Here is a 72,089-nt window from a genome sequence, read left to right as displayed (position 1 = left end):
TCTAAGTTGATGAAATTTTCAAGTTTAGGGTGAGAGCAGGAAGCAGTCATCAATGCACTGGAAAAAGAGGTGAGGGAGGGGACCTGAGTAGGACTGGAACAAAGAATGTTCCATGTATGCCTCAAATAGGTAAGTATAGCCAGGACCCATATGGGTTGCCATAGCAACACTGTTGATTTGGAGGAAGTGAGAGGAAGCAAAAGAGAAGTTTTTCAATATGGGAACAAGTTCAGCCAAGAAGAGGAGGATGGTGGAGGCGGGGTGGGGGCGGTTGGTTGGGCCTTTGTTCAAGGAAGGAGAGAACCTGCAGACCATCGTGGTGGAGGATGGATGTGCAGAGGGATTGGAAGTCCTTGGTGAAAAGGAGACGGTTAGAGCCAGGAAACTGGAAACTGTTAACGTGGCAGATCGCATTAAAAGAGTTGCGGATGCAGGTTAGAAGAGACTGGACAAGGGGGGAAATGGAGTAGAGAACGGAAGAAATAAGTTTCGTGGGGCAAGAACAGGTTCGATGGGCCATATGGCCTACTCCTGCTCCAATTTCTTATGCTCTTATGTTTTAACTCAGGATCGTGCTGGGCTCGAAATTCATTGAGGTGGAAGTGCAAGGGGATACAGCTGCGGCCTTTGTGGAGGAGTGACCGTTTGGGGTCAGAAAGGGGAAGGTCGGAGGGAATAGTTAAAAAAAAGTCAAAGGGTACATTGGAAGGAGGTATGGGGTCAGAGGGAAGTGAAGGGGAAGAAGGATCTGAAGGGGCATTGGTGTCCTTACAACTCCATGTTGGCTCTCCCTAATCAATTCAAATTTCTCTAAGTGTGCAGTCACGCTGTCTTTAATGATAGATTCCAAAATGTTCCCCATTATAGATGTTACACTAACAGGTCTTAAATGTCCTGTTTTTTCACACACACCGTTCTTAAAAATATGGAGTTACATTTGCATTTTTCCAACAAAAAGGGTCAATTCCTGAATCTAGGGAGCTTTGGGAGATTATGACTTAAGCAGCAGCGATTTCCTCACCTACTTCATTTAAAACCCTGCGGTGAAAACAATCAGGTCCTGGGGATTTGCCAGTCTTTAGTACCATTATTTTTTCTAATATTGTTTTCTTGTTTATGCTAATTTTGGGAAGTTCCAGTCCTTGATTCCTTATTAATGTCCCTGGAATGTCAAGTATGTTATCCACTTCCTCTACTGTGAAGACTGACATAAAGTAATTATTCAACAAGTCTGCCATTTCCTTATTTTTATTTCCAATATTACACCCATCTGTTTTTAAAGGGCCCACGTTATCCTTGAGTATATGATGGAATACAATACTGGAAAGTGTGAGGTTATGCACTTTGGCAGGAAAAATCATAGAGCAAGTTATTATCTTAATGGCAAGAAACTGGAAAGTACTGTAGTACAAAGGGATCTGGGGGTCCTGGTGCACGAAACTCAAAAAGTTAGCATGCAGGTGCAGCAAGTGATCAAGAAGGCCAATGGAATGTTGGCTTTTATTGCTAGGGGGATGGAATATAAAAACAGGGAGGTATTGCTTCAGTTGTGCAAGGTATTGGTGAGACCACACCTGGAATACTGCATACAGTTTTGGTGTCCATACTTAAGAAAAGACATACTTGTTCTCGAGTCAATACAAAGAAGGTTCACTCGGTTAATCCCGGGGATGAGGGGGTGGTCATATGAGGAGAGGTTGAGTAGATTGGGACTCTACTCATTGGAGTTCAGAAGAATGAGAGGCGATCTTATTGAAACATATAAGATTGTGAAGGGGCTTGATCGGGTGGACGCGGTGAGGATGTTCCCAATGATGGGTGAAACTAGAACTAGGGGGCATAATCTTAAAATAAGGGGCTGCTCTTTCAAAACTGAGATGAGGAGAAACTTCTTCACTCAGAGGGTGGTAGGTTTGTGGAATTTGCTGCCCCAGAAAGCTGTGGAAGCTACATCATTAAATAAATTTAAAACAGAAATAGGTAGTTTCCTAGAAGTAAAGGGAATTAAGGGTTATGGGGAGTGGGCAGGAAATTGGACATGAGTCTAGGTTCGGAATGGTCATGGCCCTGTGGGTAGTGGAGTGGGCCCAGGGGCCGTGTAGCCTTGTTCTGCTCCTACTGTGTTCTAATTCTGTGTTAGATTTCAGGAGATGGTTTTATTCCTGTTCCTGGCTGGGGTGGAGATCGCCTTTACAGAAGGTAAGTACTGTAGAAAATATAGGGACAGAGTGATCTCCTGGAAGAATTTCGATTGCCTAGATGGGTCGGAGAGGAATTTTCCAGATTTATTTCTCCCAAATTGGCCATTGGGTCTTTTATCTGGTTTTTCACCTCTCCCAGGAGATCACATGGGTTCGGGTGGATGGAGAGTGATAGAAGATTTGAGGTTAGGATCAGATCAGCCATGACCTTATTGAATGGTGGAGCAGGCTCGAGGGGCCGATTGGCCTACTCCTGCTCCTATTTCTTATGTTCTTATGTTCTATTCTTTTTCTTCTAATATATTTGTAAAATATTTTTGTGTTCGCCTTGATATCCGTCACAGGTTTCTTTTCGTTTTGCCCTTTTGCAAGCCTAAATGTCCTCCAGGACTTGTTCCCGCCAACATAAGGTCAGAAATGTGGATGTTCGCTGATGACTGCACAGTGTTCAGTGTCATTCACAACTTCTCAGATAATGAAGCAGTCCATGCCCGCATGCAACAAGACCTGGACGATGTTCAGGTTTGGGCTGATAAGTAGCAGGTAACATTCGTGCCACAGAAGTGCCAGGCAATGACTATCTCCAACAAGCGAGAGTCTAACCACCGTCCCTTGACATTCAATGGCATTACCATCGCCGAATGCCCCACCATCAACATCCTGGGGGTTACCATTGACCAGAAACTTAACTGAACCAGCCACATAAATAATGTGGCAACAAGAGCAGGTCAGAGGCTAGGTATTCTGCAGCGAGTGTCTCACCTCCTGACTACTGAAAGCCTTTCTACCATCTACAAGGCACAAGTAAGGAATACTCTCCACTTGCCTGGATGAGTGTAGCTCCAACAACACTCAAGAAGCTCAACACCATCCAGGAAAAAGCAGCCCGCTTGATTGGCACCTCATCTACCACCTTAAACATTCACTCCCTCCACCACTGGTGTACCGTGGCTGTACCATCTACAAGATGCACTGCAGCAACTCGCCAATACTTCTTCGGCAGCACTTCCCAAACCCACGACCTCTACCACCTAGAAGGACCAGGGCAGCAGGCGCATAGGAACACCACCATCTCCAAGTTCCCCTCCAAGTCACACACCATCCTGACTTAGAAGTATATCGCCAATCCTTCATCGTCACTGAGTCAAAATCCTGGAACTCCCTACCTAACAGCACTGTGGGACTACCTTCACCACAAGGACTGCAGTGGCTCAGAAGGCGGCTCACCACCACCTTCTCAGGGGCAATTAGGAATGTGCAATAAATACTGGCCTTGCCAGCGTCGCCCACAGCCCATAAACGAATTAAGAAAAAGAGCAGAGGGACCTGGAGGTGCATATTCACAAATCCTTGAAGGTGGGAGGGCACGTTGATAAGGTAGTCAAGAAAGCGTATGAGACACTTGGCTCTGCAAATAGAGGCATTGAATAAAAAACAAATATCAGATTCCATAGTAACTTTCAAAAGACAATTGGTCAGGTACTTGAAGAGGACTCATTTTCAGGGTTAGGGTGAAAAAGCTGGACTGTGGGATTAAATTGAACAGCTTTTCAAAGAGCCCGCCAGGCACGATGAGCCGAATGGTTCCTTCTATGCTGTAAGATTCTATGATTCTATGAATCTAAGGGAAATACAAGATAAGGGGTGAAGAAACACTGCACAACATCATCTGAAGCAATACCAGTCACCGTGGCCATGAAGTGCCCACTGCCCGTGATGTCCAGCATATTTTCCTCAAGTGGGGTATGGGTGTACCAGTGGGCTTGACCTCCTATGGTCGCCTCCTCCTGCCTCATATGGTGCACAACCTTCTCCTGCAAGAACGAAGGAAGTGTGTTAGCGACAGCCTTAGGAGCTGATTTGAGAATATGCCTGACATGGTTAATAACATGTGCTTCTACTTTCCGGAAAAGTCTGTTATGTGGTACTTTATCAAATGCCTTTTGAAAGTCTATGTATACAACGTCTATGACACTACCTTCATCTACCCTCTCTGTTACAACATCAAAGAACTCAATCATGTTAGTCAACACGATTTGCCTTTAAAAATCCGTGCTCCCTATCCCTTATTCTTCTCCAAGTGAGAATTAATGTTGTCCTTGATAATGGTCTCCAGTAATTTTCCCACCACTGCCATTAGACTGAGTGGCCCGTAGTTACCAGTTGTATCCCTCTTTTCTTTTTTGAACAAGGGTGTAACATTGCAATCTATCTTATCCTACACACTGCATGGCAAGCTGGAGTTGCTTTCACCAGCCATGCTTCTCTCTCTGATCTTCCTTCAAGTGAAAAGATAAACCCTGCCATTCTTTTTCTTTTCAGGTGCTGGACATGCCAAGCGCCTGTGCCACTTAAAGAAGAGGAGGCCAACGTTCTTGAAGATGCAGAGTTACTCAATCTGACCATAGCACTAATGAGCTCAAAGACTTGCATTATGCGCACGTTCGAGAATTGATTCAAGGAGTTGTCTTCACGTGCTGAATCACTAGGCACACAGAACAGGAGGACAGGATACAACAGGTGCCAACTCTATCAACATGACAGTGAGGCTCACCGTGATGGAGATTTTGCTGACAGCTCTGACGGCTTGCATGGCAGCTCAATGGTTGTCATTTTACCTCTTGGGCCTGGTGTTGACTGGGGTGTCCAGAATATCGTATCACTCCTCCACTCTGTTCTGGCACAGAGCCATAGGAGAGAGTCCCAGGAGATTAGCCTTAGCTCAATGAGAGCAGCACCTGCTCCCACGCCACCGACTCCTCCAGTGCTCTTGCTAGTGCCACTTATCCAGCTAGCCCAGACAGCCCTCACCCACGCCGAGGTGCTGTACTCTCGTCTGGGTCCTCAAGACTCAGAGCTGCTTGAGGGCACCCACCACAGCCATTTAAGTGTGCTCAATGGAAGCTCAGCAGCCTTCCACATGCGAAGCTGTAGCCATTGGCGGTACAATTCGTAGCAGCACTAGTATAGGGAAAAAGCACGGAATATGACTTAAGGGGTTGCACAATGGTGATTATTTTTATATTAACTATTATACACATTTGCAGTAGAATTGTTAAAGTTTTTTCTGGATTTGGTGTTGGTGTTAGTGAAGTGAGAGCAAATCCAATAAGTCTGGACTGTAGAAACGCAATCAGATTGTGGTAGTAATGATTGTGGTGATAAGGATTGAGGGGCGGTTATATATCGGGGCTGGGAGTGATGGATCAGCTAAAGCGCTTTTGGATGATTCAGCCTCTGAGAGTTCTGGCAGCTAGGTGCGCTAGTGGTCGATGCTGCTCCTGCCCTTCCTCCTCCTGCAGAACTTCTTCCTGCCCAACTGGTGGTAAGGGCTGGTCCCTCATTATTGCAAAGTTATGCAGGACACGACCACAAATCTGGAAACACAGTCAGGGCTGCAGATCGCCTCCCGAACGATCCAGGTAGCAGAAGCGATGCCTGAGCAATTATATTTCTGGTAGTGGCCTGGCTCCTGTTGTACGCCAGCTCTCTGTCTGTGCACAGGCTCTTAAAAGGAGTCATGAGCCAAGTCTGAAGGGGATAGGCCTTGTCGCCCAGGAGTCAGTGTGTGTCCAGACAGCCTGTTTGAATTAAAGGTATCAGAGAGGACTGGCTGCCAGAAAACTTGTCACGGATCTGCCTAGCGCGCTGCCTGTGGTCGAAAACAGCGATTTTACTCCTACTCCGCACAGGAAAAGCAACTACACAAATAACATGAAATCGAATACAGCGATTATGGGCTTATGTTTAGTTAGGAGGAACAAACTTTGTACAACCAGATATTGTCATGGAAACAAGACAGAATCATACAGCACAGAAGGAGGCTGTTCAGCCCATCGTACCTGTGCCGGGTCTTTGAAAGAGTTATCCAATTAATCTCACTTCCTCTCCACTGCACTTTCTCCATAGCCCTGCAAATTTAACTTTTTCAAGTATATATGCAATTCCCTGCTTCCACTACACTTTCAGGCAGTACATTTCAGATCCTAACAACGTGTTAAATAATTTTTCCGCATCTCCCCAATGGTTCTTTCGCCAATTATATTAAATCGGTGTCCATTGGTTTCCGACCCTCCTCTCAGAGAAAAGGCTTTCTTTTTATTTACCCCTCATAATTTTGAACACCGCTATTAAATCGACCTTTAACTTACTCTGATCTAAGGAGAACAAACCTACCTTCCCTAGTCTCGCCACATAATTGAAGTCCCTCATCCCTGGCAGTATTCTGGTAATCTCCTCTGCACCCTGTCCAAGGTCTCGACATCAACCCTAAACTGTGGTGCCTAGAATTGGGCACAAAACTCCAACTGAGGCTTAACCAGTGGTTTATAAAGATTTAGCATACCTTCCTTGCTTTTGTAATCTATGCAGCTATTTATAAAACCAAGTATCGCCTATACATTTTAACAGCCTTACCAACTTGTCCTGTATTAAATATTATCAAATATTCCTGTATGCGAAACCCCATGTATTTCTGTTCCTGCACCCCATTTAAAATTGTACCATCTCATTTAAATTGCTTCTCTTCATTCTTCCTTTTAAAATGCTATCAATTTCCATTTCTCTGCATTAAATTTAATCTGCACTGTGCCTTCACATTTCGCCCATCTGTCTATGCCCTCTTGCTGTCTGTGACTATCCTCCTCACTGTTTATTACATTTCCAATTATGTGTCATCTGCAAACTTTGAAAGTATGCCCCCTATGCTCAAGTCCAGGTCAATAATGTACTTCAAAAAGAGCATTGGTTCTAATACAGACCCCTGGTTGATGCCACTGTACATTTCCCTCCAATCTGAAAAACAACCGTTCACCACTACTCTCTGCTTTCTATTTCTTAGTCAATTTAGTATCCAGACTGCCACTACCCCATTAATCCCTTTGGGCTTCAATTTTGCAAACAAGTCTATTATGTGGCAGTTTAACAAACGCCTTTTCAAAGTCTATATACACATCATCAGCCGCACTACTCTCAGTCTGATCATTATTCATTATTAGCAATGAGAGTAACATATTATTATGATATCTATCTGATTTCTTACAGAGATCAGTCTGAACAAAGGGATACAGAGTTTGTGATTAGTGTAAACGTGAATTTTAAAACCACGATACTTTGCTGGACTGCTTTCAGTAAAAAATGCCAGTGGAAGTGTAATTACATAAGAACAAAACGTAAGAAAGAGGAGAAGGATTGGGCCATTTGGCCTTTGAGCCTGCTCTGCCATTCAATAAGATCATGGCTGATCTTCTACTTCATCACCACTTTCCTGCACTATCCCCATATCCCTTGATTTCCTTAATATTCAAGAATCTATCGATCTCACTCTTGAATATACTCAACGACTGAGCCTCCACAGCCATCTGGGGTAGAGAATTCCAAGGGTTCACCGCCATCTGAGTGAATAAATTTCTCCTCAGCTCAGTCCTAAATGGCTTATAACTTATTCTGAGACTGTGACCCCTGGTTCTAGACTCCCAAGCCAGGGGAAACATCCTCCCTGCATCTACCCTGTCAAGACCTGTAAGAAGTTATATGGTTCAATGAGATTACCTCTCATTCTTCTAAACTGTGTATGTAAAGTATGTAAAAAGAAAAAGATTAGTGAAGACAAATGTAGGTCCCTTACAGTCAGAAAGGGGAAATTCATAATGGGGAACAAGTAAATGGCAGAGCAAATAAACAAATACTTTGGTTCTGTCTTCACGGTAGAGGACACAAATAACTTCCCAGAAATGCTAGGGAACCAAGGGTCTACTGAGAATGAGGAATTAAAGGAAATTAGCATTAGTAAAAAATAGTGCTGGAGAAATTAATGGGACTGAAAGCCGATAAAGCCACAGGGCCTGATAGTCTGCATCCCAGAGTACTAAAAGAGGTAGCCATGGAAATATTGGATGCATTGATTGTCATCTTCCAAAATTCTATAGATTATGGATTTGAGAATATGCCTGACATGGTTAATACCATGTGCTTCTACTTTCCGGAAAAGTCTGTTATGTGGTACTTTATCAAATGCCTTTTGAAAGTCTATATATACAACTTCTATGACATTACCTTCATCTACCCGCTCTGTTACAACATCAAAGTATTCAATCATGTTAGTCAACACGATTTGCCTTTAAAAATCCGTGCTGCCTATCGCTTATAAACCCATTCTTCTCCAAGTGAGAATTAATGTTGTCCTTGATAATGATCTTTCATTCTGCCAGCACAATTTACGCTTCATCTAGAGCCATCCTTTGTTTCTTAACCTGTTCTATTACTATCTCCTTTTGCCTTGAATATCTCTTAATGTCTCTTAATCTCTTCCGCCTTCCATCCTATCACAGACCTTCCCTTTTGTTCTTTCGTCCCCTCCCCCCTTTCCCAGCCTCTTCACTTGCTTAAAAATCTGTTCCATTTCCTGCTTTTTTCCAGCTCTGATGAAAGGTCATCGAACTGAAATGTTAACTTTGTTTCTCTATTCACACCTGCTGAGTTTCTCCAGCATTTTCTGTTTTTATATCAGTAGTAGAGAAAATGCTAGAGTCTATTATACAGGATGTGATAACAGGACACTTAGAAAATATCAATGGGATTAGACAAAGGGAAATTTGTGTGGATTTGTGAAAGTGAAATCGTGTTTGACTAACCTACTGGAGTATTTTGAGGATATAACTGGTAGAATAGATAAGGGAAAACCAGTGGATGTGGTGCATTTGGATTTTCAGAAGGACTTTGATAAAGTCCCACATAAGAGGTTAGTGTGCAAAATTAAAGCACATGGGATTGGGGGCAATATGCTGGCATGGATTGAAAATTGGTTAACAAACTGGAAACAGAGAGTAGGAATAAATGGGTCTTTTACAGGGTGGCAGGTGGTGACTAGTGGGGCACCGCAGGGATCAGTGCTTGTGCCCCAGCTATTCACAATATATATCAATAATTTGGATGAGGGAACCAAATGTAATATTTCCAAGTTTGCTGACGACATGAAACTAGGTGGGATTGTGAGATGCAAAGAGGCTTCAAGGCGATTTAGACAAGTTGAGTGAGTGGGCAAATACATGGCAGGTGCAGTATAACCTGGATAAATGTGAAGTTATCCACTTCAGTAGGAAAAACAGAAAGGCAGAGTATTATTTAAATGGTGATCGATTGGGAAATGTTAATGTACAGAGGAACGTGGGTGTCCTTGTACACCAGTCACAGAAAGCAAACACGCAGGTGCAGCAGCAGTTAGGAAGGCAAATGGTATGTTGGCCTTCATTGTAAGAGGATTTGAGTACAGGAGAAAGGATGTCATATGACAGTTATACAGGGCCTTGTTGAGACCACACCTGGAGTACTGTGTGCAGCTTTGGTCTCCTTTACCTAATAAAGGATATACTTGCCATAGAGGGAGTACAGCGAAAGTTCACCAGACTGATTCCTGGGATGGCAGGACTGTCATATGAGGAGAGATTGGGTCGACTAGGCCTGTATTCACTAGAGTTTAGAAGAATGAGAGGGGATCTCATTGAAACATATAAAATTCTGACAGGGCTAAACAGACTGGAATGCTGGGAGGATGCCTCCCCTGGCTGGGGGTCTAGAACGAGGGGCCACAGTCCTAGGATACGGGGTAGGACATTTAGGACTGAGCTGAAGAGAAATTTCTTCACTCAGAGGGTGGTGAACCTTTGGAATTCTCTATCACAGAAGGCTGTGGAGGCCAAGTCACTGAATATATTTAAGAAGGAGATAGATAGATTTCTAGAAACAAAAGGCTTCAAGTGGTATGGGGAGAGAGTGGGAATATGGTATTATGATAGAGGATCAGCCATGATCATGTTGAATGGTGGAGCAGGCTCGAAGGGCCGAATGGCCTAATCCTGCTCCTATTTTTCTATGTTTCTATGTTCCTAGCTCTAGAGAATATCGGTCTAGTCTACTCAATCTCTCCTCATAGGACAATCCCCCGATCTCAGGAACCAGTCTGTTGAATCTTTGTTGCCCTCCCTCTATGGCAAGTATATATTTCGTTAGGTAAGGGGACCAAAACTGTACACAATACTCCAGGTGTGGTCTCACCAATGCCCTATATAACTGCAGTAAGATTTCTTTATGCTTATACTCAAATCCTCTTGTAATAAAGACCAACATCCCATTGGCTTTCCTAATTACTTGCTGTACCTGCATGTTAACTTTCATGTTTCCTGTACAAGGACACCCAGGTCCCACTAAACCCCAACATTTCCCAATCTATTACCATTTTTAAAATATTCTGTTTTTCTATTTTTCTACCAAAGTGGATAATTTCACATTTCTCCACCTTATATTCCATTTGCCATGTTCTTGCCCACTCACTTTCTATATCCCCTTGAAGCCCCTTTGCATCCTCCTCACAACTTACATTACCACCCAGCTTTGTATCATCAGCAAACTTGAATATATTACATTTGGTACCTTCATCCAAATCATTGATGTAGATTGTAAATAGTTGAGGCCCAATCCAAAAATGACCCATTTATTTCTACTCTCTGTTTTCTGTCAGTTAACCAATCCTCCATCCATGCTAGTATATTGCACCCAATCTCATGAGCCCTATTTTGTTTAATATCCCCTTGTGTGGCACCTTATCGAAGGCCATCTGAAAATCCAAATACACCACAACCACCGGTTCCCCTTATCTATTCCGTTAGTTACAATCTCAAAAAACTCTAACAGATTTGTCAAACACGATTTCCCTTTCATAAGTCCGTGTTGACTCTGCCCAATCCTATTATTATTTTCCAAGTGTCCTGTTGCCACGTCCTTAACAACAGATTCTAACATTTTCCCTACTACTGATGTCACGCTAACTAGTCTATAGTTCCCCGATTTCTCTCTCCCCCCTTTCTTAAATAGTGGGGTTACATTATGTTACCATCCAACCCGTGGGAACCATTCTAGATTCTATGGAATTTTGGAAAATGACAACCAATGCATCCACTATCTCGATAGCCATCTCATTCAAAACCCTAGGATATAAGCCATCAGGTCCAGGGGATATATCGGCTTTCAGTCCCATTAATTTCTCCAGCACTATTTTTTTACTAATGCTAATTTCTTTCAGTTCCTCAATCTCACTAGAGCCTTCGTTCGCCACTATTTCTGGGACCTTTACTACAAGGTTATTAATTAACCCTTTCTCGTTGCACAATACTACATCTAAAATGGCCTGTGCCCTAGTTGGTTCCTCAACATACTGATCTAGAAAGCTATCTTGCTTACATTCCATAAATTTGTCCTCCACACAATTACTGCAAATTTGGTTTGCCCCATCTATATGTAGATTAAAGTCCCCCATGATTACTGGATTACCCTTGCTGCATGCACCTCTAACTTCCTGATTCATACCCTGCCCTAGATTACAATTACTGTTTGGAGGCCTACAAACAACTCCCACCAAGTTTTTCTGCCTCTTGCTGTTTCTTAGCTCCACCGAAACTGATTCTACATCTTCATTTTCAGAGCTAACATCTTTTCTCTCTACTGTCTTTATCCCATCCTTTATTATTGGGGCTGCCCCTCCTCCTTTCCCATTTTCTTCTCAAAGTTAAGTATCCCTGACCATTTAGTTCCCAACCTTGGCCACTTTGCAACCATGTCTCCGTTATGGCTATTAGATCAAACCTGTTAATTTCTATCTGTGCTATTAATACATCTATTTTGTTGCGAATGCTTCGCGCATTCAGATAGTGCCTTTAGCTTTGACTTATTGCTATTTTTTCCTGCTGTCACCTTAGTCACAGATGCCTTCGTACCTTTGTTACTCTCTCTGTCCATTCCTGATCCACTCTGCTTATGTTTAGTGAAAACTCTACTGTACTCTAGAGCCGTGACATTTAGGGCTAGATTTTCAGTTGCTTGCGCCAGCAGTTAGCGCCTTAAGAGAAGTGATTTCCGGGCGCTATGCGTGTAGCGCCCGGGCGCAGCGCAGTTTGCGCCCCGCCCCAAATTAAGTTGCCCGTTAGCGCCGGCGCAAAGTTTAGCGCCCGCCCGGATGCGCGCGCAGAAAATGACGTCACATCCTCGTGCAACGCCCTTTGGCCGCCCCGATTGCAAACTTCAGTCGGACCGCCCCATTGTGCGGCGGGCGGCCGGAGCGTTTGGAAAAAGGAACGCAACACAACCAGCGCGGGCCCCGGGGGGCGCTAATTAAAGGGAACGTCCTCTCCAGTATAAAGGCCATCCTTTTTTCAGAAAACAGTCTTGTGCAACGCATTTCTGGAGACACAACAAGGAGGATAGCTAACTGGTTTCAAGCAGCAAGAGCCAGGTATTTTTGGACTCAGGCAACAGCGCTGCAAGTGGCCATTTGGAAATTAGAGTGTTTTCCAGGATTTGATGGGGGTTGCATGGGGTGCCAACGCGGAGCTGCAGCTCCATGTCCGTAGGGCTCGCAGACGCATTGTGAGAGGGGCAGCCCTGGCTAGAGGCAGAGGGGGCTACAGGCGTCGGCCACGTAGGCCTTACCCAGTCAGGCTATACCGCCAGCAGCGCTCCTACCTAAACATGAGTGCCGCGCGATGTGTTAAAAGGCTCCGATTCCGAAAGGGGGTGATTGCAGAGATCTGCCACCTGCTTCGCCGAGATCTGCGGCCAAAGCTCAGGTGCAGGACGTCTCTGTCGGTGGAAGTGAAGGTGACGGTGGCATTGAACTTCTATGCCACCGGCTCCTTCCAATACGCTGCTGGGGACATAGCAAACATCTCCCAGTACGGCGCGCATCGCTGCATCCGCCAGGTGACCGAAGCACTGTTCAGAAGGAGAAGCCAATTCATCTCCTTCCCCATGGCCCTGGAGAGCCAGCATCAGCGCGCATTGGGATTTTCCAGACTCGGGGAATTCCCCTTGGTGCAGGGCGCCATTGACTGTACGCATGTGGCTTTGCGGGCCCCTCTGGAGCATGGCGAGCAGTATCGCAACAGGAAGGGCTACCATTCTCTGAATGTGCAGCTGGTCTGTGACCACAAGCAGCGCATCATGGCAGTCAATGCCAGCTTCCCAGGCAGCAGCCACGATGCCTTTATCCTGCGGCAGAGTACTGTGCATGACATGTTCCAGGCACAGCCTCCCCCAAGAGGATGGCTACTCGGGGACAAAGGCTATCCTTTGTGCACCTGGCTCATGACCCCGCTCCGCGCGCCCAGGACCGCTGCTGAAGAGGCCTACAACGAGAGCCATCAAACCACCCGCAACATCATCGAGCTAACTATTGGGGTCCTCAAGCAGCGGTTCCGCTGCCTTGATCACTCCGGAGGAGCTCTCCAGTATTCGCCGGACCGGGTCTCCCAATTTGTGGTGGTTTGCTGCATGCTACACAACCTGGCTATCCGCAGGACTCAGGCACTGCCACCTGACGTTGGACCAGCACCTCAGGAGGAGGAGCAGGAGGAGCATGAGGAGGAGGAGGAGGAGGAGGAGGAGGAGCAGGAGTACGTTCCCAGGAGGGAGCGACCAGGGCCAAGGGCCGCACGACGCCACCTTATTACACGGTACTTCTAAGCCCCCTGTCAGGGAATGGCCAGGGGCCATGAGGGAAGATGAATGCAGCCGCTCCGCAAGCCCTCAGCCGGCGAAGCCAACAAACACTAAGAAGAACAACCATGGAGACTGCATGAATAAAGATAATTTTTTATTACACAAAAATGAAAAGCCCTTCCCACATGAATCCCCAAAAACAATAAACGGGCCCCACAAAAAGCCCAACAAACGACTCACTCCCACAAACTGGGGAGGAGCCACTCCACCTTTATTGAAACCGGGCCTCAACGTCGGCCTAACGCAAAAAAAAAGCCCTCCAAAAGCACAACCATGGGCAAAATAAAGATGGCCACCGCCATATTAAAGGAAAGCTGGCCACACCCTCTACTGAGTGGCCCGCGAGGGCGAGACCTTGGCCAGCATTTTGCCTCCCCTGCCCTGCCTGCTGCTCCTTCGCAAGCTCTGCCCAGTGGCTGCTGCGAGGCTGGGGGAAGGCGCCTGAGGCTCAGATGCCCTTCCGCCAGATGCCGCTGGGGGGCAGCCTACACGGCGTTTGGGCCTCGAGGGGCCGTCTCCTGAGTGGCGCACCTGAGCCTGGCCACCATCAGCTGCAGCCGCTTGCCCTTGACGCCCCAGAGGGGGAATGGCGGCGACGGATGGCGCAATGTGGGCCAGCTGGCGTCTGGGATGCGCTGGCTGGTGCTGTGGCGCGGTGGCACTCGGCCGGGCCCGCACTGCAGGATCCGCAGCAATCAGCCGACGGCCGGCTTGCTGGGATGGTCCAGCACGGCGCCTGCCCTGGCGATGCCTGCCTGAGACAGCGCGTGTGGCAGCAGTGAGTGGCCCTGTGGTCCTGGTGTGCGCGCGCATCACATCCGCCAGGGTCTTGACGGCATCAGTTAGCATGCGGCCAGTCGCGGCAGTTGCTGCCCCGAACTCGCGCACACTGGTCGCCAGCGACTCGATGGCCTCAGGCATGCGCCCCACCACGCTCATGAGCTCCGTGTGGCGCCGGTCCGAGTCGTCGGCCATCTGATCGAGCTTCCGCACCTCCTCCGAAGTGAAGGTGTCCGGACTGGAGTCGCGACTCTCCCGCTGGGGAGGAGGGGGCCGAACTAGGGGACCCTTGCCGCGTTGGTGACGGCGAGTGTGCCGAGCAGCAGCACTCCCCTCTGATCCTTCCCCCCTTTGGGGGGAAGGCCGCGGGCCACGCGCACGGCTGCTGGGTGGCTGGACGCCACTGGTCCCAGAAGCTGCATTGCCCTGCGACAGTTCCTCCAGGCACTCGTCCAGTGAGGAGGTGTCGAGCATTTCCTCCTCTCCTGCGGGACGTGACTGTTCCCCCGAAGGTCCGGCTTGCTCCTCCTCCTCCTCCTGGTTGGAGGTGCTGTCACTGGCAGCCTCAGGGTCCTGGTCGTCACCAGCTGAAAGCAGGAATGCACAAGAGTAGCTTCAGAGTGAGGAGACGGCGTCAGCGAGGGAGTTAGGACTGGTGGGATTCAGCGCATTGGTGGGACAGTGGCAAAGGAGGTAGCTCGGATGGGCCAGTGCGACGCGAGAGGGCCAAAAGGCGAGGTCCTTACCATTGCCGGGCAGTGGAGGGTCGGATACACCGCACGCTGTGGGGACAATCACACGGGCTCCCATGAGCACACACACGCGCTCCTCCAGCCGAGTGAGCTTCTGCAGCTTGGCGCGGCCACCCCTGGCACGGGCCTGGCGATTAAACGCTACTTTAGCCTGCAAGAGAAAGGACGGGCTGTAAGTGCGCAGTGAAGCCCTGATGTAGTGTGCACTGCCTCCCATGGTGGAATAGCTTGGACAGAGTGAAGCCCTGATGTAGTGTGCACTGCCTCCCATGGTGGAATAGCTTGGACAGAGTGAAGCCCTGATGTAGTGTGCACTGCCTCCCATGGTGGAATAGCTTGGACAGAGTGAAGCCCTGATGTAGTGTGCACTGCCTCCCATGGTGGAATAGCTTGGACAGAGTGAAGCCCTGATGTACTGTCCACTGCCTCCCATGGTGGAATAGCTTGGCCAAAGTGTAGAGTGCCGAATGGCCATTTGATGCTCATGACTGTCCCAATGCTGCTGGCTGAGGGCTGGCCAAAAGGACTTTCAGGTCCCTTTGCCCATCATGTCAGGTGTACATGCAAGAATGAGGAGGAGACTGGAAAGGCTACTCACCCTCACAATCCTGGTCAGATCGTTGTATTTCTTACGGCATTGTTTGTGGGTCCTGGGGGCCTCGCCGGTGAACGTCACCCTCTGGGCGATCTGCTTCCAGGCTTTGGTGTAGTCGTGGTGGGTTGGATTCCTCCCACTCTCTGGAAACAAGATCTTGCGCCTCACCTCCAGAGCTGTGACCATTATGTCCAGATCACCCTCTGAGAAGCGCAGGGCACGCTGACGGGCCTTCTCTGGCGTTGCCATGACTCCCTGGGGCTGAGCAGTAGTGTTGAGGCCTCTTTGCAAGGCTGCAGTGTGCAGGGCGTGGCAGCAGACCAATTCGTCCCTTCCCCCTTTAAGAGCTGGTCGGCACCACGGGGTCTGCTGTCAGTGCAAAAATGACCGCACCCGTGCTGCGCCCCGCCTGGGCGCTATCCCTCTGGACCGCCGGCTTAGCGCCTAAAGAGAGTAGTGGAACGCCTCTTTTAGCGCTCCACCAACCTCTTAGGGCGAAGCCACTGAATTCCCGGCAACGGGGCGCTACTTTGGGGCGGGCGCTAACTTCGGGCGGGCGCTAAGGTTAGCGCCCCAAAACTGTCTATACTGAAAATCTAGCCCTATGACTCTATTACACAAGGTTAAAGAAAGAAAAAGCATGATCTTCAGGATTTAATCCAAATAACAGTGAATAGTCTCAATTTTTTATTGTTGTTCTAAATGCATGGAACCCTCGGATTTTCTTCAATTCATTATATCGTTTTCTAGATCTACGAATCCTGTGATTGGTTACAGCATTACCTATCTCCTGTTGTAGCATTCTTAAGCTTGTACAGTGGTACCGAGTTTTAAAACTTTGGAAAAGTAAAACGTTGAATTTCGACTTCTTACATCCAATTCAGAGTGGATCTTCACAGGTTGTTTCTACTTTTCCTTTCAGATCCGCGGGCCCCCTCGGTGTCCGTCCTTCCGCCTTCATCGGATCAAATCGCAGCAAACAACACGGCGACCCTGGTGTGTTTGGTGAGCGGCTTTAACCCGGGCGTTGTGGAGATTGAGTGGACTGTCGATGGCAGTGTCAGAGGAAATGGTGTTGAGACCAGTCGGGTCCAGCAGGAGACGGACAACACGTTCAGTGTGAGCAGTTATCTGACTCTGCCAGCCTCAGAGTGGAACTCACACGAGCTTTACTCCTGTGTGGTTAAACACGAGACTCAGGCAAACCCGCTTCAAACAAGTATCGCCAGATCCAGCTGTATCTGATTCATGAATCTTATATAATCGTCTTTTACACATTAGTAACATTTCTTTGAACAAAGTTCGATTTTAAAGGCTAGATGCTTAATTTTAATTGCTGTATTTCAAATCATAACGATAAATGTGCAGCTAGTTTGTTTGCTTGAATCCACTGGGTGTAACTTAAGAGTGTGTTGACATCACACCTTCTCTATCAATGGAAATGCAACAGAGTAATAAAATTACTGTTCTACTGTCTCAGATAATGTCACTATTTTCTTGCTGTAATTCTCTCCGAATTTATAACAATTTTAAAACATCCAAATCGCGATTTTCAATTTTTTTCTGTAAATTTACATAAAACCGCCAAACATTCGGTGGACATGGCGATTTTACAGAACCGATGGGTGACGTGGTAGAGGCTAAATTTGGTGGGTATATTGAGGGAACTGCATTGGGTTTAATTGTGATTACGTTTAATATTCTATCTTGTTCTTAATGACCTCAGTGAAAAACCATATAAATCCCAAAATTACGTTATATTATACTCGTTGGAAAGGTAGCTCCAGCCGAATGAGAATGTAATTCACGTTCACGTAATTAAAGGATCCATCCTATACTCATACGAAACATTCACATACTAGAGAGTATTTTGAACCCATTTTCATTGCATTTGCCAGAACACGAACAGTATAAAGTCCCCTTTTGTGTAAAAAAGGTTAACGAAAGGCAAAGGTGTCTCCTTTCTGACCAAATGTGTCGCTGTGGAGTGTTAGGAGCTGTACATAGAAAATGGCGAAGTTAGAATAGCTTGACAGGACCAGAAAGCATTATGGTTGACTACGGTTGCTATGGGACAAACTAGTTATGGGATCATGGAAAGTACAACAATCAGCTCATCACAGCTACGTAAGAAAACAGGCTTAAGAGATCTTGAGATAAGAGAACTGGGACCATCTCCTACGGATAAGGTTGGAACAAGGAAGGCAAAGATTGCGGTTGAGAGGGAGGTCCAAAGGCAGAAGTACTACAACTCAAGTTCAGCTATGCCTGTTTGCTAATCTGTATAAAATATGAATGATTAGTAACACATGTTCAGCCCCAGCACTGCAAACTGCCATGAATAGTATCGTTTGTATTGCCCAAGTAGACATTCTACTTGTGAATAATATAGACATATATCACTCACTTGTAGTCGTAGTCCGCTGTCAAATATCAATAAACACCTGTCAATGTATCACTTACTCATGGGTCTTAGAATCTGTTAATTACTATTTATACAACCGTTTTGGCGACCTGTTGCAGGATACTAATTCGTGGTTATTTGATCAGCAACTTATTTGATCAGGGACTGATCATCCCTGAACCAACCCCAGCGCACACTAGAGAGAATTCAGGAATACGAATTGAAGTTGAAGTTAATAGAAAGTAGAAGTAATTGAGAAGTTAGGAGAATATGTACACAAATGCCTCGCCAGACGCTGGTGGCCCTCTGACGGTAGGGGACTTGATGAGGGACATCGACCACCTGAGCGAGCTGGTTCAGGTTCTGGAGAAAGAGCTCATTGGTGCAGGAAAGAATTATAAAAGTTACACCAAAGCAGCGGTGCTGCAAGGTTTGTTCGCCGTCGCTAAGGAAGTTACAGACGAGAATAAGAAACTAAGGCCTAGTATAAAAGAATAGAAGAATGATCAGCAAAGAGTGTGTGTAACCTGCCAAAAACTAATAACACAACTAGAATAGTGCTCAAAACATTGCAAGAAATTAAAGGAAATTGTGCAGGAAAAGGATGAGGAGCACCAGGGGTTAAAGTGAGCCGTTAAACATTAGACAGGGGCTGTGATATAGTTAGGTAAAGAAAATTCGGCTATTCACACGGAGTGTAACCAAAGAATTGGGAGACAAGAGAAATAAATTAAAAGCCCACAAGGTTTATAACCACGAGGTTTACACTATCAGGAAAGGATGAACGAGGCGAGTCTCTTTTCTCTTTGCTCGGCCGGCCCATTGGCCTCACTCCTTTTTCCCAATGTGAAGCACCCAAACTAAAAGCAATATCAAATGGGATGTGACCAACAGTCTTTGTAACAGCTGGAGTATTTCCTTATCTTCTTAGTCTATATCTATTTTAGATAATATTCAACATTATATTCGCTTTTTGGTGACATTTTTTTCCATCTGCAAGCTAACCTTTAATAATATATCTACGTGGATCCCAAACCCGTTGTCTGTGGAGCAGTGTATTCGTATTTAGACTCTATTCTGATTTGCTATTTTCCTATCCAATATGTCCGACCTCACACTGTGTTACCTTAAACTATCATGGTTCCACGCACTCTACATCCTTTTGCAAAATGCTGATCTCTTCTTCACATATCACTATGGATTGCAGTTGAATGTCACCTGTAAACCTGGTTTTAGTTCCTTTTTGAATTCCAGGCCATTTATATTGGGTTGAAATGTTGGAGCCTCAGCGAGAAAGCAACAAGGAGATTTACTAAAGACTTTTTTAAATTAATTATGAAGGGTTTTGACAGATTAAATGGTGAAACTCTACTTGCTCTGATTGGGAAATCAGTGACGAGAGGCATCCATTTAAAATTACCACTAAGAGAATAAAGAGAGAGAGTAGGAGAAAGGTAATTCTGCAAACATTTATTGGAGTAGGTATTGCTTTGCCACCGACAGTCCTTGAAGGAGAGACAATTGCATCTCTAAAGCGAAAATTCGAAAAATATTTGATTGAGGGAGATACCCTGAATGTGAAAAGAAAGAGTAGTGGAATCAGTAGTTGACTTGGAGTGGTCTGCTCAGAGTGGGAGTAAATGGAGTGAACTTGAATAAAGTGTTTTATTTGGAATTTGGAAAGAGTGGGAATTCGGAGAAGAGAGGGAAGGAGTTGTTGCTTTTTGCCTAACACAACTTGTGGTGCTTTCTGTTACAGGTAGATATTTAATTTCATTACCCTTAACTTAATCTAGATCAAGTAAGTAGTCAAGAAACTACAGTGTAAACTAAGTTACCTAATTACAAATTTAATTAAATTAAACAAGGTCATATAGAGATGGGAGTGCAGGTGGAGTGCCGCAACTGCAGCATGTGGGAGTTTGTGGAGAGCATTGTGATCCTGGACAACCACGTTTGAAGTAAGTGCCTGCGTCTTGAGAAACTTCAGCTCAGAGTTTTTGAGTCTGAGGTGCAGACATTGCGGGGCATCGGGGATGGGGAGAGTTACCCGGACACTTTGATCCAGGAGGCAGTCACGCCCCTTAGGTTAGGTAGTGGTACAGGTCTGGTTACTGCTCAGGGACAGGAGGGTGTGACTGCAACTCAGGCAGGTAAGGGGACCCCAGCTGCAGTGCCAGAGGAGCCCCAGCCTTTGCCCTTGTCCAACAGGTATGAGGACCTTGCTGCCTGTGTGGATGAGGGAAAAGCCTGCAGGATGGATGAGCAAGCTGACTATGGCACCATGGTGCAGGGGGCCATTCAAGTGGGGGGAGTGAAATGGAATGTAGGTGTGGTAGGACACAGTATAGTCAGGGGGATAGATATTGTTCTCTGCAGCCGTGAACGAGAGTTCCAAAGGTTCTGCTGCCTGCCCAGTGCCAGGGTTAAAGACATCTCCTCACGGCTAGAGAAGAGGGGGAGGATCCAGTTGTGTGGTCCATGTAGGAAACAACGACATAGGTAGAACTAGGAATTAGGTTCTGCTGAGGGAGTTTAAGGAGCTAGGGTCCAAATTAAAAAGCAGAACCTCAAAGGTAATAATCCCTGCATTGTTACCTGAGCCACGCGCAAATTGGCAGAAGGACAAACAGATTTGAGATTTAAATGCATGGCTCAAAAATGGTGTGGGAGGAAAGGGATTCAGATCATGGGGCACTGGCACCAGTCCTGGGGAAAGAGGGCGCCGTTCCATTGGGACAGGCTCCACTTAAACCGGGCTGGGACCAGTGACCTGGCGAATCAAATAACTAGGACAGTAGACAGGGCTTTAAGCTAATGAAGGCGAGGGGTGGTGGTGGACGGATTCAGGAAATAGTACATGTAAAAGCAGCGAGAGAAATGTCGAGGCTCGAGAGCAGAGTAGAGTTTTGGGTAAAAACAAGCAGAGTGGGTCAGGAAGGGACAGAGAGAGTAACAAAGGCATCAGTGACTAAGGTGACATCAGGGAAAAATAGAAATAAGTCAAACCTAAAGGCACTATATCTGAATGCATGAAGCATTCACAACAAAATAGATGAATTAATAGCACAGATAGAAATTAGCAGGTTTAATCTAATAGCAATAATGGAGACGGGGTTACAACATGGCCAAGCTTGGGAACTAAATATTCCAGGATACTTAAATTTTAGAAGTGATAGGCAAAATCGAAAAGGAGGAAGGGTATCCCTGATAATAAAAGATGGGATAAAGACACTAGAGGGAAAGGATCTTAGCTCCGAAAATCAAGTAGTAGAATCCGTTTGAGTGCAGCTAAGAAACAGCAAGGCGCAGATAACATTGGGGGGAGTTGTTTATAGGCCCACAAATAGTAGTTGTAATGTAGGGCAGAGTATAAATCAGGAAATTAGAGGCGCATGTAACAAGAGTAATACAGTAAGTAAGGGGAACTTTTATCTACATATAGATTGGGCAAACCAAATTTGTAGTAATAGTGTGGTGGATGAATTCATGGAATGTATACAAGGTAGTTTTCTAGATCAGTATGCTAAGGAACCAACTAGGGAACTGGCTATTTTAGATCTGGTATTGTGCAATGAGAACGGGTTAATAAATAACCTTTTAGTAAAAGGGTCTTTATGAAGAGAGACCATAATATGATAGAATTTTATATTCAGTTTGAAAGTGATTTAGTTAAATCTAAATAAAGCAAACTATGTAGCTATGATGGGCGAGTTGGCTAAGGTAGATTGGGGAACTACATTAAAAGGCATGATGGTAGACAAGGAATGGCTAGCATTTAAAGAATTAATACATAATTTACAACAAATATATAGGCCTAGAAATTCAGTTGCTTGCGCCACCAGTTTGCGCCCAAAGAGGCCACTCAGAGGCTTTAGCGCCACTGGCCGCAACCACCGCGATATTTAGCGGGGCGCTAATGGCGGCGTTAGCCTGTAGCGCTGCACCACCACGGATGATGTCATAGGTGTGCGCAATGCCCCGCTACCGCTCCGAACGCCATATTAGGTCGCGGCCGCCTCTTCCGCACCGGCCGCAAATAGCGACCGGCACACAGGGGCCTACCTGTGGCGGTAGTGGCGCGAGTTAAGGTGGAGGTGCGGCCGGCCGCTTTTTCGGCGGCCGCCTGTCCTACACCCCCCCCCCCCCCCCCCCACGGCATTGCCGGCTGTTTCCCGAGAGCCCGGCACTTCTCCTTGGTGCCGGACTCATTTGCTGGCACTCGCGAGCGTGGATCGCACTGTTGCAGGCACCTCCCCCTTAACAGTGGGAGGAAGGCCTGCAGTACCGCAGCGTGCCATGCCGCAGCGGGTGGCGCTGCGGCACTTTGCGCGCCGATATTCAGTTTCAGCGCCCCAAGCGGGGCGCGGGAAGCCTTGTATAGCGGCCGGCTTCCGTTTGGGGCGCTGAAACTGAATATCCCGATGGCGCAAGTGGCTCCGCGCGCAGCGGTAATTCCGGCGCCCAGCTCTTTTTAGCCCATATTCCCTTAAGGCACAAAAACCCCACAGGAAAAGTGGTCCAACCGTGGCTAACAAGAGAAGTTAAAGATAGTATTAGGTCAAAGGATGCGGCTCATAATGTTTCCAAAAAGGGTAGTAAGCCTGAGGATTGGGAGGATTTTAGAATTCAGCAAAGGAGGGGCAAGAAATTGATAAAGAGAGGGAAAATAGAATATGAGAGTAAACTAGCGAGAGACATAAAAACAGACTCTAAAAGCTTCTATAGGTATGTAAAAAGGAAAAGATTAGCAAAAGTAAATGTGGGTCCCTTACAGGCTGAGACAGGAGAAATTATAATGGGAAATAAGGAAAAGGCAGAGAAATTAAACAAATACTTTGTATCTGTCTTCACAGAAGAAGATGCAAAAACTTTCTGGAAATATTGGAGAACAAAGCTCTAGTGAGAATGAGGAACTGAAAGAAATTAGTATTAGTAAAAAAATAGTACTGGAGAAATTAATGGGACTGAAAGCTGATGAATCCTCTGGACCTGATGGCCTACATCCTAGGGTTTTGAAAGAGGTGGCTATAGAGATAGTGGATGAATTGGTTGTCATTTTCCAAAATTCCTTAGATTCTGGAATGTTTCCGGCAGATTGGAAGATAGCAAATGTAACCCCACTATTTAAGAAAGGAGGAAGAGAGAAAATGGGGAACTACAGACCAGTTAGCCTGACATCAGTAGTAGGGAAAATGCTAGGATCTATTATTAAGGACGTGGTAACAGGGCACTTAGAAAATAATAATAGGATTGAGCAGAGTCAACACGGATTTCACAAATCTCTTAGAATTTTTTGAGATTATAACTAGCAGAAATGATAAGGGGGAACCAATGGATGTGGTGTTTTTGGATTTTGAGAAGGCATTCGATAAGGTGCCACACATGAGTTTATTAAACAAAGTTTGGGCTCATGGGATTCAGGGTAATTGTTGTATCCGTGTGTTAATGGAGACACGGAATGCAGGAGCTGGTTTAACAGGTGTTTACTGAACAAAGTCTGGAGGTGAACTAACAGATACAAGACACTATACAGGCTTATATAGCCCGAGTGGCCACTACCGGCATTACAGTACACAGGGGCTCTTAAAGGCACATACACCACAATTCCTCCCCTTTTAGACAACCAGTACATAACAATTTAAGTAATCATTAATTAACATGTTTACAAGAACAATAATCTACACATTTGCTGCAGTTAATCAATTATAAGTCAGTCTCTCTGGAGGCTTCCTGACTCGGTCCGGATAACACCTCGGTGGTGTTGTAGTTTTCGGTGGTGTAGTAGGTTCTTTTGGCAAGGTCGATTCGGCTTGAATGCCAGTGTCGGGTTCATCTGGTTCCAGTATCACCGGATCGGAGGTACATACTATGGGTATCTCTGCTTCATCATTAGGCATATAGAGTTGTGGTTTAGGTTGTCCTTTTCCAGATGACTCTATGATCTGGTCAGCATGGCACCTTATTATGCTTTCTCCAATGTCCACGGTATACATCAGTGGTCCTAGTCATGTGCAAATAGTTCCAGGCTGCCATTTCTCGGTACGGTAGTCCCGGGCCAAAACTTGTTGACCTATCTGGAAGGTTCTAGTTGGCCTTTCATTCATGCCTTGAAATTGTCAGTTCTCTACGTCCCTTCTGATGTTTGGCTTGATCAAATTCAGCCGGCATCTTAGTCTTCTATTGAAAAACATCATGGCGGGAGTTTGGTTTGTAACCACATGTGTTGCATTCCTGTATGCAAACAACAAGTTATCTACCTTATGCTGTAGATTTATGTCTTCATTACCCATGGCCTTTATGGCCTTCTTGAAGGTCTGGACAAACCTTTCAGCCAATCCATTGGTGGCGGGATGGTATGGGGCGGACGTGTGGTGCTTAACCCCATTGTTTTTTAAGAACTTCCTGAATTCTTCGGACACAAATTGCGGTCCATTATCAGAACAGATCTGTTCAGGCAGCCCATTCCTGGCAAATATGGTCCTTAATACTGTGATGGTTTTTTCCGTGGTGGTGGAGGACATCTTTATTACCTCTGGCCACTTGGAGTGTGCATCAACCGTGATTAAGAACATTGGCCTAGAAATTCACTGGCCTTAGCGCCGCTTTTGAGGCGCTAGAGGGCCTAGCGCCGAAGTTATGGCCAGTTTAGAAATTGACAGGGGCCCTAAATCGGCGTTAGGCCGGTAGCGCTGCGCCAGCACCGATGACGTCATCGGTGTGCGCAGCGTCCCGGTTGCCATGGTAACCCGCCCGAACTCGGAAATTGAGTTGCGGCCGCCTCGCCCGTGGCAGCCGCAAGCAACGTTCTGGCAGAGGTGCCTTACAGAACTTTGCGCCGGCGCATTAAAGGCCCCGCGGCGGCCGGCTGCTTTCCCGCCGGCCGCCTGGCCGCAGCTCCCTCCCCGGACTTCCCCCCCCCCCCCCCGGAACAGAAGCAAGCCCGGCACTTGTCCGAGGTGCCGGGCTCATTTTTAAAAAGATTATCGCGGGCCGCGGCCGGGTGCAGGCAGCTCCTCCTTAACAGAAGGAGGAGGCCTGCACTTCCCGAGCCTGCTGCACCGCAGCGGGTGCTGCAACGCCGGAATAGCGCCGCAATGCGGCGCGTGGCGCCAGTTTTGAGGCGCTGAGACCCCTCAGTAGCGCCGGCAGCCGTTTGGGCGCGGCGCTACTGAATTTTTGGCGCGCGCAGGGGGACTTAGCGCCGGCACTAACTTCCGGCGCTAAAGCCCTCGCTGCGCCAAAACCGAATTTCTAGGCCATTGAGTCCATAAATGGACCAGCAAAGTCGATGTGTACTCTTTGCCATGGAGATGAGGGCCACTCCCATGGATGTAGAGGGGCTTGTGGTGGGGCGTTTTGGACCTTCTGGCATCCTAGACAGCCCTTGGTCATTTCGTCGATGTCTCCATCGATACCTGGTCACCACACAAACGCTCTGGCTAGGTTCTTCATTTTCACTCCACCCAGATGCCCCTCGTGAAGCTCCTTTAGCACTTTATCCTGGAGTTTGGGTGGAATCACCACTCTGGATCCACACATCAAGGTTCCTTGGCACACTGACAGCTGTTCTCTTCTTTGCGAGAATGCTGGCAACAGTGGTTCGCCATGTGCTGGCCATCCCTTCACCGTTAAATCGTAGACTCGTGACAGAGTCGGGTCATTTCTCGTTTTCTTTTCAATGGTAGAATTTGTTACTGGTAGACATTCCACTATGGTTGAGTGGAACATCTCCACTGGGTCCACTGTAGGTGCCTCTTCTACCATTGGCAACGGTAGACGCAATAAACCATCAGCATTTCCATGCTGTTTTGATCCTTTGTATTCTATGTCATATTGGTGTGCCCCTAGGAAAAGGGACTACCTCTGTAGCCTTTGCGCTGTCATAATGGGAACGCCCTTTTTAGGGATGAATATGGAGACGAGCGGTTGATGGTCAGTCAACAAGGTAAATTTTTGTCCGTGTAGGTAATGGTTGAATTTCTTCACTCCCCATACCAGGCTGAGTGCTTCCCTGTCGATCTGGGCATAGTTACGCTCAGCTGAGTTCAATGAGCGTGACGCAAAAGCTATCGGCCGCTCCGAGCCATCAGGGAATCTATGCGATAATACCACTCCTACACCATAAGGGGATGCATCGCACGCCAGTCTGATTGGCAGTGATGGGTTGTAATGAGCCAAAACTTCCTTGGACGCGATCAAGCCTTTGCATTTATGGAAAGCATGTTTACAGTCTTCGCTCCATTTCCAATTTACTCCCGTTTGTAGCAGTTTGTTAAGAGGGTGCAGAACAGTTGACAAGTTCGGTAAAAATTTATGATAGTAATTTATCAATCCCAGGAACGACCTTAATTGTGAGACATTTTCAGGTGCTGGGGCTTTTATGACCGCTTCAATTTTTTCAGGTGACTTATGCAACCCTTCTTCGTTAATTATGTGGCCACAATATGATATTTGTTTCTGGAAAAATTTGCACATGGGGCAATTTGCTCGTAGGCCCCGTTCTCTCAGCCTAGTGAGCACCTGCTCCAAATTGGCAAGGTGCTCGTTGTCGTTTTCTCCTGTTACAAGGATGTTGTATAGGTAGCATTGATTTCCCGGAATCCCTTGCAGGACTTGCTCCATAGCTCTTTGCCAGATAGCTGGAGCTGATGCTACTCCGAAAACCAGTCGATTGTACTGGTACAGGCCTTTGTGTGTGTTTATCATGAGATACATTTTAGAGGCCTCCTCAACCTTCATCTGTAGATATGCCTGTGCCAAGTCAATTGTGGTGAAACGTTTCCCTCCGGATAGTGAGGCGAAAATATCTTCTATCCTCGGAAGAGGATACTGTACCATGTGAAGGACCGGGTTTACAGTCACCTTGAAGTCCCCACAGATGCGAATTTTTCTCTGTTCTTCAGATTTATCATTATTCAACGTTTTCTTCATGACCGGGATGATGGGTGTTGCCCACTTGCTCCAATCTATCTTGGATAACACACCTGCCTTTTCCAAATTCTCCAGCTCTGCCTTGACTGCTGGACGAATTGCGTATGGCACTGGCCTTGCCTTAAAAAACTTGGGAATTGCCGCATCTTCCACTTTTATTGAGGCAGTGACGCCTTTCAAGGTTCCTAGTTCCTGTTGAAACACTTCTTTGGCATTGGCCAAGATGTCTTTTAATCGTTCAGGTATGACGTCATCATCATTTTTTTTCTTACTGGTCACCGTCAGTGCGTGAATGGAGTGCCAGTCTAAACGTATCTTCCTGATCCATTCACGTCCCAACAGCGGTGGACCACCATCTTGCAGAACATATAAATACAACTTCTGTATTTCCTTGCCGTTGTATACAACAGGCACCCTTATTTTCCCTCTGGGGTATACTTTCTGCCCCGTATATGTTTTCAAGATAATGGATGTGTCTTTCAAAGGTATATGCGGAAATAGCCGCTCGTAATCCCGTCGACTTATGACGGTCAGAGCTGATCCTGTATCTAGCTCCATTTTAAATGGGGACCCTGCTATCGTGAGGGTAACCCAAATGGTCTGGTAATCTTCTTTGGCAATTACATTATGTAATTTGAGACAGCTTAGTCTCTTGTTTCCGGAGTCGCTATCGCTCTTCTGGTCTTCGGATCTACTGTCCATCATCATTTGTACCTTTCTGTACTTTTCCTTATTGATTTTTTTTCTTTCAGTGGATTTTTTGTTTCCAGATCGGCATACACGTGCAATGTGTCCCATCTTTCCGCATTGCCTGCATGCTTTGTCCTTGAACCAGCAGTCCCTCTGGTCATGGGTGGATCTGCCGCAGCGATAACATCTCTCGAAACCCTGTGTCATTTCATGGGTGTCTAAGTCCTGTGGCTTTTGCTGTATCACTGCAGCTCCTCTTGCTGCTGCTTCGTATGATACAGCCACACTGAAAGCCTTGTCCAGTGTCAAATCTTTCTCAGAAAGTAGCCTTTTCTGTGTTCCTTCACTTAGGAGACCGCAGACGAATTTGTCTCGAAGAGAATCTGCCAGTCCTGCCCCGAATTGGCAGTGCTTTGACAGCTTTCTTAATTCGGTGAGGTAATCAGCATTACTTTCATTCTTGTGCTGATTCCTCCTGAAGAATTTGAATCGTTCCGCAATCAGCAGCGGTGTTGGGTTTAAGTGCTCCTGTAGGGTATCAACAATCTCTTTAAAATTCTTGTCCATCGGTTTGGCTGGAGTGATTAAGTTTCGTAACAGCCCGTATGTCCTTGCGCCCATTAGATTTAGAAGTACCGATGCCTTTTTATCATCCTCTATTTCATTCGCTGTGCAATATACCTCCACTCTTTCCACATATGTGGTCCAATCCTCTACATCACTATCGAAAGCAGTAATATTGCCAGTCTTAGGCATCCTGAAAAAAAATGGCGCCTCCCGCACTTTCCCGCCGCTGCCGCTGCTGACAACGCTGTTCTCCGCGGTTTTTATTTATACAGGTATTTTTAATAGTTGGAGACTCATTCCCGCCGGACTCTCTGGGAATTTTCCCTCCCTCTGCTTGGTCCGGACACCGACCTGCTTTGCAGCGCTGGCCGTCTCCCAAGTGCTCCACCCTCCGTCTCTGTTTGCCTCCGCCTTCGCTGCTCGGCCCCGCTGCAGAGCCAGCCGATCGAGCCCCAGCCCGCCGCCCAGGAAGGATTATTGCAGTACCTGCCACCAGCCTGGCTAGCTGGTGAAACCAGAGTTTTTTCTTTTTTTTTTTCTTCGTCCTTCGTCTGAGGAATCGATCTCCTTGAGGTGCTGCCGAATTGCAGGTAAGTCCGTTTCCAATTCGTCGCCACTGTTGTATCCGTGTGTTAATGGAGACATAGAATGCAGGAGCTGGTTTAACAGGTGTTTACTGAACAAAGTCTGGAGGTGAACTAACAGATACAAGACACTATACAGGCTTATATAGCCCGAGTGGCCACTACCGGCATTACAGTACACAGGGGCTCTTAAAGGCACATACACCACAGTAATATGCTAGCATGGATTGAGGATTGATTAATGGACAGAAAACAGAGTAGGAATAAACTGGTCATTTTTGGGTTGTCAGGCTGTAACTAGTGGGGCACCGCAAGGATCAGTACTTGGGCCTCAGCTATTCACAATCTACATCAATGATTTGGATGAAGGGACCAAATGTAATATATCCAAGTTTACTGATGATACACAGCTAGGTGGGAATGTAAATTGTGAGGAGAATGCAAGGAGGTTTCAAGGGGATATGGACAGGCTAAGTGGGTGGACAAGAACATGGCAAATTGAATATAATATGCAGAAATGTGAAGTTATCCACTTTGGTAGGAAAAATAGAAAAGCAGAGTATTTTTTAAATGGTGAGAGATTGGGAAATGTTGGAGTTCAGAGGGACCTGGGTGTCCTTGTACACAAATCACTGAAAGTTAACATGCAGATACAGCAAGCAGTTAGGAAAGCAAATGGTATGTTGTCCTTTATTACAAGAGGATTTGAGTATAAGAGTAAAGACATCTTACTGCAATTATATAGGGCCCTGGTGAGACCACACCTGAAGTATTATGTACAGTTTTGGTCTCCATACCTAAAGAAGGATATATTTGCCGTTGAGGGAGTGCAGCGAAGTTTCACCAGATTGGTTCCTGTGATGGGGGGATTGTCCTATGAGGAGAGATTGAGAAGACTAGGCCTATATTCTCTAGAGTTTAGAAGAATGAGAGGTGATCTCATTGAAATATACAAAATTCTTACAGGGCTTGACAGGGTAGATGCAGGGAGGATGTTTCCCCTGGCTGAGGAGTCTAGAACCAGGGGTCACAGTCTCAGAATAAGGGGTCGGCCATTTAGGACTGAGATGAGGGGAAATTTCTTCACTCAGAGGGTGGTGAATCTTTGGAATTATCTACCCCAGAGGCCTGTGAAGTCTCAGTCATTGAGTATATTCAAGACAGAGATCGATAGATTTTTGAATATTAAGGGAATCAAAAGATATAGGGATAGTACATGAAAGTGGAGATGAGGTAGAATATCAGCCATGGTCTTAGTGAATGGTGGAGCAGGCTCGAAGGGCCAAATGGCCTACTCCTGCTCCTATTTCTTATTTTCTTGCTCTGGCGAAGAGCGAATTGTTCTGTAAGCTTCTAAATATATGCAGAAAATTACCTTTAACTAAATTACAAGTAGGAAAAGGGGGCACAGATTCAAAACAATACAAGGGAAATTCAGGATTGAGATCAAGATGGTTTTCTTCACAGAAAGTGTGATCAATACTTGGAAGAGACTTCCAGACACAATAGTAGCGATGATAACTCTGGAGTCATTTAAGAGACAACTGGATCAGAGCAGCGGAGAAACCATAGAGTATTTCTGGATGAATTAACTAAGACAACTTGGAATGGCCTTCCTTGTCAGTAATTACCTTTTGATCAAAGCACTCGAGGCGATATACAAAAGGTTCAAAGGCTGCGCTATTGAGAAAAAGTAGAAAAATTGAGACTCTTCAATCCTAAAAGGAGAGTAAAAAAGCCCCTACATATTTATGTAAGATACTAGCATTACAGATTTAACTACAGCACTACTTCAAGTTAAATCATCACTGTAGAACAAGAGGGAATGAAAATCTCTAAGACTGTCAGGAACCGCTTGTTCAGGCAAAGAGTAACTGCTACCAGTAATGATCTGTTGGCTAATGAAGACCAAACCTCTGGAATCATTCAGAAGGCAGTTTGAGACTGTGATAGTGGGACAGTTGGTTCGTATGAAAGAATTAGCTAGACTGGCCTATTGGCCCCCCTCATCTTTATTTATCTTTGTGGGAAAAACATGGAGATGGAGGAGAGAAAATAACGGTGGTTAAATTGTAGGAATGGGTTGAAGTAGGGAAAGATGAGATGGTGTGGAGAAACTTGGATGAAACCAAGGACGGATATAAGCTGTGAATGGAGAGAGGGACTAGAAAATGAAAGAAATGGTCATCTTGGACAGATAAGTACGTAAGAAAAGAAGAATTGGAAATATATATAGGCAAGAGATTGGAAAACAGTGAGTTAAGGATGAAAAGAAGACACCGTTAGATAAAGACATAGAAACGATATTTCATTTATATAACGCCTTTCACGTCCTCGGGAGTTACCAAAGCGCTTCATAATTAAATATTTTCGAGTTGTAAGTACTGCTGTAATGTAGGCGATTATTATATAGGTGGAGAAAGAGAGAGCATGTTGAAAAGAAGTTAAGGCGCACAGAACAGGGATGAAGGCGGCGCAATACGAATTTGGGAAACCTTGATAGGAGCTAGAAAGAAAGATAGTATGAAATATTAAAGTGACCGTAAGAGAACGGGAGATGTGGAAAATTAGCGCTTGCAGTAAGAGTGCTTGGGCTGAAGAGATTAAAGATGGAGGTGGACCGGCATAGAACAGAAAGGAGGAGGCAAATAATTGGATTAGAGAGAATATGGTAGAACTAATCAACGAGTTAAAATATGATGAAGACAGTGATAGGGTGGGATAATGCAAGAGCACAAGGGTGAGGAAGCAGATCAGACAAGAGTAGAAAAAGTACAGGGAAATATGAAGATAGGAGATGATGAGTGGCGAAAATAACAGGGTGTGGCGCAAACTGTTATCGACCCCTGAGAAATCTAACGTGTGGATCTTCACTGGGTGGTACAGGTGTTTCCGTATGGCCTGTGAGTTGCCAGAACTATAGAACGGACTGTTTGTTCATTCTAAAGTGGAAACAGACTTCCATAGTCATACCATTTTATTGTCCACCGTTTGATCGGTAGGGTTACTTGCGTATTTTCAATATTCAAACGAAATGCTAGAATGCCAAGTATTAACAGTTCTGATTTTACTATATTCCAATGTTTTTACCTTCTTGAAAAATACAGGCGGGTTGTAATAAATTGTTACCATATCACTGTGCCTCGGAATGTCGAAAACATTCACATTCCAGTAATGCATAATGTATGTCAGTAAGTTTGTGTTTCAGAGTCAGGTGCTTTGCTGCAGTGTATCAGATAACGTAGAAATGCTTCTGCTTTCGTCTTCGTGGGCCATGTAGTTTCGTCATGGAGCTTTCGGGAGAACAAAGTTTAAATGGATGTTCCCATTAATTTGCATATATCGCAAGTTATTGATAGTCACAGAGTTTGGTGTTCTGATTATAATTTATTCACTAATGAAGGAGCAGTTCTACAATCGGGCCTTTCCAAGCCTTCAGACCCGCAAAATCCAAACAGGACAAACCAGTAAATAAGCAGAAACATAATCGAATTGCTGGACTTCGGAGGCCCGATTTGTGAGGGTTCCGGGCAACATGGAGGGCCACAACCCTGAAAACGATTAGCTAGAGAGAGAATGGGAGAGAGAGAGAAGAAAATAAAGACCATGTGTGAATACAGGAATAATATATTAGTGCAACGTGTATGAGTGATAAGTCAGTAAACGAGGATGGAAAGAACAAATACTCTTGTGGCTCTAAAGGATAGACTATAACTAGTGCATTTTATGACTGTGTATCCATGTTGTTAAAGCATTGTTGCCTAATTCAAAATGCCGCTGAAGTTGACATTTTAGCCAGTTTCTGCCGTGTGACGTTTAAGTGTCCACTGGACAAACGCCTCGACTGACAGCTTTACCAGCTACAGTTATTGTGAAAGCAATTGTGACAGAGCACCTGTGACAGAGACTGTAGGTCCCGCATTGGACTCATCAGTCACCTGAGAACTCATTTTTAACGTGGAAGCAAGTCATCCTCGGTTCCGAGGGACTGCCTAAGAAGAAGAATTTACGCTCTCTCAGACCTTTTTAGAATGCATCCTTTTCTTCCTCGTGGGTTACAACTATGGGTAGTGTTTTGCCATTTGGTTGTTGATTTGTCTGCTATGCGCTATGTTTACTGTTTTCTGTCGCTTATATGTGCTCTTCCCAAGCGAGAAATACAACTAAACGATCTTACAATCTTTAATAACACAATAAGATAAAGGAGGTTGCATGAGACCGAGACAGTGATACAGTATTTCACCACAATGTAGCCATACCTTGAGGGTGATTGCAATATAGTAGAATACACCTGTAATGCAGGACAATATCAAGTACAACCCTATACGACAAAAAATGCCATGATTACATGTAATGTTATTATACCATAAAAGTTGTAAGAAGTAACGTTAATTTACTTTTCTTCAAGTTGTTCGAAAAATATTGTTCTTATGTTTCACAGTATAGATTGCACAGATGGAATATCTGACATCAACGCAACAACATTAAAATAAATGTTGCTAAATCTATCTACAATATTTGCCTATCCTCTTGATGCGCTATTTTACCAGAAGCCGGCAGCACTGCTTATCTCTGAACAGATGCTGTCCGGGGGTTCCCCTATCCTCAGAATGGATACAATTGCAGCAGATGAACCTTACGTAGGGAAGCGAAACATTAAACTTTTACAGATGTCAGTCGTTTTATAATAATATTACTACACATTTTAAGCACCAAATTCTCCGTTTTATTAAATATTAATATAAATACATTTCAGAAGAAATTCATCAGATGTAATGCATTGCAATCTATAACCTGCGGATGTTATACAGCGAATCACTTAAACGATGGCTTGTTCAATTCAAAATGCAGATCTTTTGTGATTATTCGATTTGGAACGTTCGTGCCGCATGGAATTTACAGCGGGATGTTTTCGAGTTTGTGCCCTGCCCTAAACATCAAACCTAAACGTGTCCCCTGTCTGCCCTCTCTCTCCATCAGCGGAAGATCTCTATTGACCTGAAATACATTTGTGAATGTTACATCATGACACCTGTGCACCAAGATCAGATAGTGTGAGGATTATTACTTCTACCAGTATAAATGCCTGAAAGCTCAGAAATTCTGCAACTCGTTTTTCGGTGGAAATAAATTCAAGGAAACTGCAGCATTGTGGCAGCAAGAGAAGATTTAGGGGAAGTTAACATACTAGATTCTCATAACATCATCTGTGTTTCGGGTGAGTGCATTCCATCCGTTGGCCATTCTACAGACGGGCACCGGAGCGTGCAAATGAGAAAATAGTTTCCTCGCGGGAGTGACGCTTTGCTTCAAACGTGCGCTGACTGATTTAACAGAAACTTACATATTTTTGAGTTTATTAAATTACCAGTGGAGACTATTTGCATTTATCTACACTTTGCATGAAACTGAGTAGTTTAAATGTGTGATTAAGATTGCTATTTTTTTTCTTTTTAGAAAAACATTCAGCTTGAATGAATTAAATTATTAAAATTGCTAAATGTTCGGAGGAATGTATCATCAGAGATAGTTGATTTAGGAGATAACTGTAAAATAAATCTAGTGCCATTTTCATTAAATATGGGTCCTACAATATTACAGTATTCGGGCTTAACTAAAGTAGCAATGATAACGGAGAAATATCTCGTGCAGTTTAAAAGGTCAATTCTATGATCTGAATTGTCCTGCTTTGAAACGTTGTGACTGACGCAATTGGTTACCAGAAGCTGCTCATTGTTCGGCCGTCCAATGGGCGCTTTCAGGAGGAAAAAGGCGTTTGCATATCTAATGAGACGGCGACATTTCATTCGTGCAGCCTTTGATATAAAGGACGTCATCGACCAATCCGAAAGATAACAGTTCTTGTATTCACCCGCACCGTTACAATGGCAGCTGTTGCTCTTGTTCTGCTCCCGCTAATAATTGGTCTGACGTGTAAGTGCCTTGGCGATAATTGCAATCTTCTTTACCATAAAGAATTAGTAACGTGGATTAAAATTATGAAGCGAAAGCTTGATTCGAAACCTTATCGGATCTGAAGGAAATGTTCGATATCGGTGTTAAATTATGTAAGCCTTCGTTGATAGGCTGATTTGTAATAACAACATGTGTTTTGTTTAATTCGCAGATACGACCGCGCAGCTCAGCTTGATGCAGCCAGATTCAGAGTCCACTACACCAGGACGAACCGTTATCCTGAACTGTACAATCCAGGGAGTCAGTCTCTCAGAAAAGTATGCTTATTGGTACCAACAGAAGCGTGACAGTGCCCCAAGGTTTGTCCTGAGGGGCACCGATACAAGAGGCACCGGTATCCCTGACAGATTTACAGGCCTGGAAGACGAAGTAACCAACGTGGCCTATTTGACCATCTCTAACGTGGAATTGGAGGACGCCGCCGATTATTACTGTGCAACAGCTGACGACAGCAACCTCACACGGTGGCAGATCCATTGGCTCCTTCAATACCAAAATTCGCCACAGAGCCAGCTCTAGAATTTACACGGACTACTGACATCAAGCTCAGCAGCAGACCCAGTAATATTGCCTAATATGGTGCACTCTTGTTGCAATTTAAAAAAACTGCTATATGTTTGTTTCTACCCATCAAGTATGAATTCCTCCTTCCACGGATCTCCCTCCCCTCAGTTACACAGTTGGAGCGGTTTTTGTACGGCACTGTACCACCGTGGGTGGCAATTCGGTAGCGGGACCAGGCTGAATGTTTTGAGTAAGTAACATATTTATGCTTCATAAAGTAAATGCCTTGTAAGATGGCGAATTTAAATGCGGAGTTTAAAATTCTTTGTTTGCCCTTTTTTCAACTAAACTGGTCTTTCCGAGGCCGGACCACACCTGGAATGGTCTGATTCACCTGCTGCCAAACATGAAACAAACTATACTCGGGCATTTCCGTTGACCTTCTCAATTGAAACTCTGCCAAATGGAAATTCTATATAAAAAAAAAAATAATAAGTCCATATCCAACATACTTTCGATGTAACGTTTCCCCTTTGTAAGCTCTGCCCTGTGACAGCATCAGGGAGTGAGAGCGGCGTGTATGTGGAGGACGCAATATGTAGCAATTGCTCTTAAAATTGTGCCCTTTAAATACTCTCTCTTGGTGCTCCCCAGCATTCAGCGTCCATAGGTAGAAACACACTATTATGAACCGAATCGTAATTTACAGCTTGTAATGAATGGGATGGAGTGTGTTTAGGGGCTAACAATATATAATTTTATCACCAGCAAATAGGATAGTAATCCCACTGTACATTCAAATCTCTCCCCTAGGCAGAAAAGCACCAGGCGGTTGGACTATGTGGCTCAGGCTAAAACTATTTATTATGAATTGATTAAGACATACAGGTTATGCAGAAGGACTAGTTAATCTGATGAAAAAATATCAATACCTATATCTGATACTTTTAACCATTTCTAATGCTAAATTCTTAAGTATTTTTTTTGGAGTCCTAACAACTGTTTCCCAGAAATCAATACCGTGGAGCAGTCTAGCTCTAAGGACTTCCATTTCACTGAGGTGGGCTGGACGATTGGAAAATGGAAACTCAAGAAATGGCCAATGGTTTTTATAATTGTACTGCGTCCAGGCAATTTCTCATACCTCAATTTAAAATAGTCTTGCCTTTGTATTGCAAGACTCGTTCATATAGCCCAGAACTTTTCTCAGCAAACGGATAATCAATATAATGTATTTCTATTACGGGCTGAATGAAAATTGGAAAACAATTATCATGGCTGTCTGACCAGTTGTTTTATGACATCAGAATGCTGCCAAGCCCCATTGGAATTTCACATCTGGGTTGGCCATTACTTTTGTGAAACAATACCGTCAACCATCCGCCCCACGTTATTCAATGGCCCACATAGCGCAAAGAATTTGAGGCAATGGAAGTTGAATTTCCGCGCAGTTTGTCCGATCTCCACCTTAATCTTGGTGTAAGGTCAACGCAAACCATGTAGAAACGGCGTAAACGTCTCTCCCACACTTATGTCGATATTCCAACGACTTTACGGCGGGAAACTGGGACAAGCCCCGGGGGAATTCCAGGTGAATAATGTCTCCAGACAGACATAGGAAGGTAGGAACAGGAGGAGGCCATTTAGACCCTCGAGCCTGTTCCACCATTTAATGAGATCACGCCTGATCCGCGACCTAACTCCATATACCCGCCTTTGTCCCATATCCCTTAATACCTTTCAAGAGAGTTCCAAACTTTTACCACCCTTTGTGTGTAGAAGTGTTTCCTAATTTCACTCCTGAAAGGTCTGGCTCTAATTTTTAGACTAAGCCCCCTAGTCCTAGAATCCCCAACCAGCGGAAATAGTTTCTCTCTATCTACCCCATCTGTTCCCCTTAATATCATGAAAACTTCGATCAGATCACCCCTTAACCTACTAAATTCTAGGGAATACAACCCTAATTTGTGTAATCTCTCCTCATAACTTAACTCTTGAAGTCCGGGTATCATTCTGGTAAACCCACGCTGCACTCCCTCCAAGGCCAATCTATCCTCCCTAAGGTGTGGTGCCCAGAACTGCTCACAGTGCTCCAGGTGTGGTCTAACCAGGGTTTTGTACAGCTGCAGCATAACTTCTACCCCCTTGTATTCTAGTCCTCTAGATATAAAGGCCAGCATTCCATTAGCCTTTTTGATTATTTTCTGTGCCTGTTCATGACATTTTAATGATCTATGTACCTGGACCCCCAAGTCTCTTTGGACCTCCACTGTTTGTAGCTTTTCACCATTTAGAAAGTACCCTGTTCTATCCTTTTCAGGTCCAAAGTGGATGACCTCACATTTGCCTACATTGAAATCCATTTGCCGCAGTTTTGCCCATTCACTTTTGTGCTACCTATAGACACTCAAGCGAAAGGACAAAGGAACACGAAACAGAAGCAGCCACATGCGCTGTTTTGAATCAAAGAGGTCTGGCCTAGCTACAATTTAAATAAAAAGATAGAACAAGCATTTTATAACTTGAAACAAGATTAACCTGGTTCTGACACGGTTGCTATCAGGCAAAACGTGCAGACTTATTATTAATGCAAAGTAAATTATGCTCCGATATAGTCAACCAGTTAAAGCTCTGGGAAAGGTCCACACTCTCGCCCTTTTTTCCTAAATGGTAAAAAATTTCCTATCTTTCTGCCTACACAGTAGCTTCCCAGACATATACGGGTGAAAGGCAGTTTTGTTGTTTATCTATTCAGGTAACTCTTTGCTCATAAAGAGAATCACTACTGAAAACATATTCACCGGCTCAGTGAGTTCTCTCAACGTCACTGCAAAGTTTTTTTGAAATGCGAATCATGGTAACAGTATTCGAAACATGTTGGCGTCTCCCACCAATCAAATACATCCTTTCTATTGCTTGTACAAAGGTGATCGTCATCGTAGTTTCATCGTAACCAAAATCCGCCTCTACCGCAATGCAGGCTGTGTGACAGCGGGAAAGATTTGAAGTTTCATCCACAGGTTAATCTTCCTGCACAGAGGTTTTTAAAATCTGTACATGATGATGGGGCAAACCCATTGGATTCACGGTAGGGGTTGGAATTCCGCAGGAGCTTTCGCCGTTTCCGCGGCAATTTCGCCGGACGAACGGGGAGAACCCCTGAGAAAACTCGCCCCTACACACCAATTAGCAAGCTATATCCCCATTCAGTAGTGTTTAGTGTTTATAACCGTGAACTACGAAGTTAATTCTCCCGATCTCCCGCTGAAATTTCGGCTTAAGTTAGAACGGGAGATTTTGGTAACCTTCGGAGCAGAATTTGACAGTAGTGGTATGATTCGAATGGATACGGTGACGTATGATGCTTGCTTTGGAGTTTTCTACGTTTCCTGTCATAGTTGGGTGAATTAGAACATATTAATTTGTGATTTACTGAGTTAAAGAGCTTGGCCCTGACATTACGCCATGGGATGTCGGTAGTACAAAACCCCCTACGCAATTTTAGCGGAGGTGTGAAACCAAATATTTTTAAAAGGTGAACAGCTCCGCTAAAGTTATCGATGGAGGAGTGTCAAACCAAGGCGTTAAAAGATTTTCTCCAGGGCCTGCGAGAGACAGAGACAGTCATACATAATTCAGGATCCGCTCCAGGAAACTCTTTCTAACATTTTACAGATATTGCTGCCAGTAACCTTCATGGACATTGATATAACTCAGCTTAGCTGATATTTATAGTATTTGGGATTTTTTTGACCAAAACCACTAAGGATACATTTGTTACACTTTACGTTATTTGTTGCCGAAACCTTTGGACAGCTAGAAACCAAAGTTCAGGATCATTCTGAATTGGCCTATGGTTATATCACATGCTGAAGCAATCCTTGAATTTATTGTTCAATCATCGTCACACTGATAAACAATTCTATATGATGCGCAATGAATAACGATTACAGATATCGGAACATTTCTGTATGTGTGTAAAATAACATTAATTAAAGGAAAGGAGGTGAGGTTAAAATAAAATACCACGGTAAAGCACAAATGTTTTCCGTCACATCAGTTCAAAATGACTGGACTAAGTGTATGCAAAATGTACACTGTCGAGGGAATTTGCCTCAGTTTTATAACATTGGAAGTTTGTAAACAATGCTAGGACTAAGCAATCTAAAATGAAGCACACCTTCTGCAACAGGGCAGCCATATTTAAAATAACATCCCTGCGGTAGAAATGTATTTTCTGCTTGAAATGTTTCACAGAAATGCATCAAGAAATGTTCATCAGGAAATTGTCGAATGATTAGCAGCTCGGATATAATAACCTTTTTTAATGGTTATTTTTCATTGAAATAACTAATGTCCGTACATCTCCAAGGTTTAGAGTGGAGAATGTCAATGTGCTTTGAGAGTAGATATTTTGTTATTCTTTACATTTTCCCATCTGATGTTTATATCTGATATTCAAACTTTGAAACACGCATCTTTTGTTCGTTCTTGACATAAATTGTCGAGACAAAATTATTTCAGCGAAATGACTCACCAAACCCCAACCTTCACTCTGACCTTGTGTCGAACATTAATAAAGAACATTGCTCCAAGAGTTTTCTGGACCTACACCCAACGCTCTTCCAGCAGGTCAGGCAGCACCTGTGAAGAGAAACTGTTTGTTTGCGATGCTAAGTGTTTTCCAGCATTTTTTGTTTTTATTTCGGATTTGAACAATTCACAGTATTACGTTTTTGTTTCTTCTATCTATACGTACTTGAATTTTGAAAGCTACTACTCCTCGATAATCAAGGAATCCGTGTTTATTACCTTCTTCGCTATATTCCAGCCCCATTAGCAATTTTCAGGCTCTTCGACCTCTCCTAGCAATACTTTGAGTGAAACAATAATTTTACCGTCTGGAATTTAGGGCAAATCTTATTTATTTCGTACATTCTGCTTGCACATGCCGTCAGCTATATCGGACAACAATGTGTCCATGTGCAATTCCGTGGAAAGGTAAAACTCACACTGCAACTCCGAATCACACAGACAAATTCCATATTTAAACAATGTAGTTAAAACATAAAATTCAAATGCATTGGTCTATGTAAATCAACCCACAATTAATGCGACTCCTTTTTTTCTCTTAGGTCGTCAGTCAGCCACTCCCACCGTGTCGCTTCTGCCTCCAGCGAAGGATCAGATCGCAGTAGCCAACGCGGCGGCGACCCTGGTGTGTTTGGTGAATAATTTTTACCCGGATTACGTGAAACTTGTGTGGACTGTGGACGGCAAAGTCAGAGAGGTGGGCGTCCAGACCAGTTCAACCGTACAGGACTCTGACCAGACGTACAGTGTGAGCAGTTATCTGACTCTGCCAGCCTCCGAGTGGAACTCACACGAGCTTTACTCCTGCGGGGTTACACACGAGACGCTCGGGTCCAGAATTGAACAAAGTATCAGGCGATCAAGCTGCGTGTGATTAAGAAACGAAATGTATTTCAAAAAATCTTTTACCGTATCTGTATTACTGTTTAAAAGAAAAAGTGGGTGTTTCTTCTTTTGAGACTCGTCCAATTAAATGTCATTTTGCTGTTGATTTTGACTTCTTTGAAAAATAACGATACTTTGCTTTTTTGCATGAACGTCTTCCGTTTTAAATGCAGCCAATACATTTGTCTGAAATGTATCAATGATGTCTTACTTTGTCCTGAAGAAATAATAAAATATCATGAGCAGTACAATATGTTGTAATCCATCATAGTGTGAAGGCCAAATTCATGATGGAAAGGACACACCAGGAGTGTTCTAACCTGCACAGATACTGACTGACCCGATGTGTAGCTCCAGCACTTTATGTTTTTATTTCGAGGATTTACAATAGTTTTATATACTGGGTTTTCGATGTTATTCTGCACGTTCTTCTCTTCTCCGCGGCGGGAGAAAAGGTGTGCCGGATATTTGTGATTTAAAAAAAAAACTCCTCAAACATTGAATAGACATTTTGGCTTTTAAATAAAAAAAGATTTTTTATTTTGGAGATAGGAATCCATTTCTGGGTCTCAGTGGAATTCAGGCAAATGGATGACAGGAAGAGTTAGCAGAGGAGCAGAGAGCTCTTAGACTGATGGGATCTCCGGGGAATTCCGTGCTCCCTAGGTTGCAATTTTAATTTTTATATTGTAGTTCATGCTGTAATACTGTAAGAACCCCCATAATACAGGAATGATGTTTCTCAGAGGTTGAGTACTTTATTTCTGGAATATTAAAAATATGTGTTTTAATAGTTCCTGCTTTTTCAAAAAAACCTTCCTATTTTTGCAGTTTTAACTTTTACATTCTGCATTAACAATGCTCTATAAATTGACCTGTTTGGAACAACTGGGTCAAAACCGGTAACATTCTTACCGCTGAGTCAGACTGTTGTGGGTCCAAGCCACATTGCAGCGTTAGAACACATATTCAAGGCTGACACTCCAGTGCGGTGCTGAGGGAGTGCTGCACTGTCGGAGGTGTAGTTTTTCAGATGAGGCATTAAACCGAGGCCCCATCTGCCCTCTCGGTTGGATGTAAAAGATCCACCAGCACTATTCAAAGAAGATCAGGGGAGTTCTTCCAGAGTCCTGGCCAACATTTCCCCCTCAACCAAGACCATTAAAAACAGATTATTTATCTATTTCTTTGTTCCTGGGAGTTGGCTGTATGGAAATTGACTGCCATGTTTCCCTACATTATAACAGTGACTACACTTCAAAAAGTACTTTATTGGCCGTGAAGCGCTTTGGGACGGCCTAAGGTCGTGAACAGTGCTATATAAATGCAAGTTATTTCTTGCTTCTTTCTATTGTTTGGTGTTGCTCGCGAAATGGTAACCCCAGTTTTGAATGCTTTAAGATTTAACTAGAAATAATTACTATAAGAAACCTGTAAAATATAATTTCCAGTTAGAAAACTGAGCGATTCTTCCAAGATCCATGAAGTCTCCAACCCCAAGTCTTCCATTACCAGGAAGTCAAAATTGCCAAGGGCCTATTTTCTTCAGCTTTACCCCCCACCCCCAATGATTCCATTGTTCAGGTGCAATGCAGTGGAAGGATAAGCTGAGACTCGCTACATGAGGGGGGTGGGGGAATGGTAACATTTCCCTGAGGATTCTCCTGATCCCCCGCCAAATCATCGACGGAAAATCGGCAGAACCCCCAGAGCAAGGGTATTAATGGCCTACTGCGTCCTTTCTCTGGGTTTCCGCCGATCTTCCATCGGAGTTACCGTGGGAAATCGGAAGAAACCCCGCGGAAAGTTTACTCCCAGGTTCTAGGCCGGATGTGCTACCCATCCAATACTCGCTGTGAATTTCTGGGGTTCTGCTTCTTTGCATTTTTATAAAATCATAGAAAAATTACAACACAGAAGGAGGCCATTCAGCCCATCGTGTCCGTGCCGGTCGGAAAAGATCTAACCAGCCTAATCCTTCAGCACTAAGTCCGTAGCCCTGTAGGTTACTGCACTTCAAGTGCATATCCAAGTACATTTTCAATCCAGAAATTCGGGTCAGAGGCTTCCCGTGGGTGCAAGCCTCCGACCTGCACTTACCTAGTGCGCCGGCCGTTGTGCTGTGAGCCCGCATGGGATTCCGATCCTGGGCCTGCTCCAACTGCCAGCGCAGTGCTCGCATATCCCAGGGGTGCAGTTAGTTCGAAGCGTCCCCTGGGATCACGTGGGCCATGGAGAGCCAATCGTAGCAGGGAATCTCTATTCATATATTTGACAGGAAGGCCTGTCAAATCTATGAATAGAAATCAGCCCCTAAACCTAACCAAAACTTCAAATAAATTAGAAAAAACATCACATTTTTTAAATAACTATAAATTATATAAAATAACTATTTTAAACAATAATTTAAATTTTTGAAAAAATTTATTACAGTTTTTAACGGGGCTAAAAATAAACTTACCTTTCTTTAAAGTATTTAAAAATAATAAACCTGTGGAAAAAATGTTTTAATTTTACTTAATTCACCACTTACCTTGTTAAAACTGGTTTCTGCCTCTACCATCCTTTCGGGCAGTGATTTCTAGACTCCCACCACCCTCTTGGTGAAAAAAATCTTTTCTCATCTCCCCTCTAATCCTTTTACCAACTACGTTAAATCTATGCCCCCTGGTTCTTGACCCTTCTGCTAAGGGAAATAGGTCCTTCCTATCCACTCTATCTAGGCCCCTCATAATTTTATACATCTCAATTAAATCTCCCCTCAGCCTCCTCTGTTCCAAGGAAAACAACCCCAGCCTCTCCAATCTTTCCTCATGGCTAAAGTTTTCCAGTCCTGGCAACATCCTCGTAAATCTCCTCTACAACCTCTCCAGGTTCTGCGATGCAAATCCAGTGGGGTTAAATAACAGAACTGGGCTATCCAGGCAGCACTCATTTCATTTACAGCAGACTTAATATTCCATCATTCTTTGATGATCCATGGACAATACAGGACTGGCTCCTGGGAAAGCAATTATACCTACTACTACCTACTGACACACACAAAAGCCCCGCACAGATCTAATGTGGTCCACACCTCAACCGGGCGACCGTCGAGCCTGTGATTAGAATTGTGAAGCAATATTTGAAGTCCTTTTATCGGTCAGATGCTGTTGTGCAGTACAAACGGTCAAAGTTGGGGGAGATCACGAGAACCCCCTCAAAAATGTTCCCCTGTGTTTCTTTGTGATATTTGTTTTAATGTCACTCCATTCCAGTTTCAGCCCACCCGCTGCACCAATGCTGCCCTGGTCACAGTCAGCAAGAAAATCCGCTGGGATTGTGGCAAATCGATATTGTAACCTTTCCTATCATCTTGCTCTCCCACACATATTCCACACCGTTGACCACTCCATTCTATGCCACAGCCTCTACTCCTGGGTTTATCTCGGGGCCCAGTAATGCCCTGGTTCCACTCATATCTGTTCCAGTGCTGTCACGATAGAGGGTCAGACAGTTTCTCCTTTGATAGAATCATAGAATGGTTACAGCACAGAAGGAGGCCATTTGGCCCATCAAGCCTGTACCGGCTCTCTGCAAGAGCACTTCAGCTAGTCCCACTCCCCCGCCCTTTCCCCGTAACCCTGCATTTTTTTTCCTTCAGGTACTTATCCAATTCCCTTTTGAAAGCCACAATTGAATCTGCCTCCACCACCCCTTCAGGCAGTGAATTCCAGATCCTAACCACTCGCTGCATGAAAAAGTTTTTCCTCATGTCGCCTTTGGTTCTTCTCCAAACACCTTAAATCTGTGTCCTCTGGTTCTCAACCATTCCACCACCAGCTTCTCTAGTTTATCCACGTAACTGAAGTCCCTCATCCCTGGAATGATTCTCGTAAATCTTTACTGCATCCTCTCTGAGGCCTTCACGACCTTCCTACAGTGCGGTTCCCAGAATTGGACACAATACACCAGTTGAGGCCAAACCAGTGTTTTATATAGATTCATCATAACTTCCTTGCTTTTGTGCTCTATGCCTCTATTTATGAAGCCCAGTATCCTGTAGGCTTTTTTAACCGCTTTCTCAACCTGCCCTGCCACCTTCAACAATGTGTGCACATACACCCCCAGGTCTCTCTGTTCATGCACCCCCTTTCAAATTGTACCCTTTAGTTTATATTGCCCCTCCTCGTTCTTCCTACCAAAATGTATCACTTCGCACTTTTCTGTGTTAAATTTCATCTGCTACGTGTCCACCCATTCCACCAGCCTGTCTATGTCTTCTTGAAGTCTGTCACTACCCTTCTCACTGTTCACTATACTTCCAAGTTTTGTGTCATCTGCAAATTTTGAAATTGTGCCCTGTACACCCAAGTCCAAATCATTAATATATATCAAGAAAAGCAGTGGTCCTAATACCGACCCCTGGGGAACACCACTGTATACCTTCCTCCAGTCCAAAAAACAACCGTTCACCACTACTCTCTGTTTCCTGTCACTTAGCCAATTTCGTACCATGCTGCCACTATCCCTTTTATTCCATGGGCTTCAACTTTGCTGGCAAGCCTATTTATTGGCACTTTATCAAATGCCTTTTGGAAGTCCATGTACACCACACCAACCGCATTGCCCTCATCAGCCCTCTCTGTTACCTCATCAAAAACTCAATCAAGTCAACTGCATAGTCAACTCCAGGTGTTCCAGCGCCCTGTCTCTGGTCCCTTCCTATTCAATATCTGCTTGACATCTTGGTCACATCATCCATACAGCATCAGTTTACAGATACACACTAGCCACACCCGACTCTACCTCTCCATTACTACCACCAACTCCAAGCTTTACAAGTATGCTTTTCAATTGACTATCCAATGTTGCCTGGATGCACCTTGTTGGGGTACAGTAGCATATTGGTTATGTTACTGGACTAGTAATCAGAGGCCTGGACGAATGATCTGGAGACATGAATTCAAATCCCACTGGGGGAATTTATATTCAGTTAATTAAATAAATCTGGAATAAAAATCAGTAATGGTGATCATGAAACTACTGGATTGTCGTAAAAACTCATGTGGTTCAATAATGTCCTTAGGGAAGGAAATCTGCTGGCCTTATCTGATCTAGCCCTCATATGACTCCAGACCCACAGCAATCTGGTTGACTCTTAACTGTCCTCTGAAATGGCCTAGTCCCACTCAGTTGTACCAAATCGCTACAAAGAAGCATACCAGGAATTAAACCGGATGAACTACTCGGCATCGACAAAGGCACACCCATCCCAGTCGACCCTGCAATGCCCTACTCACTACAATCTGGGGACCTGTGCCAAAATTGGGATAGCTGTCCCACATACTAGTCAAGCAACAGTCTGACATAGTAATGCCCAAAGAATAATATCTTTCAGCCACGTCCCAGACTCCTCCATCAATATCCCTGGGTGTGTCCTGTCCCACCGCTAGGACAGACCCACCAGAGGAGGCGGCACAGAGGTATACAGTTGGGGGGGAGTGACCCTGGGAGTCCTCAGCATTGACTCTGGACCTCATAAAGTCTCATGTCATCAGATGAAACATGGACAAGAAAACCTCCTGCTGATTACCACCTACCACCCTCCCTCAGCTGATGAATCAGTACTCCTCCATGTTGAACATCACTTGGAAGAAGCACTGAGGGCAGCAAGGGCACATAATGTACTCTGGGTGGAGGACTTCAATGTCCATCACCAAGAGTGGCTCGCTAACATCACTGCTGCCCGTGCTGGCCGAGTCCTGAAGGTCATAGCTGCTGGACTGGGCCTGCGGCAGGTGGTGAGAGAACCAACACAAGCAAAAAATGTACTTGACCTCGTATTCACCAATCTACCTGTCACAGATGCATCTTTCCATGGCAGTGTTGGTAGGAGTGACCACCGCATAGTCCTTGTGGAGACGAAGTCCCATCTTCACACTGAGGACACACACCATCGTTTTGTGTGGCACTTCCACTGTGCTAAATGGAATAGATTCAGAACAGATCTAGCAGCTCAAAACTGGGTATCCATGAGGCGCAGTGGGCCATCAACAGCAGCAGCATTGTATTCCACCACAATCTCATGGCCTGTTATATTCCTCACTCTACCATTACCATCAAGCCAGGAGGCCAGCCCTGGTTCAATGAGGAGTGCAGAAGAGCATACCAGGAGTAGCACCAGGCCTACCTGAAAATTAGGTGCCAACCTGGTGAAGCTACAACACAGGACTACATACATGATAAACAGCGGAAACAGCATGCTATAGACAGAGCTAAGCGATCTCACGACCAACGGATCAGATCAAAGCTCTGCAGTCCTGCCACATCCAATCAGGAATGGTGGTGGACAATTAAACAACTAAAGGGGGGAGGAGGCTCCATCAACATCCCCATCCTTAATGATGGTGGAGCCCAGCACATGAGTGCGAAATACAAGGCTAAAGCATTTACAACCAACTTCAGCCAGAAGTGCAGAGTGGTAGATCCATCTCGGCCTTGACCCGAGGTCCCCACCATCACAGAAGCCAGTCTTCAACCAATTCCATTCACTCCATGTGATATCAAGAAATGACTGAGCGCACTGGATACAGCAAAGGCTATGGGCTCTGAAAACATCCCTGCCGTCATGCTGAAGACTTGTGCTCTAGGACGCCCACCAATAAAAAGATCTTTTAGTACCCTGTTGAAACACTAATCCAGTTTTTGATCGTCTCAAGGCTGGACGCCTCAAATATCCTCTCTACTCGCCTTCTTGTCTCCACCTTTGACAAACATCAGCATATCCAGAATTCCACAGCCTTCTCAGGTACAACTCCCCTCACTATTATACCCCATCAATGACAACTTCCATTGGTTTTCTGTGCTTCACCCGGTAAGCTTCGAGATGCTTGTCTTGACCTTCAAATCGTTGACTGGCCTCGCCATATCATATTTCAGCAGCCTCTCCAGTTCTACCCACACTCTCCTCTCCTCTCGCTCCAGATTATTGCTTGTTCCGGGGTACCTCAGCTCCACCAACAACGCCGATCATTCAATGTCCACACCCCTACTCTAATTATGTGCCTTCGAAAATAAGATTGTCTTGCTACTTGTTTCCCTGTCTTCAAAGAGCCCCTATAGATGGAATCTTTGGTTCCCTCCCACCCACCCCAACCCCACACACATACAAACACAAACGTACACAGTCTAAATGTACTACTCTTTCGTTTTAGGGTAGATCTTTCTCCTTATTACATGGTGTTCTCCACACAGTAATAATTCATTACCTTTGGAATTGTTATTTGTATCCTAATACTTAGATAGCATAACTGTCTCTTGACCGATGGACGCAAAGCATTCATTCTCCGGATACTTGTGTCTAAAGTCCATCATCAATTCAAAGTTGCTTAATTCAAATAATTTAATAATTTATTCATAGCAAGAATTCCCACTTTTCTATTTTGTTTACATTTTTAAATCAAATTACTAGATAAGTAATTTTAGTGTAATTGAGGATTTTGAATTATCAGGAGTTGAAATACCAATTTCCCTTCACCCTTGATAAACCTCAGCTAATCCAAAATTCCGCGATGTGGGAAGGTGAAAAATGCCCTTTTCCATTCTTGCAATGCCGGTTTATCGCCACCAGAGAACGCCAGAGCTCCTGGTAAGTCACGGCCATTGGTTCAGCAAAACGGGACGCTGTAAAATTTTAAAATCGACACAAATATCAGACCGATGTGAGCACAATTACCACGTGGTAATTTTATGAGGAGAATTAAGTACATTTTTTTACCAAAATATTATTTTAAGTCTGCAATTTGGAGCATTTTAATTAAAATGGCGGATTACAGGATGAACTTCAACTTAATTTATTGTTGAAGGGCAGAATCAAGGACCCGGTGATTTGTGTTTATCACACGATTGCGCACCTCATGTGAACTCCACTTGGCGGCTGGTCGTCAGATTCTTCTTAGGCAGTCCCTCGGAACTGAGGATGACTTGCTTCCACATTAAAAATGAGTTTGCAGGTGACTGATGAGTCCAATGCGGGACCTACAGTCTCTGTCACAGGTGGGCAGACGGTGGTTGAAGGGGCGGGTGGGTGGGGTGCTTGGGTTGACGTGTGCTCCTTGCGCTGCCTGCGCTTGGCTTCTGCTTGCTCCCGGCGAAGAGACTCAAGGTGTACGGCACCTTCCCGGATGCTTCTCCTCCACTTTGTGCGGTCTTGGGCCAGGGATTCCCAGGTGTCGATGGGGATGTTACACTTTTTCAAGGAGACTTTGAGGGTGTCCTTGAAGCGTTTCCTCTGCCCACCTGGGGCTCTCTTGCTGTGCCGGAGCTCCGAGTAGAGCACTTGTTTTGGGAGTCTCATATCGGGCATGCGGACAATGTGACCTGTCCATCGGAGCTGATTGAGCGTGGTCAAAGCTTCGATGCTGGGGATGTTGGCCTGAGCAAGAACACTGACGTTGGTGCGCCTAGCCTGCCAATGGATTTGCAGGATCTTGCGGAGGCAGCGTTGGTGGTACCTCTCCAGTGCTTTGAGGTGCCTGCTGTACATGGTCCATGTCTCTGTGGCATACAGCAGGGCGAGTATCACTGCTGCTCTGTAGACCATGAGCTTAGTGCTGGGTTTGAGGTCCTGGTCTTCAAACACTCTCTTCCTCAGGCGACCGAAGGCTGCACTGGCACACTGAAGGCAGTGTTGGACTTCGTCGTCGACGTCTGCCCTTGTTGACAGTAGGCTCCCGAGGTATGGAAAGTGGTCCACGTTGTCCAAGGCCTTGTCGTGGATTTTGATAATCGGGGAGCAGTACTGTGTGGTGGGGGCAGATTGGTAGAGGACCTTTGTCTTATGGATGTTTAGTGTAAGGCCCATGCTCTCATATGCTTCGGTGAAGGTGTTGATGATGGTTTGGGGTTTGACCTCCAAGTGAGCGCAGACGCAAGCGTCATCTGCATACTGTAATTCAACGACAGAGGATGGAACGACCTTGAATCTAGACAGGAGGCAATGGTGAACAGTTTCCCATTTGTTCTGCAAATTAGCTCCACTCCAGTGGGGAGCTTACTGAGGGTGGGATGGAGCATTGCAGCAAGGAAGATCGAGAAGAGCGTTGGTGCGATGACACAGCCTTGCTTGACCCCGGCTCATATGTGAGTTGGGTCTGTGGTGGATCCATTGGTCAGATCACAGTTGCATGTCGTCGTGAAGCAGGCGCAGGATGGTGACAAACTTTTGAGATCAGCCGAATTTGAGGAGGACACTCCATAATCCCTCATGGTTGACAGTGTCGAAGGCCTTTGTGAGATCAAAGAAGGCCATGTACAGCGGTTGGTGCTGTTCCCTTCATTTCTCTTGTAATTGACGTGTGGTGAAGATCATGTCCATTGTGCCCCTTAGTGGGCGGAATCTGCATTGCGACTCTGGGAGGAGCTCTTCGGCCACTGGGAGGAGGCGATTGAGGAGGATTCTTGTGATGACTTTCCCTGTGGCAGACAGCAGGGAAACTCCTCTGTAATTACCGCAATCGGACTTGTCACCTTTCTTGAAGATGGTCACAATTACGGCATCTCTGAGATCCCCTGGCATGCTCTCCTCCTTCCAGATAAGAGAATTATGAATTAAGTTCATGAATTCGCACCAGTAGTGCTTCTCTGCCACTCTTTAGTGCCTCAGCGGGGATTCCATCTGCTCCTGAGGCCTTGTTGTTCTTCAGTTGTCGGATGGCCTTTTCAACCTCATGCCGGGCTGGGGTTGTGCTGAGATGGTGGCGGGTAGCATGCTATGGGATGGAGTTGAGGACACTCACGTCGAAGATAGAGTCGCAGTTAAGGAGATCTTCGAAGTGCTCCTTCCAGCGGGCACTGACTGCCTCTCTGTCCTTGATGAGTACTTCTCCGTTCTTGGCCCGCAGTGGGGTAGGGCCTTGGGTGCTTGGGCCATAGATGGTCTTGACTGCGCTAAAGAATCCAGGCACGTCGTGGTTGTCGGCTATCTGCTAGATCTGCTGTGCTTTCTCCTCCCACCATCTGTTCTTTAGGTCGCGAGTTTTTTGTTGGACCTCGGCCTTCAGGCTTCTGTAGAGCTGCTTTCTTGCTCTCAAGTTCTGTTGCTGTTTCCAGATCAGGAATGCCTTGCGCTTGCAGCTTATTAGCTCCTGGACCTCCTGGTCATTCTCATCGAACCAGTCTTGGTGTTTTCTGGTTGAGTGACTGAGCGTCTCTTCACAGGTGCTGATTATGGAGGCCTTGAGTGCAGACCAGGTGCTGTGGGCACTCTGTGTCTCTGCATCACTGGGAGTCACCAAGTTGTTTGTGAGGCACAGGCAGAATAGGGCTTTCTTAGCAGGGTCTTTGAGTGCTCCAGCGTTAATTTTCCTGCAGCATTGTTTCTGTTGCCGCCGCTGTTTTGGAGCTACATTGATGGAGATGACAGAGCGGATTAGGTGGTGGTCTGTCCAGCAGTCATCAGCTCCTGTCATGGCGCGGGTGATGCGAACGTCCTTGCGGTCCCTCGCTCGGACGATGACGTAGTCCAGCAGATGCCAGTGCTTGGAGCAAGGATGCAGCCATGAAGCCTTGTACTTGTCTCTCTGATGGAACAAGGTGTTGGTTATGACAAGGCCATGTTCTAAGCATTTCGACAGGAGGAGGGTACCGTTGGAGTTGGCTTTCCCTACCCCCTCTCTGCCGATCACACCTCCCCAGAGGTCTGTGTCCTTTCCAACTCTGGCGTTAAAGTTGCCAAGGAGGATCAGCTTGTCGCCCGTTGGAACTCGCGACAGGGATTGTTCAAGGCTGGAGTAGAATTCCTCTTTGGTCTCGTCTGTGGCTTCCAGTGTTGGGGCGTATGCACTGATGACCGTAGCGCACTGGTTCCGGGTTAGGGTGAGCCGAAGAGTCATGAGGCGCTCGTTTATACCGCTAGGAGAGTCTCTAAGACACCCAACCAGTTCATTTTTTATTGCGAAGCCTACCCCATGGAGGCGGCGTTCTTCTTCAGGTTTACCTTTCCAGAAGAAGGTGTAGCCACCACCTTGGTCCTTGAGCTGGCCTTCCCCTGCCCACCGGGTCTCACTTAGGGCAGCGATGTCAATGTCAAAACGTCTGAGCTCCCGGGCAACGATAGCAGTACGGTGTTCCGGTCTGTCACTGTTTGGGTTGTCCATGAGGGTCCTGACGTTCCAGGTGCCGAATCATTTTAAAGGGTGGAAGATGCCTGTGCGTGAATTATTTTAATGTGGGTTGGCCGTTGCACACCAGCTACCACACGGGCTTGACAGAGCAAGGTCTTGGTCCAATGGCAAGGGGATCCAAGATGATTAGAGACCAGGCTCTGCTACAATGGCCTAGCACACACACACAAACATAATGCTACTGTCCTCCTCCCTCCTTCCCGCAGGTCCTCTCTGCCTGGGTTTTGTAGGATGCAGTGTGGTCCTCCCGACCTCGCTGTTGGCCCGTGCCACACTTGTGTTTTACCAGTTAGACATGAGCACAGAAGGAGACCATTTGACATGTCATGTCTGTGTTGGCTCTTTGAAAGAGCTGTCGTTCATAGTCCCACAGCCCTGCTTTTTGTCCGTAACCCTGTAAGTTGCTCATCCTCAAGTAGCTGTCCAACTCTGTTAGCTCTGTTTCTCTCTCTCCACAGATGCAACCCTGACCTGCTGAGTATTTTCTATTTTTACTGCAATACAAATGTAATGCCTTTTCTTCATTCTAATACATTTTACACAATATCAATGCCTGTGTTAGCTGTGGCTCAGTGGGTAACAATCTGGCCCCTGGGTCAGAAGGTTCTGGGTTCAAAGTCCCACAAATAATCCAGGCCGACACTCCAGTGTAGTGCTGAGGGAGTGCTGCACTGTTGGAGGTGCCGTCTTTCGGATGAGGCATTACAACATTGACTACACTTCAAAAGTACTTCATCGGCTGTAAAGTGCTTTGGGACGTCCTGTGGTTGTGAAAGGTGCTAAATAAATGCAAGTCCTTCATTTTTAAACCGAGGCTCCGTCTGACCTCTCAGGCAGACTTAAGAGATCCCACGGCACTATTTCGAAGAAGAGCAGAGGAGTTATCCCTGACATCCTGGCCAATATTTATCACTCAAGCAACATAACTTAAAAACAGATTTTCTGGTCATTATCACGTTGCTGTTTGTGGGACCTTGCTGTGCGCAAATTGGCTGCCACGTTTCCCACATTACAACAGTGACTACACTTCAAAAGTACTTCATTGGCTGTAAAGCGCTTTGAGACGTCCAGTGGTCATGAAAGTTGCTATATAAATGCAAGTCTTTCTTTCTATTGCTGTTTGTGGGATCTTGCTGAGCGCAAATTGGCTGCCCCGTTTCCTATATTACAACAGTGACTGCACTTCATCAGATTACTGCTCGCACGGCGCCTGTTCCACTCTCCAATACGGTCTTACCCGTCTGAGCATCAGACTCTGATCTTACAGTCTGCACTTCACTTCCACCGAACCAAGACCAAGATTATTTCATCAAACACACCAGGGTCTAACAAAGAGCAATGTATGGGTCATGTAACTTGATCAGGGTAAAACTCTCAAGCAGCTAAGTGAAAGAAAGCACTGATCATATTCGGACCTCATGAGCACAGGTGAACCTTCACATACCTGGTGGTTTTTAACAACTTCCTTATTCAGACAACTGGTGAGTCATTGTCTCCATGATACGATAGCAAAATATTGCAGATGCTGGAAATCCGAAATAACAACAGAAAATGCTGGAAAACTCAGCAGGCCAGGCAACATCTGTGGAGAGAGAAATAGAGTCGACGTTTGTCAAGACTTTGTCAAGTGGAGTCAATGTCTCCACTTGACTCCAGTTCTTGCTGTACTCCGGGTTGTCCTTTTGCCTCGGACAACAGGTTTGCTGCTCTCAGTGCAGGAAGCGACAAAACCCGCCTCGTATCCTCGCCCTACAGTACAGCCCATGTTGCCACCAGCTGAACGGTAAAGAACAGTCAAAGAAAGACAGAGGACTCTAGACGTCGGAGACTCCATTCTCAGGCACACAGACACCATGCTGTGCAGAAGTAAGGGTTTGTCCCGTGCAGTTGTGTGTTTTCTAGGAGCAAAAGTTAACGATCTTCACGATGACCGCATGAAAGGAAAGCAAGATGGAACCGTAGTGGCATTGCATGTGGGAACAAATGATGTGATGGTAAAAGGTCCTTTCGCTTGCAGGACAACTGCAGGAAGTTGGCTCATGCAGTAAAGGACAAAGGAACAAAAGTAGTCATCTCCGGCCTTCTTCCGATGTTACAAGGTTCTGCAGAAAGGAACAACAGAATCATTGAATTCAACCTGTCGCTTGAGGAACTATGTAAGAAGGAGCGACTTACTTTTATATACAATTGGGGAAATTTTCGGCGACAAGGTAAGCTTTTTAGGAGGATTGGCCTCCATCTTAATTTTCTGGGTGCACAGATGTTGGCCGCGAATTTTGAAGTAACCTTTGGGGAGCATTTAAACTAGTTGAGCCAAGGATAAGAATGGATAAATCAGCCAGTAGTTTTACTGGGGTAGGTAGCACGAATAGGCTACCCGGATATTCTAAAGCTAAGGTACAGAAAAGGAATGGTTCCCAGAGTCAGCTAACTGATAGACCATTGAAATGCTTCTATGTTAATTCAAGAAGTATCAGAAAAAAACTGCTGGAACTATAATTTTATGCAGCATTAGAAACCCCAGATGTTATAGACGTTACTGAGACATTGCTAGATTTAAATGATTGTACTGTATGCCATATCACAGGTTATAACTGTTTTGGAAAAGATAGACTAGGTCAGAAAGGAGGAGGTGTAGCTTTATTTGTCAGACAATGTGCCTGCTGTGGCAAGAGATATTGGCACCTCAGCAGTAGCTGAAGCTATTTGGATTCAATTAGTCCAAGCTAATGGCTCTAAGATTATGATTGGCACCTGTTATAGACCTACAGGACAGGCATCCCTAGCTGATGATGAGCTTTGTTCACAAACTGCTAAGGCTTCTAGCCTGGACCTTTACTGATGAACCAATAAGGATGAAACTGGGTTGCCCCAAGGTCACCAAACAAGAATCATCACAACAAGTGCTCCTTTTAGGGCACCGCTAATATAGGAAAGAAACATGGTCCAATCAAACTAAAAGAAGCCAAAATAAGCGACAAAGTTCCAACAAAACCAAACTAAACCTTTCCAACTAAATCCTAATGTTTGATCAATGTCTATAAGATGCACAATACCCTGCGGTGCCCACTGGTCATGGAAGGCATCAAGCATACCAGTGGATACCACATGCTCCCTCTCCAGGGCCAACTGGGCACATATAAGACTGCAGCCTAAGTGACAACGCACCATCTCCCCAACACCATCACCACCCGCCCCCCCAAGCAGCCCCCCCACCCATGCACCACATGGGCGCTGCCCATCCTGGACCTACAAGATGCTGTTTCAGCCAGGCCAAAGAGCAAGTCCGAGTAGATTCAAACTGATTCTCAAGTTATGGCAAAGCTGCTAAATGACTTTCACAGCAGTCTGTACACCTGTAGATGATGCTTATATTCCAGATAAGGGGTGTTCAGTATTGAATGGCATTATTAATATTAAAATAGATAGTTCTGCAGCACAAGTCTTCAGCACGATAGCCAGGATGTTGTCGTGGTCCATAGTCTTTGCTGTATCCAGTGCGCTCAGCCGTTTCTTGATATCACGTGGCTGAATTGGCTGAAGAATGGCTTCTGTGATGGTGAGGACATCAGGTGGAGGCCGAGATTAATCATTCACTCGACACTTTTGGCTGAAGATGGTTCCAAACGCTTCAGCCTTTTCTTTTACACTCAATTGCTGGGCTCTGCCATCATTAAGGATGGGGATATTCATGGAGCCTCCTCCTCCCGTTCGTTGTTTAATTGCCCATCACCATTCTCGACTGGATGTAGAAGGACTGCAGAGCTTTGATCTGATCTGTTGGTTGATCGATTAGCTTTGTCTACAGCATGCTGCTTCCTCTGTTTAGCATGCATGTAGTCCTGTGTTGTAGCTTCCCCAGGTTGGCAACTCATTTTTAGGTTTGCATGGTGCTGCTCCTGGTATGCTCTTCTGCACTCCTCATTGAACCAGGGATGGTCCTCTGGCTTCATGGTAATTGTAGAGTGAGGAATATGCTGGACCATGATATTACAGATTGCAATGGAATACAATTCTGCTGCTGCTGATGGCCCACAGCGCCTCATGGATGCCCAGTTTTGAGCTGCTAGATCTGTTCTGAATCTATTCCATTTAGCACGGCGTTAGTGCCACACAAGATGATGGATGGTGACCTCAGTGTGAAGATGGGACGTTGTCTCCACAAGGACTATGTAGTGAGTCCTATCAATACTGTCATGGACAGGTGCATCTGTGACAGGTAGATTGGTGAGGACGAGGTAAAGTAGATTTTTCCCTCATGTTGGTTCGCTCACCATCTGCCACAGGCCCAGTCTGGCAGTTATATCTTTCAGGACAGGCCAGATTGGTCAATAGTGGAGCTACCGATAGTGGTGTTGGTCATTGAAGTCCCTACCCAGATGCATTCTGTGCCCTTGCCACCCTCAGTGCTTCTTCCAGGTCGTGTTCAACATGGAGAGGTACAGATTGATCAGCTAAGGGAGGGCAGTAGGTGATAATCAGCAGGAGGTTTCCTTGCCCATGTTTCACCTGATGCCATGAGACTTCATGGGGTTCGGAGTCAATGTTGAGGACTCCCAGGGCCACTCCCTCCTGACTGTACATCACTGTGCCACTACCTCTGGTGGGTCTGTCCTGCCAGTGAATATACAGGATAGTGATGGAGGAGGAGTCTGGGACGTTGGCTGAAAGGTAGGAGTATGACTATGTCAGGCTGTTGCTTGACTAGTCTGTGAGACAGCTCTCCCAATTTTGGCACCAGTCCCCAGATGTTAGTGATGAAGACATTGCGGGTTGTCTGGGCTGGGTGTGCCTTTGCCATGTCCAAATCTGGTGCCTAGGTCGATGCCGAGTTGTTCATCTGGTTTTATTCTTATTGTTTTTCCTAGCCATTTGAGTGGCTTGCTAGGCCATTTCAAAGGGCAGTTAAGAATCTCGCACATTGCTGTGGGTCTGGAGTCACATAAAGGCCAGACCAGGTAAGGGCAACAGATTTCCTCCCCTAAAGGACATTAATGAACCAGGTGGGTTTTTGCAACAATCCGGTAGTTCCATGGTCACCATTACTGATACTAACTTTTTATTCCAGATTTATTTAATTAACTGAATTTAAATTCCACAGCTGCCCTGTTGGGATTTGAACTCATGTCTCTGGATCATTAGTCCAGGCCTCTGGATTACTAGGAGTACTATACTAATGTTCCTCACATTCAAGGTCTTTAGAAAACCACAATGGTACTCGTGGCTAGAGTTCTGCTGCAATGTTTAAGTTATATAGATGTACGACCGTGGGTTCTATTGATCCATGTCATTGAAGATATTGACTGGCATTGACATAGATCCCGAAAGGCTAACAGACATGCAGCTCAGTAAAGAGTAGGTCAGGGCAATAGAGTGAAGGGTAGGTCTTCTTAGTTCAGCACTTTCAGCCAATGTCTCAAACTCCTCCATCACCATCCCTGGGTATTGTCCTGTCCCACAGGAAGGACAGACCCAGCAGGGGTGGCGGCACAGTGGTACACAGTCGGGAAGGAGTGGCCCTGGGAGTCCTCAACTTTGACAAGGAGCCCATGAAGTCTCATGGCTTCAGGTCAAGCTTGGGCAAGCAAACCTCCCGCTGATCACCACCTACCACCCTCCCTCAGCTGATGAATCAGTACTCCTCCATGTTGAACACCACTTAGAAGAAGCACTGAGAGTAGCAAGGGCACAGAATGTACTCTGGGTGGGGGACTTCAATGTCCATCACCATGAGTGGCTCGGTAGCACCACTACTGACCGAGCTGGCCGAGTCATGAAGGACATAGCTGCCAGTCTGGGCCTGTGACAGGTGGTGAGAGAAGCAACACGAGGGAAAACCCTACTTGATCTTGTCCTCACCAATCTACCTGTCATAGATGCATCTGTCTATGACAGTATTGGTAGCAGTGACCACTGCACAGTCATTGTGGAGACGAAGTCCCGTCTTCACACTGAGGACACCCTCCATCATGTTGTGTGGCACTACCACGATGCTAAATGGGATAGATTCAGAACAGATCTAGCAGCTCAAAACTGGGCATCCATGTGGTGCTGTGGGCCATCAGCAGCAGCAGAATTGTATTCCACCACAATCGGTAACCTCATGGCCCGGCATGTCCCTCACTCTACCATTACCATCAAGCCAGATGACCGACCCTGGTTCAATAAGGAGTGTAGAAGAGCATGCCAGGAGCAGCACCAGGCGTACCTAAAAATGAGCTGCCAATCTGGGGAAGCTTCAACACAGGACTAGATGCATGCTAAAAATTGGAAGCAGCATGCTATAGACAGGGCTAAGCAATCCCACAATCAACAGATCAGATCAAAGCTCTGCAGTCCTGCCACAACCAGTCGTGAATGGGAGGAGGAGGCTCCATGAATATCTCCATCCTCAATGATGGTGGAACCCAGCACATGAGTGCCAAAGACAAGGCTGAAGCGTTTGCAACCATCTTCAGCCAGAAGTGCCAAGCGGTTGATCTATATTGGCCTCCTCTTGAGCTCCCCACCATCACAGAAGCCAATCTTCAGCCAATTCGATTCACTCCACGTGATATCAAGAAACGGCTAAGCGCACTGGATACCGCAAAGTCTATGGGCCCTAACAACATCCCGGCTATCATGCTGAAGACGTGTGCTTCAGAATTAGCCTCGCCTCTAGCCAAGCTGTTCCAGTACAGCTACAACACTGGCATCTATCCGACAATGTGGAAAACTGCCCAGGTATGTCCTGTCCATAAAAAGCAGGAAAAATCCAATCTGGCCAAATACCACCCCATCAGTCTACTCTCAATCATCAGCAAAGTGATGGAAGGTGTCATCAACAGTGCTATCAAGTGGCACTTACTCACCAATAACCTGCTCACTGATGCCCAGTTTGGGTTCCGCCAAGACCACTCAGCTCCTGATCTCATTACAGCCTTGGTCCAAACATGGACAAAGGAGCTGAATTCCAGAGGAGAGGTGAAAGTGACTGCCCTTGACATCAAGGCAGCATTTGACCGAGTGTGGCATCAAGGAGCCCTAGTAAAACTGAAGTCAATGGGAATCGGGGGGGGGGAAACTCTCCAATGGCTGGAGTCATACCTAGCACAAAGGAAGATGGTTGTGGTGATTGAAGGTCAATCATCACAGCCCCGGGACATCGCTGCAGGAGTTCCTCAGGGCAGTGTCCTGGGCCCAACAATCTTCAGCTGTTTCATCAATGACATTTCCTCCAACATAAGGTCAGAAATGGGGATGTTCGCTGATGACTGTACAGTGTTCAGTGCCAATCACAACTCCTCAGATAAAGAAGCAGTCCATGCCCGCATTCGACAAGACCTGGACGACGTTCAGGGTTGGGCTGATAAGGGGCAGGTAACATTTGCGCCACAGAAGTGCCAGGCAATGACTACCTCCAACAAGTGAGAGTCTAACCACCGCCCCTTGACTTTCAACGGCATTACCATCGCCGAATCCCCCACCATCAACATCCTGAGGGTCACCATTGACCAGAAACTTAACTGGACCAGCCACATAAATACTGTGGCAAACAAGAGCAGGTCAGAGGCTAGGTATTCTGCGGTGAGTGTCTCACCTCCTGACTCCCCAAAGCCTTTCTACCATCTACAAGGCACAAGTAAGGAGTGTAATGGAATACTCTCCACTTGCCTGGATGAGTGCAGCTCCAACAACACTCAAGAAGCTCGACACCATCCAGAACAAAGCAGCCCACTTGATTGGCACCCCATCTACCACCGTAAGCAATCACTCCCTCCACCACCAGTGTACCGTGGCTGTAGTGTGTACCATCTACAAGATGCACTGCAGCAACTCACCAAGGCTTCTTCAGCAGCACCTCACAAACCCGCGAACTCTTCCACCTAGAAGGACATGGGCAGCAGGCGCATGGGAACTCCACCACCTCCAAGTTCCCCTCCAAGTCACACACCATCCTGACTTGGAAATATACCACCGATCCTTCATTGTTGCTGGGTCAAAATCCTGCAACTCCCTCCCTAACAGCACTATGGGAGTATCTTCACCACATGGGCTGCAGCAGTTCAAGGCGGCGGCTCACCACCACCTTCTCAAGGGCAATTACGCATGATCAATAAATACTGGCCTTGCCAGCGATGCCCACATCCCATAAAAACGAATTAAAAAGCCACAGTCAGCAGCAAAACGCATTGATCAAGTGGCATAAGAGTGGATTTTCCTTCTTGAACATAGTCAGGAGGCAATGCAGCTGCAGGCAGAGGAGTTGTTGGGACTGCTCAAAACACAACGGAGGTGTGCGGGTGGTGGCAAGTAGTTCAGCAAATAATGTTAGGGGTTTGACTGCCCAGGGAGGCCTGGGTGGCCAGGGGTGAGAGATTGTGGTGGAATACAATTCTGCTGCTGCTGATGGCCCACAGCGCCTCATGAATGCTCAGTTTTGAGCTGCTAGATCTGTTCTGAATCTATCCCATTTAGCACAGTGGTAGTGCCACACAACACAATGGAGGGTGTCTTCATTGTGAAGATGGGACTTTGTCTACACAATGACTATGTGGTAGTCTCTCCTATCAATACTGTCATGGACATATGCATCTGCGACAGGTAGATTGGTGAGGACGAGGTCAAGTAGATTTTTCCCTCATGTTGGTTCCCGCACCATCTGCCGCAGGCCCAGTCTGGCAGTTATATTCTTCAGGACTCAGCCAGCTCGGTCAGTAGTGGTGCTACCGAGCCACTCTTGGTGCTGGATATTGAAGTCCCTACCCAGAGTGCATTCTGTGCCCTTGCAACCCTCAGTGCTTCTTCCAGGACGTGTTCAACATGGAGAAGTACAGATTGATCAGCTGAGGGAGGGTAGTAGGTGGTAATCAGCAGGAGGTTTCCTTGCCCATGTTTCACCTGATGCCATGAGACTTCATGGGATTTGGAGTCACTGTTGAGGACTCCCAGAGCCACTCCCTCCTGACTGTAGACCACTGTGCCACTACCTCTGGCGGGTCTGTCCTGCCGTTGAATATTCAGGATAGCAATGGAGGAGGAGTCTGGGACATGAGTATGACTATGTCAGGCTGTTGCTTGACTAGTCTGTGGGACAGCTCTCCCAATTTTGGCACAACTGCCCAGAAGTTAGTGATGAAGACTTTGCAGGGTTATCTGGCTGGATGTGCCTTTGCCATGTCTGAATCCGGTGCCTAGATCGATGCAAAGTTGTTTGTCTGGTTTTATTCTTATTGTTTTTTCTAGCAGTTTGAGTGGCTTGCTAGGCCATTTCAGAGGGCAGTTAAGAATCTAGCACATTGCTGTAGGTCTGGAGTCACATAAAGACCAGACCAGGTAAGGGCAACAGATTTCCACCCCTAAAGGACATTAGTGAACCAGGTGGGTTTTTGCGACAATCCGGTAGTTCCGTGGTCACCATTACTGATACTAGCTTTTTATTCCAGATTTATTTAATTAACTGAATTTAAATTCCACAGCTGCCCTGTTGGGATTTGAACTCATGTCTCTGGATCATTAGTCCAGGCCTCTGGATTACTAGGAGTACTATACTAATGTTCCTCACATTCAAGGTCTTTAGAAAACCACAATGGTACTCGTGGCTAGAGTTCTGCTGAAATGTTTAAGTTATATAGATGTAGGACCGTGGATTCTACTGATCCATGTCATTGAAGGTATTGACTGGCGTTGACATAGATCCCGAAAGACTAACAGACATGCAGCTCAGTGAAGAGTAGGCCAGGGGGATAGAGTGAAGGATAGGCCTTCCTAGTTCACCACAGTCAGCAGCAGAACGCACTGATCAAGTGGCATAAGAGTCGTTTTTTTCCTTCCTGAAAATAGTCACGAGGCAATGCAGCTGCAGGCCGGGGAGTTGTTGGATCAGCTCAAAACACAACGGAGGCGTGCGGGTGGCGGCAAGTGCAGCAAATAAGGTTAGGGGGTTTGACTGCCCTGGTAGGCCTGGATAGTACAGGATGAAGGGTACTGGAAGAGGGGCCCATGGCCAATCACAACTGAAGGTTTGGGGAAAGCGAAAGAGAAAACTTAGAACTCATTCACAGTTTAAAGTTTAAAAGGCACCTTATGGAGGGGCAGCTGCAATTATATCAGCCTCAAAGGGGAACCCAACGGGACCAGGAAGCAGTTCTACACCACACTTCCTTCAGGATTAGATAGTCTTATGTGTTTACCTGCTCTGGAGAAGATATGGAAGGTCAGGTGATATACCCCCAGCCGTGGGATCAGCAAATCCTTCATCGGGCATGGATACTTCAGCTCCGTAGATAGTGAATCGGTGAGGGCAACCGTTGCTGAATCCCATGGCAAGCGCCCAGCTACGGCTTCAGGATAAAGCTATCAGTGGTTGCCAGTTTGGGTCCACGCAGATAATACTAGGCGATGTCAGCAGGTTCTGCTGCAGAATACACGGAGCCAGGGTGGGATTAAGGGATCAGGCATAATGTCTGGGATTACATTTAATTTCACTAAAAATTGTGCTCTGCTCATTCATATATTACATGTTAAGTAAACCAGCTTGTTGGATTACATTTGACCTCCTCTCACCAGAGTGTGTTCACGCCGAAGCAAGTGTGAGATTACAGTATCCAGGAAACGGGGCTTTCATTGTTACCACCCTGTGACCGGCTAGGATAACTAGATAATGGGCAGTAAAGGTAAATGTGGGGCCTGCTTAAGTGTATGCCTGGTGACGCTGAACACAAGAGAATAATGAATAGCAGGAAACAGGGCGACCGGAAATGTGTAACAGTATTGGGCTAATGCTGCAGGTTTCTGAAGTTCCAACTAGGCAGATTACTGAGGAAGAGTAGCTGGAGTTGCACTCTGAAACTGGAGGTACTATACCTGACCTGGGAGTGTTTGACACTGGCATGGGATACCTGAAATCGGAGGTGTTTCTCCCCCACCGCTTACATTCCTTACAACCATAAGAAGAAAAATTCGCAAAAAAGTGACTCGGACCTAACAACATTAACAGCAAAAAAAATTCAGCCTACCATCATTAAAACGTATATTTCAAAAATAAGAATCAAGTTCATAGCCATAATTATATTATCGTTACGGCGCTTCTTCCTCGTTCCTGTGATAGCTATCGTGACCAAGTTGAATATTTCATTCGAAAAGGATACTCAGATTAAATCTTTAATATAATAATCCTTTCCCCGGAGTCTCAATTTTATCTTTGTATTCCTTCTTGGATGTGAGTGTTGCTGACAAGACCAGCATTTCCTACCCACCGCTAGTTGCCCAAATAGCGATTTGTTAGAAATAAAAACAGAAAATGTTGGAAATACTCAGCAGGTCAGGCAGCATCTGCGGAGAGAGAAACAGAGTTAACGTTTCAGGTCGATGATCTTTCGAACGGTCACCGACCTGAAACGTTAACTCTGTTTCTCTCTCTACAGATGCTGCCTGACCTGCTGAGAGTTTCCAGCATTTTCTGTTTTTATTTCAGATTCCCAGCATCCGCAGTGTTTTGTTTTTGTCCTAGCGATTTGTTAGAACTGGATGGTTTGTGAGACCACTTCAGCGGGCAGTTCATTGCCAACCAGGTTGATGCGGGACTGGAGTCACATGTCGGCCAGATCGGGTAAGGGTGACGGATTTCCTTCCCTGAAGGACATGAATGAACCAAAAGGAAATTTAGACCAAACCGAAAACTTTCACTGATACCAGTGTTTTTTAACTGAATTCCAATTCTCAAACCGCCACGGTGGGATTTGAGCTCACGTTCTATGGATTATTAGTCCAGGCCCCGGGATTACTGGTCAAGTAACATAACCACAACGCTACAGTACCCTCAATGATTTACAACCAGAACAGCAAGAAAATGAATAACACAAGTTAAGGATTATTCTTCACACCCAAAGCTCTGCAATCAGAGAGGAATCGTGTGCTTTGGCAGTCTGGGAGCAGAGGGTCGCAGAGAACCCAATTTAGTTAAAGGTCACTTTTCCACAATTATCTTGCAGACAAACATATTTCTTGAAGCTCACTTCCTGTACCAGCTACTCTGTGTGCCCGTGCTCTCGACATTAACCCTTCATTTCTATCTGTATGATTGGCAGGAACAGTAATTGCAGTGAAAGTTTCAAACCGCCTCTCCGGGCTCATCTCCCGCCACTATCTTTTAGCAAGGTGTGTTTATTGACCCGTTTAAACAGGTGGACTTTTGCCATTTTAACTACACGCAGAATTTGATTATATATTTGCCGACAATTATGGGCAATTGTAACTTTAGTTTAACTGAATTTATTTTACGTTCATTCGGCTTTGTTCCACCCCCAATGATGTGACAACAACCAGGCTAAATGTGAAGCGGGGGAAGGACTTACAGCCTTAAATTGATTGTTTCCGCACTGAAGTTGCAGGTATTGGCTATCGCTGGGTTCAACGCTGCTACTTCTGGTGGGTGACAGCTATTCTCAGAATACTGATCTGCAGAACCGGGCTTTGAACCCCACGCGTAACCTGCAAGCGGCGGGTGGTATCGACAGGGCGCCAAACTCCCCACACCCCACATCCGCACCGAGCGCTGTGAAAGCTGAACAGTAATCGAATGTCTCAATCTCTGGTGACTCTTGCAAACCTCAGGTAATTCAATACGGGTGTTCTCCGGTATTGTCTCGTAGACATGAATATTATTACATTAATATTGATACAGATGGCTAATTTCTGCGCAATCTGGGTACTGACTGTTGCCGAAGGGGTGTGGGTTGAGCAGACCCCAGATTTTCTCTCTGTATCTGAAGGAGGGACAGCGACGCTGACCTGCGCCTATTTTGCTGATAAAATTCAAGACTTTGTAATCAACTGGCTTCACCAGCCAAGAAACCAAACTAATCAGACGTATATTTTTTATATGGACAACTCCACGGGAAACCTTTCAATCCGACTGATAAATAAAACAGGCCAAGAGCGAAACATAAGCCAGTTATCAATAACGAGCCTTCGGCAGACATATTATTGTGAACTGATGACTCTGAGTCCGCCTTCCACTGAAGGTGTGAAAGGGAATGGAAGCAGATTGACAGTAACAGGTAGGTTCCATTATTTAAGTTTCAAAATGTGGAACTATTTCTAGGACTTAATTGTAATTCAACCTGCCACATCCTTGCATTTAAGGCCAAGTGTTTATTAGTGATATGAAAGTTAAAGCAGTTGGACACCGGGCTGAGTTCTGTGACCACAGTCAGGAGCTATGGATGATGAGATACAATTGGCCAAGCCCAGCGGCTAGGGAGGGAGAATCAGCAGGACTGCTGCTCCTGGTCATAACTCAGTGTTAGTGATTCTTGTTGGAAAGTGCGAAGGTGTTGGGGGGGTGGGGCCAGGAGCGGGCTGGGCGAAAGAGCAAGGCTCGCTGAGAATGGAGACTTGGGAGAAGTGAAATGGGCCGACCGGTATCGGTGGAACGCTACACCCAGCAACAAACAAGGCCTTCGGGGGAGGAAGGCCAACATGGGCACCAAAATGGATATGTTCAACAATTCAACTGGATTCAGTGAATCAATGTGGACAACCTGAATACAATTTTACTCCAGATCCGTCTGGTAATTAGCACTGATGTGGATGTAGATCAGGGTTAGCGTGACAGCGACATTTTAATCTAAACGTTATTTTCTGATCGGTATTACAGTGATGTTCAATATTTCCAGACAAAGTTGTAAATAGATCAATAGATAGCGTCTGTCCAACAATTATTCAGTTCTTCTCAATATTACTTCGCAACCAGAATTTGCACCATCTCCTTGATCCACGTGAGAACCTTGAATGTCAAGACTGCTGAGCATGAACTTCATTAAATGCTTGGAGAGTAACTGTACTGGTGAATGCTGTACAATCCACACCAATACATCTGTGACTTGGATTAACATCGTAGTGATCTCTAGATTTCAGCTCTTACTGATAGTCGATGAGAATGTTGAGTCCTTTGTGTGCAGATCTATGGTTGTAAACAAACAGAAAGTATAACTAATCCGTAATGTTGTTGACTTTTCCTAACTTCACTCGGAATGTTGCGTTTTACTGAAGTCATTTTTGACTTTGTGTTTTCTGATTGGTACTGCACAACTTATTTCAAGGAATGTAGCGCAACCGGCACAAGCAGGCCATGCCGCAAACCAACCAGACTTAACGTTTCGACTAAATTCTATCGCAGATGCCCGGCACAGTATTGTTAATTTCTACCCCTGTGAAATGAGGCCGAACAGTCGGCAGCCAACGTGTCAACGGCTCAAACTCAGAATTTTAAACACTGACCGTCCAATCACGCCCTGGGATATTAGATGACCAACTCTCACCTTTCTAGAAATTCATCTCTCGACTGTTTTAGAAGAGGCGTTAAACTTTTCATTTAAAATAGGATAACATTTCAGCTAAAACAGCCGAGATGGGAAATTCAGACCAACGCCTCGGCGTAATATCAGGGTTCCAGCGTTTTAATTCATTTGATTATAAAGGTTATAAAGTGACGAGAACCCATAACAACATATACATCGTGGGGTTATCTCACAGTGAGATGTGCAATAATAGTAATTTCTCTTTTACTTGTTTTCAATTAAAACCAGATTAGTTGAAGGACGTATAGTTTGTGGAATTTGTACTTTCAATTGTGATATATATGCAAATTTCTTTTAAAGAATCTGATTCCTGGAAAATCAAAAATTCGTGGCCTTATCTGCTGCTGTGTCTGTCGGTGCTTTTATTGCTTATTTTACTCCTAGTTGTATGCAGCTGGAAAGCGAAACGTAAGTATTATACTTTCATTACCAATGTTAGATGCATATATCCTACTTTCACTACAAATATAAAATAGTCTCATATATTAATATAATAATGATGTATTTTAACAAATGTTTGAGGTCAAACGGAGACTGTTGCTGTTCGTGTTCATAGAATGATACAGAATCATAGAAAGATGCAGTATAAAAGGAGGCCAGTCGGCCCATCTTGCCCGTGCCGGAATGTGTTATATATGTGCTTAGATATGGTAACTGGAATATGTCAAAGCTTGTAATTGCTGTAAAACTTTTATAACATATATTTGTAATTTAAAAAAACAATTTGCCATATTAAGTAGGAGTGTGGTAGCATAATGGTAATGTTACTGGGCTAGTAATGCCTAGACTAGCTGGGCAATTTAAATTCTGTTAATTAAATAAGTCTGGAATTTTAAAAAAGCTAGTATCAGTAATAGTGACCATGAAACTGCCAGATTGTCGTAAAAACCCATCTGGTTCACTAATCCCCTTTAGGGAAGGAAATCTGCCATCCTTACCTGGTCTGGCCTTTATGTGACTCCAGACACACAGCAATGTGGTTGACTCTTAACAGTTCCTCTGAAAAGGCAGCTCGCCACCACCCTCTCAAGGGCAATTAGGGATGGGCAATAAATGCTGGCCTTGCCAGCGACGCCCATATCTTGTGAATGAATTTTTTAAAAGTCCATTTCTACAAGCCCTGAGATAACGTTTTATAAAATTTCTCCCTGCATTCTCACCTAAACGTAATCCAATTATCAATCCATCACCATATCTCCACTATTTAACGAATATGACGTTTTCTTGCTTACAACTGCGCACCAGCTATCGTGTATCACAGGATAATAGTTATCTATATCCTCTCCCGAATGTTCCTGGAAGCGTCACCCCTATCCTAAGCAGGTATTTGTCCTATTGTATTTTTCAAAGTTGCCTGTTTTTTGGGGGTGTTTGTTCAGCTACTCTGCGGTATAAATTGTACTGGTGTCTTCTCATTCTGGGCTCACAGTCCAAGCCAGCTTACCTTTACATTGTACGTGTCTCTCAGCAGTTTAAGACCTAGATTTTGACCCAAAGTTCATTTTCTAAATTAAAATATGTTGAGCTCTCCAAAACGTAACACCCTGAGACTGGGCATCATCAGCAAAGTGTTCTCAGCTCTCAGTCCAACGCATAATAATGTATTTTTGGAGGTACAATGCACTGACTCTATACAGTGATGTACACAAAGTTAGAACAGCTTGTTCTTCCGGATTATAAAACATCTCTAGATGGAACCTAGTACTGGCTTCACCTTGTTAATAGCTGGAAACTTTAACTGAAATAATCACACTCGAGCACTTTACTTTTTCAACCTTTATACATGCATGTTCTTTTGTGATGTATCTCCTCGTTTACCATGTTTATAATTGTGTTATTATTTTTTTTTAAACTAGGCCCGGTGGCCTATCACTCCCTAGAAGTCCAATGTTGTTGTCCCCATAAGGGGAGACACTTGTATCCCGCGGGGTTGTGCTTACCTGGTCCCACGATTTTCACTGTCTTAGTAAAAAAAATAGACCGATTCGTGGTGTACACGTTTCATGTTTTCTGTTCCAATATAGATTACTTCACATCTATTCACATAGAATTCCATCTGGTGTCCTTAGGCCATCTGCTCCAGTGGTTCACAGTTGTATGAATTCTCAATTCCCCATATGCTCCAGTTATGCATAGCATTACAGCTAGGCTGAGTTAGTTCTCTCACTGTCAATAGCATTACAGAATATATGGTTAAACTTTGCTTTAATTGTCGTGTGTATAATGCTACAGTGTATGGTGTGGATAAGCTCTGTTGCCTCTATTGCTGTATCTAACGTTACACGTACGGTGTAGCTAAGCCGTTCTATCCATCTGTGTGTATATTAGCCTATCGTGCAGTTAGACTTATACCGCTGATATAAAAGTCTGGTAAATGTATTCAGTAGCTTTGTTATAAGGATCTGTTGATGTGTTTTATGTTCTACAGCGGTTTATTGAAAATATTGAACCTTGACGTCTTGTAAATCTCATTGATTCTCAGACAGCTATAAGGCAAATCTAGAGTCATTCAGTATAACAGTGCTTCAGTGGGCTGCAGTCCACAACTCACTGTCACGTAATGGTGCAGCATTTACAATTCAGTAAAATTGCTCCGTGATTCTGGTCCCAAGTAGTGTTGCTCCAAGTTTTGTCACCTATTCTGCATAAAATACTTTTTGCGTTTCCAATTTAAAAGATTCTAGTAGCAATAATTCTTTAGACTCTTGCAAATAGATAATACTGAGACTGGCCGAATGCGCGTCCTCACACTGCAGGCCGCTGAATGATCGGTCTTCTGGGGTTTTTTTCCTGAGAATAAAGTTAATTACAGTTACAGTTTTAGCATAACGCAGAAGTTTCGCATGTAATGATACTCGGTTGTTTTGTAATTCCAGAGAAACAGGTAGTTGAATGCAGCGCTTCGTCTACTGGGACCGACCCAGAGGTACTGTACCTGTAATGATTATGTTTAACACAATGGGGCCACGTCCTGCACTTTGCAAAGCTGTGGTTTTAGTCTGACGCACAAGCAAAAAAAACACATACTACGCAAGTGTTTTTGCTAAGATTTAGCAGTAGTTACTGATCATTTCTTCCATTCTTCGGTAGTTTTGCTTTGTAACATGACAAGTTTAATTAAAGCAGAATCGTTTTAGGATCAAGTCCCGAAATCGTTGTTTTTAAGAGTTATCACTGAAAAACATGGTGAAAGATCAAGGGCCATGGTGCGAAACAGCACCTAGAATGAGAAAAGCAAATTGCAGGACGCTAAAAAAAGCGGTGACACCAACAAGAAAGAAAGCAATAGCGTTCATTTATATAGCGCCTTTCGGGACGTCAGAATTTCACATAGCGCTTCACGGATTTAAGTTTGAAACATGTGGGGGGGTTAATTTTAATCTAACTTGCTGGGTGGGAAAGTGACGCGGTCAGATGGCCACTGTCGTTAGGTAGAGAAACATGTTGATATGTGGACAATGTTGGGCTTTAAAAGGGCGAGGGTTGTTGAAGGGAGGGAGATTGAAGTAGTTAAGGAGTTCTCCGCCAGTAATTAACGCGGAGGTTGTCCCGATCCCCAGCCGTAACTTTGGGTGGAAAGGCCTGAGAAAGGGCGTAAACAGGCGCTAGGGAAGGACACGGCAGTGCGTCTCGATGTCAACACGTGGACTATGCAGGAACCTGTAAAAACACTGGTTCGGCCTCACTGGAATATTGTGTCTAATTCTGGGCACCGCACTTTAGGAAAGATGTGAAGGCCTTAGAGAGGGTTTAGAGAGAAAAGATTTACGAGAATGGTTCCAGGGATGAGGGACTTCAGTCATGTGGATAGAGTAGAGAAGCTGGGGTTGTTCTCCTTAGAGCAGAGAAGATTGAGATGGTATCTGATAGAGGTGGTCAATATCACGAGGGGTCTAGACAGAGTAGATAGAGTAAAACTGTTCCCATTGGGAGAACCAGAGGACACAGATTTAAGGTGATTGGCAGAAGAACCAAAGGCGACATGAGGGGAAACTTTTTTATGCAGAGAGTGGTCAGGATCTGGAATGCTCTGCCTGAAAGGGTGGTGGAGGCAGACTCGATCATGCTTTCAAAAGGGAATTGGATAAGTACCTGAAGGAAGAAATAATGCAGGGCTACGGAAAGGGCGGGGGAGTGTGGCTAGCTGACCTGTTCTTGCAGAGAGCTGGCATGGGCTCGATGGGACGAATGGCCTCCTGTGCTGTAACCATTCTATGATTCTAAGGAGCAAGAGCTTGTGGACGAAGCTTTGGCAGCTGAGAGGATACAAGACAGGAAACCTCAGAGGAGCTTTGACCTAGTAGTATGGATAAAATAGAAAGAGAAAATAAGGGATGAGGCCGAGAGAAAAAGCGAGAGGCTTAAGGCCACAAATGTACAGTTTACAATTGTTAGCCATATATTTAATTTAACTTCACAATATTTTAATTATAACAACTGCCTTCTTCACTGTAGACCAAGTCTCCTAGTGGTGGCATTCTAATGTTTTAATTATATATCTGCAAAATTTATGTTATATTTTAATTATGCAAAAGAATCCTACAAAATTAACAATACTACAGAAACAATATCAGACTGTACTTAAGACACTTTCTGTGACTGTCAGAAGGTCTTTATAGCACTAATAGTTACGCGTTTATTAATACTGCTGGTTCGTCTCAGGAAACTTCAAGACCGGATAGAACAACATATGCGACCTTGTTTTCTGCAAGACTGTCGGAAACCCCGCAGGATGTAAAATTGGAGATGGTTTATTCTGATCCACTGATGGAAAGGAAGGCACCCAATACGTCAACAGCGAAGGTACGTTGGCTTAAACAGTAAACCTAGACTTCGAATTAAATGAGAGAGAATTCAGCCAGACATCCAGTTGCACAGCCCTCACTGGATATTATAAATTAATGCAACCACCAAGATGCACCAATTACATAGGATTACATAGCACTTATTTAGTGAGCTATTGACAGACATATTTCAAACATGTATTAGCATCGTGTAAAATGTACCTACCTTACATAGAAACATAGAAGATAGGAGCAGGAGTAGGCCATTTGGCCCTTCGAGCCTGCTCCACCATTCAATGAGATCATGGCTGATCATCCAAATTCAGTACCCTGTCCCTGCCTTCTCCCCATATCCCTTGATCCCTTTAGCCTTAAGAAATATATCCAACTCTTTCTTGAATATATTTAATGAACTGGCCTCCACCGCCCTCTGTGGCAGAGAATTCCACAGGTTCACCACTCTCTGGGTGAAGAAATTCCTCCTCATTTCTGTCCTAAATGGCTTACCCCTTATCCTTAGACTATGACCCCTGGTTCTGGACTCCCCGGCCATCAGAAACATCCTTCCTGCATCTAGTCTGTCCAGGCCTGACAGAATTTTATAGGTTTCGATGAGATCCCCTCTCAATCTTCTAAACTCCAGTGAGTATAAGCCCAATCGACACAATCTCTCCTCATATGTCATTCCTGCCATCCCAGGTATCAGCCTGGTGAATCTTTGCTGCACTCCCTCCATGGCAAGAACGTCCTTCCTCAGGTAAGGCGACCAAAACTGCACACAATACT

At 45.2% G+C, this 72,089-nt stretch overlaps 1 protein-coding gene and 2 gene segments (V, D, J or C); all 3 read left to right on the top strand.

The window, feature by feature from the left end:
- The first annotated feature begins 34,888 nt into the window (after positions 1 to 34,888).
- On the top strand, positions 34,889 to 41,118 carry LOC147104540 (immunoglobulin lambda variable 6-57-like). The segment is given in 3 exon segments: positions 34,889 to 34,988; positions 35,182 to 35,784; positions 40,670 to 41,118. Coding segments are annotated over 2 exon segments (417 nt in total).
- On the top strand, positions 40,508 to 41,001 carry LOC147104541 (Ig kappa chain C region, B allele-like). The segment is given in 2 exon segments: positions 40,508 to 40,535; positions 40,670 to 41,001. Coding segments are annotated over 2 exon segments (360 nt in total).
- Positions 41,119 to 64,808: 23,690 nt separating the features above from the next.
- LOC147104539 (uncharacterized) overlaps positions 64,809 to 72,089 on the top strand; it is an 8,762-nt gene continuing 1,481 nt past the window's right edge. The window contains exons 1-4 of the mRNA XM_085962147.1: positions 64,809 to 65,217; positions 66,820 to 66,927; positions 69,396 to 69,445; positions 71,182 to 71,322. Coding sequence (XP_085818273.1) covers positions 64,812 to 65,217; positions 66,820 to 66,927; positions 69,396 to 69,445; positions 71,182 to 71,322 — 705 coding nt within the window. The 5' untranslated portion in view covers positions 64,809 to 64,811. The remainder of the gene's footprint in view (positions 65,218 to 66,819; positions 66,928 to 69,395; positions 69,446 to 71,181; positions 71,323 to 72,089) is intronic.

This window comes from Somniosus microcephalus, chromosome 19 (assembly GCF_052327205.1).
Source record: "Somniosus microcephalus isolate GS21.2 chromosome 19, FLI_Smic_1.0, whole genome shotgun sequence".
NCBI lineage: Eukaryota > Metazoa > Chordata > Chondrichthyes > Squaliformes > Somniosidae > Somniosus > Somniosus microcephalus.
The sequence above is the reverse complement of the archived record's forward strand: the minus strand, read 5'-3'. Positions and strand labels throughout refer to the sequence as shown.